Genomic DNA, 60,948 nt, shown 5'->3' on the forward strand with positions numbered 1-60,948 from the left:
AATCGGCATTCCGGCTACTTTTCATCAAGCTCTTTTGCAGCCGATCTCGGATTACTACTTTGATGATACCTGGCACTTTACTTTGGATTTTTTGCAGATCTTTCCGGATATTGCCTTTGATATTGTCTCAGTTCCTATTAGCGAGGGAGAGGATCGAAGAGCTTGGACCCATTCTCATTTTGGTGAGGTCTCCGCGTCGCTTGCTTCGGATCATATTCGTCCCTGCTTTCCGACCGTTGATTGGGGTAAGTGGATCTGGGCTCCGTTTATCCCAATGAGGCGTTCCATTGTCACTTGGCGGGTGATTCTGGGTCGTCTTGCGACTGCTAGCTCTCTTCGTCGTTCGGGGCTGGTTGGTCCGGGCTGGTGCCCTCTCTGCCGGAATGCGAATGAGGATATTGATCATCTTTTTTGGAACTGTACTATTGCTCGACAAATCTGGCGCTCCCTTTTCAACTGGTTCAGGGTGGATAGTCCGTTGATTCACGACATTGGGAGTCTGCTTCTCTGGGCGATGAAGGTGCAGACTAGCAAACAGGTTGAAAATCTTTGGCGAATTGGTGTTATGTCCACGATTTGGAGCATCTGGAATATTCGTAACAGAGTTGTGTTTGATGAGTCTTCTGTCTCTGAGAGGGCTCTTTCAATCCAGATCAAATCTTTTATTTTGGAAACTTCCCACTTATGTTCGGGTGAGATGGCTAACTCTGTTGAGGACTTTCTGATTCTTCATGGTCTTGGGGTGCCAAGCAGACCTCGTCGCCCGACCTCTTATGTTTATGTTTTCTGGATTCCGCCTCCGACTCCTTGGCGCAAAATCAATATTGATGGCTCGGTTCATGGCTCCCCTCCTCTGATTCACGCTGGTGGAGTTATCAGAGATTCTTCTAGCGTTCTGGGTTGTTTTCATTTCTCTGCTGGACGTGGTTGGGCTTTTGAGGCAGAGCTACTCGCCCTCATCATTGCTTTGGAGCAATCTGTCAATCATGGTTGGAGACATGTTTGGATCGAGACTGACTGCGCTTATTTGGTGGATCTTTTCAGTTCTCGGTCAAACACGGTTCCTTGGAGGTTCTTCAGTCGCTGGCGTAAGGTTCTCTCTTCCCTTGCTGGTTTTCATTTTATTATCACTCACATCTACAGGGAAGGGAACCGGGTTGCAGATTGTTTGGCTTCTTCTGTAGCGGAGGAAGGCTATTGGAATTTTACGATCCCGGATATCCTACAGTTGGTGAAGGATGACAGGCGGCAACTTCCTTACATTCGGGTTGTCACTTGAGCTTGGTCTCCTTGGGGCACTGGTTTGTGTTTGTTTTGGTTGTTGATCTGGTTCTTTTGGTCCTGCTGTCCGGGTGTTGGGAAGGTTTCCAAAGTTTGGGTAGTCACACTTGGCGGTCCTTGCTTGTCGTGATTTGTCCGGTAGATGCTAGCAGGAGTGTCTTCACTGCGATAAGCTTAATTTCTTCTCTGGTTTGGAGTTTGCTGCTGGTCTCTGCTCCTCTGATGGATCCCTCATTATGAGCATGGGAAACCGCGCGGGAAAACTTGGGTTACCACCAATGGTTTCATCCCGTGATTATGACCTTAAAAGCACGTGCTTAATAAGTTTGAGAATTGATTATAAAAGTAATTGCTTTAGGAGATTCACTGCTAGCGGAGAACTGGGTCTGATCGTCTTGTTTGGTCTTCTCGCTGTGACGTCCCTTGCTTTTGTTCTTCCATTCATCTGTGATGGTTGGATCTTTTGCTCCTGGGTTTGGTTGGTGCTTGTTTTGAGATTGTGCCCCCCTGGAGTTCACCCTGTACTGAAGTTTGTTTGGTGGCCAGTTTGTCTTGTTGTTTGCTTTGGTGTTTCCTGGGGCCAAGGTTGTCTTTTGCACAGGTGACCAGAGCAGGGAGGATTCATAATGCGTTCGGTGGGAATCCTGTGCTGACTGCTCGGCTTAGTCCGGCCAGTGCAGATCTCTCTAGATGGCCTAAGCTGTCCCCTCGGGTTTTGTTGTAGGCTCTTTTGTGCTTGAGCTGTGTTTCTTCCGGCTTAGGGGGACGACTCGCCGATGGGTTTTGGTTTGGCCGTAATCTGTGGCGGCGGCTTTCCCGTCCCCCTTAACTGTGGTTCTGTTTTTTTTTTTTTTTTTTTTTTTTTCGTTAGGTGGTATTGCGCCTTACATTGGTCCCTTGTTGTATTGCTTTTCGTTTCACCAGTTTTGTAACAACTTTTCTTTCTTTCTTTTCAATAAAATTTTCATTACAGCAGCAGGGCACAAGTTTGACATAAATCACAAGATATAAGCCATAAAAACTATGCAAAATGAGTGTTTATCAGCGCAAGTATTTAGGAGAATAAAATTGTAGTGTAAAAATGTGTAAAGGAGCATGAGGCCACATTGTTTATAGTGTAAAATCATTATAAAAAATAGAAACATAACAATATTAATGGGACACCCCAAACAAGAAAACAGATTGTCACGACCGCACTTGCTAAGGATAGCAAATTCGGGGAAACCGCGACTAAGGGAGGGAATTTTGGAGCGGGAGTAAGAAAGGGGCATATTCGGTTTCTTGATGACTCAACTTGTATAAGGAAATCAATCGAAATATCTAGATATCAATGAAGGCCACAAGGGGACCGTACATAATATTATCCCAAAACGGGGTACTCAATAGTTTTAGTACATTATTAAATAATACATATTGTTTGACATAATATCTTAACATAATCAGTGTTCGCAGCGGAATAATAATAGTTTGAGTATATGTATGAAGACATATACTCTACTCTGAGGTACTCATCCTAGATTGACAGAAGCTCCGCTTGCACACTACATCCTCGATCACCGCTCAACCTGCACATTTAAAAATACATGCAGGGCTAAGTACAAAAGTACTTAGTGGACACTTGCCGAAATTTACATACATGCATAATATTTTATTGTCAAGCCTTTCAACAGTAGTAATATACGAGGGTTTTCCTTTAAAGACTCGTATTTACCAAACATAATATCATTTCTTTCATCAATAACCCGCGCAGGTATTTTATATCATTAATCACCATATCAGTAACTCGTGCCGAGAGGGAGGCCTCCCTCTACGGACACTATGATCGGCCAACCCGCTAGATGACTCACGATCACAAGGTGTACACTAATTCCGAAGGGATTTGCGGTCCCATCCAGAATCCGAATTCGATTAACATCAGATAGGCAATTAATAATAAAACATAAAGCATTTAGGCATTGACAATATCATTTAAATTCATAAGCATAAAGTCTTAACAATTCTAATATATAATTTTAGTTTATACGTAGAAAGCCTACCTGAATAGCAGACTCACGGTTTAGCTCTAACTCTGGTGCTTGACCTTTAATTCGAAAAAATAAAATAAGATTCTAATTCTCGAAAAATCTCAATAAATGAGGATGCATGAAATGATTATGCATGACTCATATTCATTTAATTAAATTATGAGATGTTAATCCTATTTAAGGAATTAAAGCTCGTCTTATGAGGTCGGATTATTAATCTTTAATAATCTACTCATCTTAAAATAATCTAATTCACTTACTAATTAATAATTAGTAAGTCTTAAAATTTATCACTAATTAAAATAATTAGGATTAAATAATGGGGCCTAAATTAATAAATCTCATTGGGCTTAACTAATAAATAATAAATTCATTATTAACAATTAATAGAAGCCCAATCAAAATAAATAATAAGAGCCCATTTATAAAAATAATAGAGTCCAAACAATATATATATTAGCCCAATGGAAATAAAATAAGCAAAGCCCAATTGAATTAATCTCCGGCCCAATAAAATAAACTAGGCCCAAAAGGAATTTAATTCGAGCCCAAATGAACAAATTCGAAGCCCAATGCATTAATAATATTAAGCCCAACATCAATTAATTTCTAGAGCCCAACACATGAGGCCCAAGATAATAAAATCATGAAGCCCAATAAGTGAGCCCATCATCACCCTTTAAAAATTAGTAAATTTTAATATTAATCACTAATTAAAATAATTAGGATTAATAAAGAAGCCTAAAATAATAATTCTTATTGGGTTAAATAAATAAATTTCATTGGACTTAATCAATTAAATCGTAGGAGTTCAATTAATAAAAATAATAGGAGTCCAAGTAATAATTAATGTGGACTGGAAAGAATTAATCTTATCTCGTCAAAACCTTTAACTCAAAACATTATCACATAACTATCATTTAGGTTCGAAACTATTTATTCGAACATCAACATGCGCATTAATCATAACTCGTTCTATTTATGCCATCAAGTCAAATATTCCGTCATTTAAAAACAAATCCTATAATATTACATAGATAAATTATATCATCATAGATCATGCTTTCTTATTTTTTTTAAAATCGTTTAATCATTTTCAAATAATCCATATTAATAAGTCATTTGAAAAGAATTAATTTAAATGAGAGTTTAACTCGAAATATTTTATTTTATAATCCATTTATAAATACTTGAAATAAAGAACTCCATTTAAATAATTAATTTAAAGGTCAATATATAATTAAATTAGTCAAGCTCAATTTAAATTAATAATTAAGAGCTCAAATAATTTAAATAGATATAAGCCCAAATTAATTAGATAAATTAAGTCTATCATGTTTTTCTTTGAATAAGGCCCAAACAATTTAATTAAATCGGCCCAAGAGTTTAATTAAATCGGCCCAAGAGTTTAATTAAATCGGCCCAAGAGGGAGCCCAATATTTTCGGCCCAAACCCGGCTCAAACCCGGCCCAAACCCGGCTGAAACCCGGCCCAAACCCGGCTCCCTTTTCTAACCTAAATATACACACACACTAAATACACTCAAACACACACATAACACTGCGCCCCATCTCTTCTTTCTCACTCTCTCTCTCGGACCTCTCTCTCTCCCGACTCTCTCTCTGCTCTCTATCGTTCTGCCGCCGCCGCTGCCGTTCAACGGCGCCGTCGCCGCCGGCGAGCGGCGCGGCTTCTCCTTCTCTCTCTCTGAACTTTCCCCCCCCTCTTCTCCTCTATCTCTCTCTCTCAATCTCGGCCGCTGGAAAGGCACAGCCACGCCGCCGCTCCGTCGCCTCCGCCTCTCCTCCATAGCAGATCCGCCGCCGCCTGCTCTAACCTCGGCGAGAATCGCCGGCTCCGACGCCTCCCTCACTCATCGTTCGGCTGACGCGCCGCCTCGCCGTCGTCCTTGCAGCAGATCCGCTGCCGCGTCAAGACCACGGCCACCGCTTGGGTCGTCGGGAGCCGCTGGAGCTGCTGCTGCTTCGCCGGGAGTCGACGGATCTGGCCTTCAGCCGTTCGTCTCGCTCGGAGCTCCCGCCGCGTTGGCTTGCACGGAGTCGCCGCCGACTGCAGCTGCTTCGCCGGGAGTCGACGGATCTGGAGTTGCTGCAGGCTCGTCCGGTGGTCAGTGGCTCGCTGGAGGAGCCGAGCACCGTCTCACAAAGGTAAGCCCCCGGATCTCCCTATTCTCATTTTCTTTTTCTTTTTCCTCATCTTTTCCCCTTTCTTGGCAGATCGGAGACAACGGCAGGTTCACCGCCGCCGCTCCGTCGCCGGCGACGAGCCACCGCGGCTGCCGCCTCCCTCTGATTTCGACTCACACACACAGTAGGTTCAAGCCACAATTTCAGTCATAGCATAGATGATTTGAGCAAAATTTATACATAGTCAGGAAGTAATTATCTCTATATGTCCATGTAAAAAGTCAAGATCTTTAATTGTTCTTCAATTAATCACACTGCATATAAACACCTCACTTGCAAATTCAGCCTTTCGAACATCAATGTTAAAACGAGTTTATACACAAGTTGTATGCACATAAAGAGGAATATGAGCAGTTGTATGCGTTGGTGGTTCTTTTGGAGTTATGAACTTGATACAAGAAATGGAGTATTTCGATTTAGAAAGTAACCTTGAATTGGTAGATAATGATTTACTGTTTCTGCATAATAAGCACGAATAATAGGATATCAGAAGGTGCTCTGTAAATGACAAAGAAATGAGATGGAAAAATACTTGTAATAATTACCATGAAGTTTGGTTGGAGGAATGAACGTAGGAGACGTTGAGTATGGAAAATAATGGTGAAAGTGTTGTGATTTTAAAGAAAAATGGGGAGCGTGGAAATGGTATGAACATAGGAATTCTTTTTCAGCTTCTTTGTATGACTGAAGAATTTCTTCAGCATGCGTAGCAAGAATTTCTTCAGCATGCTTTAGGATTCAGCATGCTTGCCATTATTCTAATTAAAAAAAATCTAAGAGATTATTATATTAATTATAAGGTTCCAAACTCATTTAAATACATTAAGACATATAAGCCTAATTCTTATTGAAGCATAAAAATCCATTTGAGCTTGCTTCTAACATAAATTAAATTACTCATGGGCTTAAGTAAACAATCGATAAAAGATTCATATTTAACACTTCAGTGTTAAATTCTCCACAATAAATTAATGGACTCAAAATATATTTTGAGTGCATCATCTATTGAAAATAAAAAAAAAAATCATCACATATATAAATTATCAATTTCATATAAGTTCGTATTTTATAAATGGATGCTGAACTCTAATTACCATAATAAATCCTTAAATCAGTAATTAAAAGTATATAATCCTTAATAAAAAGTCGGGTCGTTACATACTATCCCCCTTAAAAGAAATTTCGTCCCGAAATTTGCATACCTATGTGAAAAGTTCTGGGTATTTTTCTTTCATCTGGTCCTCAAGTTCCCACGTTGCTTCTTCTGGTCCATGGTGTCTCCACAGTATTTTGACTGACGCGATCGATTTATTCCTTAACTCTTGCACCTTTCGGTCCAAAATGGCTTCAGGTTTTTCCTCGTACGTCAAATCTGGGTTAAGAATCATTTCATCTTGGTGAATCACGTGTTTGGGGTCAAACACGTACCGTCTCAGCTGTGACACGTGGAACACATTGTGAACGTTTCCAAAGCTAGGTGGCAGTGCCAACCTATACGCTACGGGACCTATTCTTTCTAGGATCTCATAAGGTCCTACAAAACGGGGTCTCAACTTACCCTTAACACCGAATCTAACGATCCCTTTTGAGGGTGATATTTTAAGGAAAACCTTGTCTCCAATCTTAAATTGTAGTTCAGTTCGTCGGGTATCAGCATAAGACTTCTGTCTGTCCTGGGCCTCTTTAATTCTTGCTCTAATCTGGCGGATGGTCTCGATCATCTCGCTTACTGCATCTGGCCCAAGGATTTTTCTTTCACCTACTTCATCCCAGTAAAGTGGTGATCTACACTTCCTTCCATACAGCGCCTCATAAGGTGCCATATCAATGGTTGCCTGGTAACTATTGTTGTAGGCGAATTCGATTAACGGCAGCACTGATTCCCAACTTCCTCCTCGGTCTAGCACCACTGTCCTCAACATATCTTCAAGGGTCTGAATTGTCCTTTCTGATTGTCCATCTGTTTGAGGGTGAAAGGCGGTGCTAAAGTTTAATCTCGTTCCCAACTCTTTCTGTAAACTGATCCAAAATCTAGAAGTAAATTTTGAATCTCTATCTGAAGTAATGGATATTGGTATTCCATGTAGCCGTACAATCTCACGAATGTACAGTTGGGCTAGTTTCTCCGATCCATGGGTAATTGGAATCGGTATAAAATGAGCGCTCTTCGTGAGACGGTCTACTATTACCCAAATAGATGTGTTGCCCCTATTTGTCTTGGGTAGACTCGTCACGAAATCCATCGCTATGTGCTCCCACTTCCATTCTGGGATTTCCAATGGCTGCAATTTCCCATATGGTCGTTGATGTAAAGCTTTCACTTGCTGGCATGCAAGGCAACGCTCTACAAACGAGGCTATATCTCGTTTCATCCCGTCCCACCAAAACTTCTGTTTTAGATCTTGGTACATTTTGGTACTTCCGGGATGAGCGGTATAGGGCGTGTCATGAGCTTCACTCATGATCTCGTTTCTCAGTTCCTCGTTATGGGGAACACACAATCTTCCTTCAAAAAGAACTGCGTTATCCGTTGCCTCTTGGTAGCCTCCTGGCGTGCCTGTTCGGATCTTGAGACGAACTTTTTCCAAGCTCTCATCCGCTCTCTGGGCACTGACGATCCTTTCTCTGAGGTCTGGGACGGCTACTAGAGTTGCAATAATTGCTCTTGTCGTTGCCGGTGGCTGAACCACTTCTATCTTCAATTTGTCAAAATCCCTTACCAGCGTGTCCTCTTGAGTGAGAAGAAGTCCTAACTCGGATTGAGTTTTACGACTTAAAGCATCAGCTACTACATTAGCTTTTCCCGGGTGGTAGTTGATACCGCAGTCGTAATCCTTCACGAGTTCGAGCCATCTCCTCTGTCTCATATTCAAGTCTTTCTGCTCGAAGAAATACTTAAGGCTTTTGTGATCAGTGAAGATTTCACATCTAACTCCGTATAGATGGTGTCTCCAAATTTTCAAAGCATGCACAATTGCTGCCAGTTCCAGATCATGAGTGGGGTAGTTCAATTCATGTGGCCTTAGTTGTCGCGAGGCGTAGGCAATGACCTTTCCTTCTTGCATCAACACACAACCTAGCCCATTTTTGGACGCGTCCGTGAAGATCACGTATTCTTTATCGGCTGCTGGAACCGCTAGCACTGGTGCAGTTGTCAATTTCTTCTTCAGCTCTTGGAAGCTGGCTTCACACTCTTCGTTCCACTTATACTTGATTCCTTTGCGAAGTAATTGCGTCATTGGTCTTGCTATTTTAGAGAATCCTTCGATGAATCTCCGGTAGTATCCTGCCAAACCTAAGAAACTTCGGATTTCATTAGGTGTGGTTGGTGATTTCCACTCGCGCACTGCTTGCACCTTGGCGGGGTCCACCTTGATTCCATCTGCTGATACGATGTGCCCTAGAAACATTACTTCTTTCAACCAAAATTCGCACTTGCTGAATTTGGCGAACAACTTCTCCGTCTTTAATGTCTCCAGGATGATTCTCAAATGATTTTCATGCTCTTGTTCATTCTTAGAATAGATGAGAATATCATCTATAAATACTAAGACAAATTTGTCTAAGTATGGATGGAAAACTCGATTCATGAGGTCCATGAATACTGCCGGTGCATTGGTTAGACCAAATGGCATGACAATGAATTCATAGTGACCATATCTTGTGCGGAAAGCGGTCTTAGATATATCCTCTGGTCTGATCTTCAGTTGATGATAACCAGACCTTAAATCTATTTTTGAGAATACACTGGCTCCTTTGAGTTGATCGAACAAATCATCTATCCTTGGAAGAGGGTATTTGTTTTTAAGCGTCAGTTTGTTCAACTCTCGATAATCAATGCACATTCTCATGGTTCCATCTTTCTTCTTGACAAAGAGTACAGGCGCTCCCCAAGGCGAGACACTGGGTCTGATGAAACCCAAGTCCAAGAGTTCCTGTAGTTGCACCTTTAATTCTTGTAGTTCCTTTGGGGCCATCCTGTACGGTGCCTTTGATACTGGGGCAGATCCAGGTTCTAGATCAATGGTGAAATCTAGTTGCCTGTCTGGAGGTAGTCCTGGCAATATTTCAGGAAAAACTTCTGGGAAGTCTCGTACTATTGCCACATCTTCCACCTTCTTGTCTTTACTAGCTTCCCCGTTTAGGTAGACGAGATAAGCTGTGCTTCCTTCCTTCATCATCTCTTTTCTGGCTTGTAATGCGGATATCACTGGTACTCTTTTCTTCATACCTATGCCGTGAAATTCCGTCGGTTCCTTTCCAGGTGGTCGAAGAGAAATTTTTCGTTCACTACAAAGGATGGTGGCGTGATTCTCAGCTAGCCAGTCCATTCCTAAGATTATATCTACATCCCACATAAGCAGAATATTAAGATTGTTTGCTACCATCTTAAGTTCTCCTATTTCAAATTCTACGTTCGAGCAAACATGTGTGGTGGTAGATCTTCCTCCTGAGGGTGTAGTGATTCTTAAGGCACACTTAGCTCGTTCTGATTCGATTTCTAAGGTATCTACGCAAGGGGCATATATAAAAGAATGCGAGGCACCAGTATCGAACAGAATCATTATGGAAAAACCTTTAAGCTTGCCCATACCTGCCAGGTTTCCTTGGTTTTTCTCGGGCTGGTTTTGGGTGAGAGCAAAGGCTCTCGCCTGCTGCGGCAATGGTTGTTGCCGCCTCTGTTGCTGTTGGCGCTGTTGGTGCTTGTTTTGGTATTGCTGCTGGTATGGTTGTTGTTGGCGGGGCTGGTATTGGTATTGCTGTTGGTATGGTTGTTGTTGGCGGGGCTGGTGTTGCCCTTGAACTGCTTGCAGGGGCTGGGCATAAGTGGCCCTGATTGCCGCGCCCTGCTGTTTGTTGGGGCATTGTGAGGAGTAGTGGCCCTTCTGGCCACACGTGTAGCAACTGTCAGTTCCAGCCTTACAGACACCACGATGTGGTTTATGGCATTTTGGACAAAGGGGAACTTCATTTTGTCTTTGGCTGCCTCCAGCCGGGGCAGGACCCTGTTGCTTCCCTTGTCCTTGTTGCTGATATTGTCCAAACGGCGCATTTCCTTGCCATGGCCTCTTGTTAGTCTGGTTTTCATTTCCTCTATGGTCGTTCCAGTTGCGCTTCCCTTTAAAGTTCTGAGGGCGTGCAGGTGGGTTGGCTGGCGCTGAGGTCTGTGGCGGAGCCAACCTTTCTACTGGCATCGCAGCTTCGATGTCCAGTGCCCTGTTCAAAGATTCCGTGTATGAGAGTCCACCATGACTAGCTAGAGTCATCCGAATCTCGTGCCTCAGACCGGCACAAAATTTCTCCGCCATTTTCTCATCAGTATCCACCTGTTGTGGAGCATAACGCGATAGATCGCAGAACTCTCTGTCATACTCTGTCACCGTCTTCTTCCCCTGTTTCAGGCTATAGAACTCAGCCTCCTTCTTCTTTCTGTAGCTCTTGGGAATATACTTATCATATAATCCCATCTTAAAGTCTTCCCAAGTGTATGCTGCCCATTGTTCGGGAGTCAGAGTCTTTCGGCGGGCTTCCCACCAAAAGTCAGCCGATCCGGCTAGTTGGAAAGACATACACGAGAGTCGCTCCTCTTCTGTGCAGTGTAGGAAAGTGAAGATACGCTCCAAGGCGCGTATCCAAGCTTCGGCCTCGGCTGGGTCGCCTGTCCCAGTGAATGTGGGCGGATTCTGTCGAAGAAACAGTTCTTCAGTCCTTCTAGCAGGGGGTGGAGGGGGTGGGGTAGGTTCCCTGTCGTTTCGCCGCCCTTCAGGTATTTCATCGCGATTTCCATCATTGTTAACGTTTCTCCTAGGGGGGCGACCTCGTTTAGGCGGCATTCTGCAAATTACAAACACCCTTTTTAATACATTCTATACAGGAATCTCTAAGGCAATTAAGAAAGAACTGTTTGTTAATTTTAACTTATCATAACTCCAAAACTAAGACATTAACAGGAACCGTTGTATATACAAGTCACATTATTCAAAGTTACTACATTCTTAACTGACTCGTGAAGAATAAAACCCGTAGAGAAACATAAAACATACACGAGATCGTCGTAGAAAACCCATGCTAGGGTCATTTATATCTCATGGAAAATTGTCTCATCGAGGGCTTTTACATTGTCAACCCAAAATGTAAGTAAAGTCTATCTAGTACTCCCTATGATGTATCGGCTTACTAGTTAAGCAATCACAAAAGGGTTTTTATTCACGGAACGTCCTAGAGACCAACATTTCCGTACTAATGCTAGCTAGAAACAACATAAATAAAATCATAGTCATTGGAACGAATCATCGTTTCCGGAGTACATTCACAAGCTAAAACTATCAAATCTGTGAACTCTGAGTCGCGGTACGACTGTTCCTCGGTGACGCCAGGGGGTCCTCTTCTGGATCCTCCTCGGGGTCCTCCTCCTCATCCTCCTCGGGGTCTTCCTCCTCATCCTCGCCCGGCTCCCAGCTGGGCAACGGAGTCTCTCCCTGGCCCTCGCCTGTCTCCTGCATGATCTGAGCTGAGCGGAAGATATCGTCCACAATCTCACGGATCGGATCGTCTCTGGTGCTGATCCTGGCCGTGGCACGAGGCTTGATCGGAGCTGGAGGTGGCACGGGCTCGGGACGAGTAATTCTCATCGTACCACACTGTGCTGTATCGTCATCCTCCTGCATAGGGTATTTACCCCTATCTAGAAACTCCCTCATGTTGGCCATGACCCTGTCGACATCTGCCATGGAAGCCTCAAACCTTGCGTCTATCGTAGGTATCAGTGGTGGTGGAGTAGTAGTAGCTCGGATTGCTGAGTCAGGAGGCGATGGGAAATCCCTACGAGCCCGTGGACGAGAAGGGCCTGTCTCGTCATCGTGCCTACCACGGCGCCCTAGAACTGAGGCACGTGGTGGAGAATCTCGTGGCAAGGCCATCGGAGACTCAGGGGCAGTAGCGGGTGTCTCCGCTGGCAAAGGCATCCCCACTTGTACGTAGTCTCCCGGAAGGATGTAGGGCCCTAGAGGGGCGCGGCCCCACAAAGTGAAACAGATCTGAAGCTCCGCAATAAAGCTAGGGAAGTCTCCCATGAGGTCGTGGTAATTTTCTCGGCGAAAGATATATTGGGTAGAGATCTGCCTAGCCCATCCCTGCCACTCGGAAGGTAACAGTAAGATCAACCTCTGGATACCGTCATACCCTGATACTCCATGTGCGCTCGCCTCGACCCAGTGTCTGTGAAAACCTGCGAGGAACTGTCCGAGGTTATCCCCGTGACATGGAGCATAGGTGCGGTAGGACCGCTCGACCTCCTCTGGACTAGCCCATGGGGGCAGTGGTCGTCGTCGGGTGAAAACAGTTCTCGCCATCTAACAAAGGAAATTCTATCGTCAAAAGTAGCACACGACAAGTAACTTAAGGCGATAAGGTTCTAAATATCTAAAATCGGAAAACAAGTTTGGTTCAATAACCATAACGTGCAAAAACACCTCATCATCTAAATCTAGCATTTACACAAGCCATACAGGTTCTTAATACTTAATCACAGATTACCAATTCGACTATCATATAGTTCTAGTGTCGTTGTTTCCCGAACTTAGGGCTTGTTATGTGATGATGATATTTTCTTAAATCTAGCAACGAGCACTAAAAGTTTCAACAAAATAAGTTCAAAAGGCCAGGCTAATTCGAGATCTCATCGTAGAAAAACACTCGAATATTTAAGCTATGCCCATGCCATCAACGTACTATTGGTGTTCGTTACGCTGCTCAATCTTCATGCTCGTGGTTTCATCATGCGACCCTTCGTGTAATTCTTCTTTCTCTATTTCGACCATCATTGTCGATGTCATCGTAACATGAAGAAAAAGTTAAGGCATCTCCCTAAGTTCTCTTCTATGTTCCGTCGTGAGAGTGAGCATATATAACTTAACAGTTCTAAGTTCTTGTGATTTATACCATAGTCATACTTATTCATGCTTCATACATTTCAAGAAATTAACTTAATTAAAACTTGAAAGTACTTACCATAACCTCCGTTGAGCGTGACGAGATGTAGTGCCAAGCTTTTGTCAACTAGTTCAAAAGTGTATTAACTTACTTAATCTAGACTCAACTTAGAAGGAATGATTAGTACTCAGAGCAAAAGAAATGCTCTGATACCATTCTGTCACGACCGCACTTGCTAAGGATAGCAAATTCGGGGAAACCGCGACTAAGGGAGGGAATTTTGGAGCGGGAGTAAGAAAGGGGCATATTCGGTTTCTTGATGACTCAACTTGTATAAGGAAATCAATCGAAATATCTAGATATCAATGAAGGCCACAAGGGGACCGTACATAATATTATCCCAAAACGGGGTACTCAATAGTTTTAGTACATTATTAAATAATACATATTGTTTGACATAATATCTTAACATAATCAGTGTTCGCAGCGGAATAATAATAGTTTGAGTATATGTATGAAGACATATACTCTACTCTGAGGTACTCATCCTAGATTGACAGAAGCTCCGCTTGCACACTACATCCTCGATCACCGCTCAACCTGCACATTTAAAAATACATGCAGGGCTAAGTACAAAAGTACTTAGTGGACACTTGCCGAAATTTACATACATGCATAATATTTTATTGTCAAGCCTTTCAACAGTAGTAATATACGAGGGTTTTCCTTTAAAGACTCGTATTTACCAAACATAATATCATTTCTTTCATCAATAACCCGCGCAGGTATTTTATATCATTAATCACCATATCAGTAACTCGTGCCGAGAGGGAGGCCTCCCTCTACGGACACTATGATCGGCCAACCCGCTAGATGACTCACGATCACAAGGTGTACACTAATTCCGAAGGGATTTGCGGTCCCATCCAGAATCCGAATTCGATTAACATCAGATAGGCAATTAATAATAAAACATAAAGCATTTAGGCATTGACAATATCATTTAAATTCATAAGCATAAAGTCTTAACAATTCTAATATATAATTTTAGTTTATACGTAGAAAGCCTACCTGAATAGCAGACTCACGGTTTAGCTCTAACTCTGGTGCTTGACCTTTAATTCGAAAAAATAAAATAAGATTCTAATTCTCGAAAAATCTCAATAAATGAGGATGCATGAAATGATTATGCATGACTCATATTCATTTAATTAAATTATGAGATGTTAATCCTATTTAAGGAATTAAAGCTCGTCTTATGAGGTCGGATTATTAATCTTTAATAATCTACTCATCTTAAAATAATCTAATTCACTTACTAATTAATAATTAGTAAGTCTTAAAATTTATCACTAATTAAAATAATTAGGATTAAATAATGGGGCCTAAATTAATAAATCTCATTGGGCTTAACTAATAAATAATAAATTCATTATTAACAATTAATAGAAGCCCAATCAAAATAAATAATAAGAGCCCATTTATAAAAATAATAGAGTCCAAACAATATATATATTAGCCCAATGGAAATAAAATAAGCAAAGCCCAATTGAATTAATCTCCGGCCCAATAAAATAAACTAGGCCCAAAAGGAATTTAATTCGAGCCCAAATGAACAAATTCGAAGCCCAATGCATTAATAATATTAAGCCCAACATCAATTAATTTCTAGAGCCCAACACATGAGGCCCAAGATAATAAAATCATGAAGCCCAATAAGTGAGCCCATCATCACCCTTTAAAAATTAGTAAATTTTAATATTAATCACTAATTAAAATAATTAGGATTAATAAAGAAGCCTAAAATAATAATTCTTATTGGGTTAAATAAATAAATTTCATTGGACTTAATCAATTAAATCGTAGGAGTTCAATTAATAAAAATAATAGGAGTCCAAGTAATAATTAATGTGGACTGGAAAGAATTAATCTTATCTCGTCAAAACCTTTAACTCAAAACATTATCACATAACTATCATTTAGGTTCGAAACTATTTATTCGAACATCAACATGCGCATTAATCATAACTCGTTCTATTTATGCCATCAAGTCAAATATTCCGTCATTTAAAAACAAATCCTATAATATTACATAGATAAATTATATCATCATAGATCATGCTTTCTTATTTTTTTTAAAATCGTTTAATCATTTTCAAATAATCCATATTAATAAGTCATTTGAAAAGAATTAATTTAAATGAGAGTTTAACTCGAAATATTTTATTTTATAATCCATTTATAAATACTTGAAATAAAGAACTCCATTTAAATAATTAATTTAAAGGTCAATATATAATTAAATTAGTCAAGCTCAATTTAAATTAATAATTAAGAGCTCAAATAATTTAAATAGATATAAGCCCAAATTAATTAGATAAATTAAGTCTATCATGTTTTTCTTTGAATAAGGCCCAAACAATTTAATTAAATCGGCCCAAGAGTTTAATTAAATCGGCCCAAGAGTTTAATTAAATCGGCCCAAGAGGGAGCCCAATATTTTCGGCCCAAACCCGGCTCAAACCCGGCCCAAACCCGGCTGAAACCCGGCCCAAACCCGGCTCCCTTTTCTAACCTAAATATACACACACACTAAATACACTCAAACACACACATAACACTGCGCCCCATCTCTTCTTTCTCACTCTCTCTCTCGGACCTCTCTCTCTCCCGACTCTCTCTCTGCTCTCTATCGTTCTGCCGCCGCCGCTGCCGTTCAACGGCGCCGTCGCCGCCGGCGAGCGGCGCGGCTTCTCCTTCTCTCTCTCTGAACTTTCCCCCCCCTCTTCTCCTCTATCTCTCTCTCTCAATCTCGGCCGCTGGAAAGGCACAGCCACGCCGCCGCTCCGTCGCCTCCGCCTCTCCTCCATAGCAGATCCGCCGCCGCCTGCTCTAACCTCGGCGAGAATCGCCGGCTCCGACGCCTCCCTCACTCATCGTTCGGCTGACGCGCCGCCTCGCCGTCGTCCTTGCAGCAGATCCGCTGCCGCGTCAAGACCACGGCCACCGCTTGGGTCGTCGGGAGCCGCTGGAGCTGCTGCTGCTTCGCCGGGAGTCGACGGATCTGGCCTTCAGCCGTTCGTCTCGCTCGGAGCTCCCGCCGCGTTGGCTTGCACGGAGTCGCCGCCGACTGCAGCTGCTTCGCCGGGAGTCGACGGATCTGGAGTTGCTGCAGGCTCGTCCGGTGGTCAGTGGCTCGCTGGAGGAGCCGAGCACCGTCTCACAAAGGTAAGCCCCCGGATCTCCCTATTCTCATTTTCTTTTTCTTTTTCCTCATCTTTTCCCCTTTCTTGGCAGATCGGAGACAACGGCAGGTTCACCGCCGCCGCTCCGTCGCCGGCGACGAGCCACCGCGGCTGCCGCCTCCCTCTGATTTCGACTCACACACACAGTAGGTTCAAGCCACAATTTCAGTCATAGCATAGATGATTTGAGCAAAATTTATACATAGTCAGGAAGTAATTATCTCTATATGTCCATGTAAAAAGTCAAGATCTTTAATTGTTCTTCAATTAATCACACTGCATATAAACACCTCACTTGCAAATTCAGCCTTTCGAACATCAATGTTAAAACGAGTTTATACACAAGTTGTATGCACATAAAGAGGAATATGAGCAGTTGTATGCGTTGGTGGTTCTTTTGGAGTTATGAACTTGATACAAGAAATGGAGTATTTCGATTTAGAAAGTAACCTTGAATTGGTAGATAATGATTTACTGTTTCTGCATAATAAGCACGAATAATAGGATATCAGAAGGTGCTCTGTAAATGACAAAGAAATGAGATGGAAAAATACTTGTAATAATTACCATGAAGTTTGGTTGGAGGAATGAACGTAGGAGACGTTGAGTATGGAAAATAATGGTGAAAGTGTTGTGATTTTAAAGAAAAATGGGGAGCGTGGAAATGGTATGAACATAGGAATTCTTTTTCAGCTTCTTTGTATGACTGAAGAATTTCTTCAGCATGCGTAGCAAGAATTTCTTCAGCATGCTTTAGGATTCAGCATGCTTGCCATTATTCTAATTAAAAAAAATCTAAGAGATTATTATATTAATTATAAGGTTCCAAACTCATTTAAATACATTAAGACATATAAGCCTAATTCTTATTGAAGCATAAAAATCCATTTGAGCTTGCTTCTAACATAAATTAAATTACTCATGGGCTTAAGTAAACAATCGATAAAAGATTCATATTTAACACTTCAGTGTTAAATTCTCCACAATAAATTAATGGACTCAAAATATATTTTGAGTGCATCATCTATTGAAAAAAAAAAAAAATCATCACATATATAAATTATCAATTTCATATAAGTTCGTATTTTATAAATGGATGCTGAACTCTAATTACCATAATAAATCCTTAAATCAGTAATTAAAAGTATATAATCCTTAATAAAAAGTCGGGTCGTTACACAGATCAAGAATAATGGGGTGAAGAGAGTATTTATTTTAATTTAATTTAATTATTAATTTTCTTGAGGAAAAAAAATGGACCTCCTAAGCCTAAAATCTGGCTCTACCACTGTATACATTCTAAACTTACAAACATTTATCGACACGCCCATGTGAATTTTTTTTCTCTATATTTTAGTATTATTTATGTTTGTTTTTCTTATGTGCGACTCTTTTTTTAGATGGATAACCAATTAATTATCGTAATAACTTATATTCATAATTTAAACATATTTGGATATTTAGCAGATATCTTTAATGGTTTGACCTTAATTATAATTATAATATAAAATGTTTTTTCATCGAAACTCGACAATAATTAAAAATTAATTAATTGAGACAACGAAGCGCAACTTAGTCGGTAAGACGCTTCCCCTCCAACCAATAGATTGGGGGTTCGAGTAATAAGGGGGAAAATGACGAATCATTATTGATCATCTTTAAAAAAAAAAAATACTTCCTCCGTCCCACGAAGCATGACTCAGTTTCCTTTTTGGTCTGTCCCACGAAGATTGACCTGTTGTTTTCGTTTTTGACAAAAAAATTACCATTTATTCATATTTTCACCAACCACACTTATACACAATATTTCAATTTCTTAATTTTCGTGCCGAAAAGAACAAGGTCATGTTTGGGACGGAGGGAGAACATAAAGTAAGTAAATTTTAACAAGATTTAAAGTAAATCCAATGCAAAAATAAATTATCATTATTGATGACGAATAAAAAAGATAATGTGAAATTAAATTAAATCAATATAGAAATAAAAAATCCGCGGTTAGTGGGTTTCCAAAGGTACAACTCCTCAATGCACACATCATATCTTGAATTGATCAAAAGTCACAAAACCCTTACATACGCATCATGTCACCGCAGGACGACCCCTTTTCACCACAAATGAAAATGAAAAAGAAAATCCAAAATACAAAAGAAAAGAAAGTGAGAACTCTCTCTCACTACTCTCTCTCTCTCTCTCCTTTTTTCTTTGTCTCTTATCATTTCACTTCCCCCTAACCCCAGATTTTCTTTTCTCCCTTCTTCCCTCTTTTCCAACCCCCAAAAACCAACGGAAAAAGGAAAAATAAAATTCACAAAAACCCACATAAATTCATCTCTTGTTCGTCTGTCTCTCGGCTTTGGAACCTAAATTCGGCCCACCGGCGAATCAGTGGCCGTTGCTTTTTTTCTTTCCCTAGACGTGGAAGTCTTGTTTTGGATGAGACTGAGAGGCGGCGGCGCAGACAGGAGAGAGAACGGGAGCAGGAACAAAAGTAGTTTTTGATGCCGCCGGAGCAATTGCCGTGGGATCGAAGGGATTTCAGGAAGCACGAGAGATCCGGCTCCGACCCGCGCTTTGGTGGCGGGGGATTCGGCGGCGGCGGTCCTCACAGATGGCGGGAGCAGAACCACCACCCGCACGCGCCACCGCCGCACCCCACGCCCTACCACCACGGCCACAGCCAGAACCACCAGCAGCAGCGCTGGTATTCGGACTTCCGCTCCTCGCGCCCTATCCCACCTGGTGAGTCATCAATTGTGGAATTTGTTACGAGTTGCGAATTTGGACCAGAAAATTTTGGGTTATAAAAATTGTGTTCTTGGAAAAATTAGGTTGTTTTTCGTTTCTAATTTTGGCCGTGTGGGGTAAAAGTGGGTTCGGATAATTAAGCATAAATTATTTTTTCCCCAAAGCTTTATGCGTTATTAATTTGTATGTAACCTTTTGAAATTAGTCAAAGGGGATGTGGTTACACCATATGTTTGTTTTTGTATTAAATCATAGAGGGTTTCTTTAGACAATTATTTAAGCAGATCTGTGATGTTAGTAGACAAACAGTTAAAATTTGGTGACTGGGTGGTGTTTCAATAGATCTGAGTCTGTTTTGCTTTTCTTTTGGTTTGAAAATATATAAGTCTGTAAAGTGTTTTAAGTTTTGTTGAATGGTTTGGTTTTTGCTATGGGATATATTTGTTTCTTGTGTTGATACTTTCTTCTTCCTTCTTTTGGATTTGGAATGTCTTCTGGCTGAAGGTCATGGTAAGCAGGGTGGTGGTTGGCACATGTATCCTGATGATGCTGGTCATGGGTTTATGCCTTTCGGGTCTAGGTATGGTGACAGGAACCTAGAAGATGATAATTTTCGACCTTTTACAAACCGTGGAGATGGAAGGTATTTTAGAAATAGCAGGGAAAATAGAGGAGGATCGTTTAACCAGAGAGACTGGAAATCTACGTCTTGGGAACCTGCTGCATCGTCCAGTGCCAGTGGTCCTGGGAGACCCACCTCTGAGGTTAATACTCAGAAGTCTGTAGAGAATACTGAGACATGTCATGATAATAACAATAAGAGTAACGGATCTTGTCATCCTCCTCCTGATCCCTTACCAAGTCAATCTCCGCCCCCTGTGAAAGAGAACAATGAGAAGAATGAAGATGGTGCTGATGAGCTGGCTAGCTCGGATCAGAAATCTGAGAAAGAAGAAAATGGCCTGGGATCGATAGATTGGAAGCCACTTAAATGGAGCCGGTCTGGAAGCCTGTCTTCAAGGGGCTCTGGTTTGAGCCATTCAAGTAGCTCCAAGAGTATGGGGGTGGACTCTGAGATAGTGGTTGATGCTCAGCGGAAGAATGTGACACCTGTTCAGTCTCCGGCTGCTGTTTGTGTTGTGCCCGCAGCTCCTGCTGTTTCTGATGAGACCAGTTCCAGGAAGAAGCCACGTCTTGGCTGGGGTGAGGGTCTTGCAAAATATGAAAAGAAGAAAGTTGGCCCTGAAGAGGTTGCAACAAAAGATGGACTGACAGTTAGTGTGAGTGATACAGAAGTCATGCAGTTGCCTTCCGTCAACCTGCTTGATAAGAGTCCAAGAGTTGCAAGCTTTTCGGATTGTACTGAATCTGCCACTCCCACTTCGGTTGCCTGTAGTTCTTCGCCAGGTAACATATTATGCGAGTTCCTAAGTAGTGTAGATTTTCCTTTCCTATGCTGTTATTTGATTGGTTTTGCCTGTTTGTGCCCCTTTTAGCCAAAAAAAGGAACAATGAAAGTGATTTTAACTTCTGTCCCGCGTTGGAAATAAACTTTTTTATAAAAAAAAAGTGCTAGCTAATGTATTATGTCATTTCTTATTGCCGTAGATTTTCCTTTATTGTAGTGTTAGTTAGTCAGAGACCTATTTGCCTGGTTCTGCCCTGTTTAGCAGATGATGCGCTATCGTTGAATCTGAAAGAAAACAAACATGTGATTACTGATTAGTTAATTAATTTGCATAATCAAATTATGACGGAAAGTTGATTTTTTTTTTTTTGAGAGACGGAAAGTTGAATTTTGGTCTGCTTTCTTTTGGAGAAAAATTCAAGTTTAACCTGTATAAGAAATATAACAGATAAGAATATCTTAGAGCACTGATATGGACAAGTATTGGAGCATTTAGAACGCTCTATCAAAGTTATGTTCTTTTTATTATGTGGTATGACACTCGAGAGAAAATGGAAGTTGTTTTTCATGATCTGTCTCACCCTTCAGAAGTGCAATGGTCTTGGAAAGTTTGGCAGATACCTGTGATGTATGATTGCACGTCTGAAGATGAATTGATAAAATCTATTGCTGAGTTTTAATGGGCCGAAACTGTGATGACTTGTAGATGGCATTCCTTGATGCTGTAGTGATTGAATTGCTTAAAATGTCGTGACATCGTCTTGGTTTTAAAAAGTGCGCCTAGGCGCAGAAAAGCGCGGGCTTTTGGAGAAGCGCAGGTCTGGGCTTTTTTTGAAGCCAGGCGCGCGTACCTACAAGAGGCGCGGCCAGGCGCAGAAAAGCCCACCGAAGTGCGCCTAGACTCGAAGCCCCAAAGCACGGGCTTACTGATTGCTTTTCTGGGAATTCTTTCAAAGAGGCGGTGCAATACTTGTGAACTAAGAGGCAATATCTGTATTATTATAATATAGGAGTATATTTTTTTATTTCAAAAACCCTATCAGCCACAACTTTTAGACTAAAAGGGCCCAGCAGCGCAACTTTTTTTTTTTTGCAAAAGGTTTTCTAACCCTAATTAGTATTTTAAGGTATAAAAATTAACTCTTTTGAATAACTTTATATTAACTTCAACAAAATACATAATGATTTAGTTCAAAAACTAAAGATGTGATAAATTCATATATATTAATTATTTATATTTCAGATTTTTGAGTATTTGTGTGTTTTAAATTAAATATTTGTTTGTTTTAAGTATTTATGTTTTAATTATTTGTGTTTTTAGTTGAAAATATATTGCAGATTATTATTATTAGAATTTTTATACTTCAAATGCGCCTCGCCTATGAAAAGCCCGCGCTTGGGCTTAAAGCCCTGCACCTAGGCTCCGGGGCAATTGGCGCCTCGGTGCGCCTCTGGCTTTTTTAAACCAAGGACATCATGTGCATCTGATATTTGTATGGCTGCTGTGGTAGATGAGATTCTTGCTCTGGCTGCTAGAGTAAATGAATATCCTCAATATTTGCTTGGAGTTGAGCATGCAATTAAGAGTCACAAAGACCAAAGTGAATCCATCATTACACAGTTGAATTTTGTTTCTAGTTCTGATGAAAAGTTCTGATTTTTATTTTTTCTAAAAGTTTGTCCCAGGGTTGCCTTTTGTTTAAATATAGTTAATGCTGGACTGCAATATCAAAAGCTCATCTGGTTCCTCTTTATTTAAACCAAAAGTTTGGCAGGTTGTGCTTTGATGAAATACCTAATATTCATGGTCTTATCAGTACTCTTGCAATAATTGAAAATTTCAGCTTAGGTTAGATGGAAAGTGTGATATGTGATATGAAATTTAATAAATATTTGTAGTTTGGACTTTCTTATTCTGTAAACTGAATGCCAACGCTATAGCTGCTGTGAGAGGGTTGTATAGAAGTTGGAGACATAATGAATCAAATTTCTGCTGAGAATGTGCATCTACAGTTAAGTAGAATAGGTAATAAACACAAAGCTATATAATTTGCAGGGATTATCTGGATGCTACTCCCAGAGAACTTAACTTTAGTGTCTCATGGTTCACATACAAGGGAAATATTGTATAATGGAGTAAAACAATGGTCACTTGTATTCGTATCTGACTGTATAAATTAGTAGGGCATATGCAAATCTGTTTCAGTTATATCTGATGCTCGTATTCTTGAAAAGTTGTTGAATGAATTTCTGCTTTGAGGAGCTGCTGTGAAGTTCTGGATGGGGAGTCTATTCACTTACGTATTTGTGGTGTTATTGAAATTATACTAACATGGATATGGCAGTTAGTGTTCTTTAATATTCTCATCAATAAGTGGTCCCTTATAGTAGGTATGCTGGAATTTGAAGAGATTTCCCATTTTGGGTAAATATGTTTTCCTAATGTGGTGAACTATGTCTCTATATCTACTTGATTGTGGCAATTGAGCTTTTGCTGGTATCATTGTTGATTAAGTTGCCTCCTTTTGTCCTCACTGTGTTAAAGGTTATCATCTTCTCAATGGAATCCTTTGTACATCACAGGTATTGAGGAGAAAGAGTCTGTGAAGGCTGCTAATATTGATCATGATACTGCAAATCGGAGCTGTTCACCAAGTGCCATGTCCCATGCTCAGTACGACGGACCAGCTTTTAATTTGGAAAACTTGGAGCTTGCATCTATTGCCAATTTGAGCTCTTTGATAAATGAATTGCTACAATCTGATGAACCAAGTTCTGCGGAAACTGGTTATGCACGAACCACCTCAATGAATAAGTTGCTTGTATGGAAAGTTAACATACTAAAAGCAATTGAGGTGACTGAATCAGAAATTGATTCGCTTGAAACTGAACTGAGGTCACTGGTAGCCAATGGTCCTCATCCATCTGATTCCAGCTTTCTACCAGGGGAATGCCAATTAAAACCTTGTGAAGAGAGACTCGATGGTTCTAGTTTCACTATTGGACCTGGCACATTGCGAGTTGATTCTTCTGGAGCAATGAATTTCGAAAATGTACCTGCTGCATTGGAGGATGGCCATGTGGCTTTGAAAGATGAGGAAATTGACAGTCCAGGTAGTGCTACATCTAAATTGATTGAGATGCTGCCTTCTGGGGAAGATACCTTTCCTTCTGAGCCACAACATTGTGTTGAAGGTAACAAGAGATTGGAGTTTGACAATTTTTGTAGCTTGGAGAAATGCTTGGAGGATGGTAGTGGAAATCAGGATGAAACTTGTTGTACTGACGACCATAAACTTATTGAGACTAGTCGCTGTGATCTTGCCTGTGGTGGTGATACACATTCTGATATAGATCATATTTATGACTCTATATTGTCTTCAAATAAAAATTCTGTAAATAATGCGATGGAGGAGTTGAATAAGTTATTGCCCGCACAGAAGAGTTTTCTTGATTTGTCTGCCTTACTAAGTGCCTCTTCTTTACCAAGTGACCCCTTGGTAATTAAGGAGAAGTTTTTAAAGAAAAAAAGGTCTCTCAAATTCAGGGAGAAGATTGTCACCCTCAAATTTAAGGTATTTCAGCATTTCTGGAAGGAAGGTCGTGTAGTTTCGATAAGGAAACTTCGAGGAAAGTCTCACAAGAAGTTTGATCTAAGTCATACTGGTTTTAAAAAGTATCGTTCTACCAATCGTGCTCGAATTTCTTATTCTGGTGAGTAATTATTTGCTTCATATATTCCTATTCTGCTCCTACCTTTTTTTGTTGGATTCCTTTATTTATTGTGCTGTCATTCTCTCAATAAGGACAGCATGAACTTGCTGCTAGTTTTCAGTTTTCTGCCATTCAATCATGCCAAGGAATTTGTAGGGTGTTATGAGTGGGGAATAGGATTTTTTAACCCGACTCTTTAATGTTATCGAAGTGATTCATGAAAAATATGGGAAAAGGGTTAATACAGATTTGAGGGAACAATTATTGTGGTACATTAGATTTTCTAACTTTTGTCTGGCAGGTGGTTCTCCAAATTTTTAGGACCTAGCAGAAAAGAGGATTAATTTTCTCTTATTTGGTGGAACAAAATATAGTTAGATTTCTGTGATCCCCAAAAGGACACCTCTCATACTCTTCACCCAAACTAAATGATTAACTGAGATTTTTCTAATATTTAATTAAGGTACCACAGTATTAGTTGTGATGCTTTTGCTTGATAACCTTGCTTCTCCTATCGCTTGAGAAACTTGTTTGGAGCTTGGTTTAGAAAAGCGCGCCGATGCGTCTTTTTTTTTCCATCAGGCGCACACACCTACATAAGGCGTGCCCGTGGCGCACAAAGGTGCAGAAGCAGGGAGGCGCACGCCTTCGGGCAGACTAGGGTTTTCAGTCTTCAATTGTTATTTTTATTTTCTTTTTTTGCACAGCAGCCCCTGTTTCTCAACCTCCTTTTATGCAAGTGTTAAAAATTAACTCTCTTTATAACTTCACATTTACTTCAGCAAAATACGTAAGAAATTAGTTTAAAAAAATAAAGATATGATAAATTCTTATATATTATTTTATTTATATTTCAGATTTTGAGTATTTGTGTGTTTTTAAGTATTTGTGTTTTAGTAAAAAATATATTATAGGTAAATATATTAGAATTTTTATACTTTAGGTGGGCCATGCCTACGAAAAGCCCACGCTTGTGCGTCAGGCTCTGTGCCTAGGCTCCAGGCCAGTTTGCGCCTCCGTGCGCCTTTTAAAACCAAGGTTCGGAGCTATTGCTTGAGTAGGTTGATTCAAACTAAATTTGGTTAGACTTGGTCACTATCAAAAATCCTGTCAGAACATGCTCCATTACCTCTCTTTTGATGCTACTGATGAAGGAGCAACTTGGTGGATTAGAAAATGTGGGAAAATTTTATCACCCCACTTTTTTCATCTCATGTTCCCAGGAAGGACAACATGGGAAAATATTATCACACCACTACCCCGTTATAATATTATCATTGGAGTGAAAAGCAGGGAAAAAGGGCCGCCCTAATTTTTCTTCCATCCTGGTTGGGCAAAATTATCCACCATATAGAGCATGTGAAAAGAGTGGAAAAAGGGTGAAAATATATGTTTTCCACCCTTTTCCATCAAAGAGAACCGCGTTTAGGGTTTGATCCTCTTAATGAAATTCATGAAAAACATAGGTCTTGGATCAGTGCCATCACTACCTTAACTTAAAATGTATTGCAATGATATTTATTTAGTTTGGAGTTACTGTGGACATTACTTTTACACCTCTAATTTACTTTTATCTTCTGTGATCATGCTTTTCGAACTTGATTTCCCAATACGGTATTGCAGGTGGGTGTCCCAGAACAGTTCCTGCAGAAGAAGTAATCGAGTACACTAACAGGCTGCTTTCAGAATCACCATTCAAGCCGTGTCGGACTGCTTTAAAGATGCCAGCTTTGATTTTGGACAAGGAGATACGGATGTCAAGGTTTATTAGTAATAATGCGCTGGTTGAAGATCCTTGTTCTGTTGAAAAAGAAAAGTCTATGATCAATCCATGGACTGCTGAAGAAAGGGAACTTTTCATCGACAAGCTTGCTATTTTTGGGAAAAACTTTGCGAAGATTGCATCTTTTCTAGAACATAAAACAATAGCCGATTGCATAGAGTTCTACTACAAGAATCACAAGTCGGAAAGCTTTGAGAGAGCTAGGAAAAAGCCAGACTTTGCAAAGCAAAAGAAGTCTCAATCTAGCACCTACTTGGTTGCAGGTGGCAAAAGATGGAATCGTGAAGTGAATGCTGCTTCTCTTGATATGCTTGGTGAAGCTTCCATAATTGTAGCTAGTGTCAATGATGGCATAGAAAGTCAGCAGAGAAGTTCATCTAGGATCTTTTTTGGTGCATCTAGTTCTCACAAAGTGCCGAGGGGTGAAGATGCTCCATTGCAGAGATCGAACAGTCTGGATATGTACAACAATGAAACTGTGGCTGCTGATGTGTTGGCTGGTATATGTGGTTCCTTATCCTCTGAGGCTATGAGTTCCTGCATCACGAGTTCCGTTGACCTTATCGATGGGTATCAGGACAGGAAATGCCAGAGAGTTGGTTCCTGTGTGAAGCGCCCTGTGACCCCTGACGTTACACAAAATATCGATGATGCTCTGATGAGAGCTGCGGGGAGATGGATCCTACTGATTGGACTGATGAGGAGAAATCCTTCTTTATTCAGGCCGTTTCATCTTATGGCAAGGATTTTACAATGATCTCTCAATGTGTCAGAACAAGATCCAGAGAGCAGTGCAAGATATTCTTCAGCAAGGCTAGAAAGTGTCTCGGGTTGGATAAGATTCAGCCTGGGGTTGGCAATGGTGTCTCTGATGACGGTCATGGAGGCACCAGTGACACTGAAGGTGCTTGTGTTGTGCAAACTTGCTCGGTTGCTGGAAATGATTGTTCAGAATGCAGGGTGGGAGAGGATCTCCGACCTCCGGATATGAAGTCAAGTGATGAATCTGATATAGCAGGAAAACACATCTTAAAGCCTGATTCTGATGGATGTGCGGGTAATGGGGGACCATGTCCTTTGGATTCTATGGCTGTGAGAGATAATAATCCAACTATAGACTTCAATGCGGATGGTGAAGAACATGATGGTGTAAACCGTGCAAGTGGACATGACTCTGAAGTTACAGCATTGGCTGTATCCTCCAAAAGTGATTCTATAGGAGTTAAAAAGGGAGATAATGGTGGCCAGCCTAATAAATTAATTGAGGCTGATAACAAGGCTGCGGCTGAGGTTTCTAATGGGTATCATGGGGAAGACGATGGAGGACAAAGGCCAATCGTACCCGAGGATAATTTGGAAAATAAGAAACTTCAGGACAAGAATGCTAGCTCTACTGAAGTTACTTCGGTTAGTTCTGCATTAAACGAGACTGAGCCTGGCCCTGAGGTTGTTAGGGATATTTTCCATCCTTCAGTTGATGCACATTCGCTGATGCAAGCTGGATCTGGATGCCAAATGGAGGCTGGGTCCCAAACCTGTTCAGAAAAATCTCGTCCCATCTCACCTGAGCAGAATGGTCGCTTTGCACTGGTGGAGTCATCGACACTGTTCTCTGTGCCCATCAAGTATCAGAGGCACTCAAGTACTAGTGCATTGTCAAATGGTGGTACTAATGGAATCAGTGAAAAGGATTCTAACAAAATTGTTAGGACAGTTAATTGCCAGCAGCAGCCAGATCCTGATAACTTTACTCAAGTACTCAGGGGGTACCCAGTTTCCGTGCAGACTCTGAAGGAAATAAACGTGGATGTGAATTGCAATAAACATGTACCACTTCATAACATCTCCAAGCGGGATGATAAGTTGCATCCAGAACGGCATAGAGAATTCTCCCTTCAGAAGTGTGGCGGCCCAAAACATCAGGCTGAAGTCCAGGGACCATATACATCTCAAGATAAGAGCAGAGACCAGTTGAGACCCTGTTCAGGGAGCTCGTCTGATGTGGAGAAGCCTTCCAGAAATGGTGATGTGAAGTTATTTGGCAAAATCTTAACATCATCGCAACAGAAACCTGATTCTTGTGCAGAAGGAAAAGGTGGTGAGGACCAGCAAAACAAACCAGTTTGCCAGACACTGAACCTGAGATTCAGGGGTGATCACAAGGCGGCTAATTTAGATTGTAATAATTATATTGGCTCTGATAATAGTCCTAGGAATTTAGGCTTTTGGGATGGGAACAGGACAAGCACGGGCTTTGCTCCTATGCCTGATTCGGCTGTCCTGTTAGCCAAGTATCCTGCTGCCTTCAGCAATCATCCGATGCCTGCCGTGAAACTAGATCAGCCAACATTACAGGGAGTCATTAGAAGCAATGCCCATGCCTTAAATGGCCTCTCTGTTTTTCCAAGCAGAGAGCTGAGTAGCAGCAATGGAGTAGCAGATTACCAGGTAATAAGGAATCGAGAATTGTCACCTTTCACCTTAGATAGGGAGCAGCCGCAGGATGTGTTCTCTGAGATGCAAAGAAAAAATGGGTTTGATGTAGTATCAGGATTGCAGCAACAATCAAGAGGGGTGGTTGGAATTAATGTTGTTGGGAGAGGGGGGATTCTTGGTCAGTGCTCTGGTGTTTCAGATCCTGTTGCTGCCATCAAAATGCACTATGCAAAAGCTCAAAATCTAGGAATGCAGGCAGGCAGTGGAGTTAGAGAAGATGATGCGTGGACGAGTAATGGGGATGTAGGGAAGTAGTAGAAGTGGGGATGAGGCTTTTAGCAGAGGCCACCGTGAGATAAGGTCGCGTGTTGTCGCGTTGTATTATAGTTTTTGTGTCACCAACTCAGCAGCAGCAGCATTAGAGTAGTGGACAGTTTCAAAAAACCATCCTTTTTTTTTTTTTTTTTGGTCGGAAAATTTCTAGATCTTGTAATATTGCAGGAGCCTTTGTATTTGTTGTATTTGATGGAAATACAGAAATAATCTGTCAAAATAGATGTGGAGGAGAAAGAGAATTTTCTGTTCCAATGCATCTTCATGTGATGTGGACCATTGCCCAAAGAGCTCCACAATGGTATGAGGTTGAGGTTTACTTAATTAATACTTTCTATGCATGTTTTCTGTTTTGGCTTATCTAATTTTGTTTCTGCTGTATGCAATTAAGAGATTTTCCTTGATATATGGAACTGTTTTTATAGGGGTGGATAAGAAATTTATATTTTATGGTTACAACTGTCTTTGCTGAAGGGGAAAAGGTGTGATTTATTGGTGTAGCGGGAGATATAGCTTTTAGTTGGTGATTTTGTTGGTTCTTTACAGGCGTAAAGATTTTGATTTAAATCTTAGATGATTCTGATTAATTCAAATTTCCTCTTTATTCTTTCACTATATTTTTTTTGTGGTAAGGAAAAATCCATAGTAAGTAGAAATATTTTGTTCATAGGTAAGAGAGGCAAGACTAATCACGTTGTGGTAGAATCGAGTAAACTTTGATTCCGAGTCGAAACCTACCCACTTTGTGCCTTTGAAAGATTATTGGATGATTAAATTTGATTATAGTAATTGTTTAACTTGCTTAAACATATCCTTACCACAATATCTTGTCGTGTAACAAGTGGCTGCCAGGGCCCTCCCTTTACCAATAATTGAATTGAATGTGTATACCCACCGTTATATATTTACTCACCATTTGGAATTTCAACAATTCAATGGCCCTCTTTGAGAGAGAGAGAGAAAGAGGGTATTTTATTTTATGGCAATAATTATCAGCTTTAGCCAAACAACCAGCAGCGCCGCCTCATTCCCTTTCTTCTTTGGAATGTTTATAAGAGAAGTGCTTCCAAGGAAGACTTCAAATAAAAACAGCATGAGAAACCTAAAACTTGTTATTCTTTTACTTTTTATTTTTCGCAATCCCAGTAAGAGAATACGAACAATAAAAAGAGAGCCTGATCATCTACGAAAATAATTCTTCAAAGGTATAATTACAATGGAAAAAATATGGATTGCTAGCTAGTGTATATTTTTTGTATAGTAAACAGCGATGGAAATAGTACAAATTTAACGGTAACGCTTACATACCCTCTTCTGCTTTAGATGATTCTCCTAGCAGCCGTAGAATATGTGGGAGAGGAGCAATGATGTCAATTATCTGCAAAACCAAGAGATTTGCTAAACATCAAGTGAAAAGTACTGTTTAGAACATCGATCCATGCAAACTTCTGCCAGTTTCAGAAAAAAATGGACCAGTTGCAACTCAACCAAAAAACGTACAACATGTTCTCTCAAAAGAACTAAGTGAAGAAGGTATTCGGCAGTGCCATATCAATTTTTCACAAATTATGATGATGCAAAGGTTTTTCTTTGCCTACCTCATTTGTTGCAGGATGGGCAAAAGCTATGCGATGAGCATGTAAATGGTAGCCACAATCACCAGGAACGGGTTTTTCAGGCCTCTCATAACCTCTGAAATCAAAGGAAAGTACTATCACTGTCCTTAACTGCCTTGTGATCTATAGTAGAAACATCATTAAAAGCTGCAAAGGATGGTTATATAGAATATGCCAACAATTAGGAAACTTGTTATACAATTTCTACATCTCAAATTTGAAATCAGTAGCAGATGCAACCATATATGGTCTTTAGGGCGGGCAATTCTACTTTATTTAGATGCGACAATAACTTGAGGCCCATCTGAGTTCATCACTATTTTTCTCAAGTCTGACAATGTTAGGAAAATTGTCATGGGATTTTGTTGTTCACATCAATCTGTTTATGGGCAAAAGAAAACTCCTTCCATTACCACGATAGTGAATTTTCTGTATTATCAATGCCAGTTTAGACTTCTGCATTATATTGCAATATAGTATGATCAATGCATGCCATGCAGGAAGGTATTGGCAACTCTAAGCAGAGACAGATGATAGCAAATAAAAATGACAAGATTTCAGCAGTAATTCTAATTCATACCCATCTTGACCAAAACTTTCATTGATGATTTCATGATCTGTATACTTCGGTTGCCCATCCGTGCCATAAAGAGGATCATCTTCACCGGAGAGAAGAAATTCTTAAATCATGATTGATTCCACAAAAATAACAGTGCTCCAAGCCATGTAACTTTTCGAATTAAAATTTTGCTCAAACTTCTTCTAAAACAGTCACTTATGTTTCTTTAAGATTAGAAAACATTTAGAGGTAGTATTTAAGTATCAACATAAAAAAATACTTTGGGCTTTACTTTTTGGTACAATTAGATCTTCTGCATGTTTCAATATTATTGGGGTGAGAAGATGTTTTAAATATTTAGTTATACACTCATGTAAGAAGATAACTACAACAATGATGTCATAATTGTTGTAAACATTACTACTTCACAAGTTCCTACAGTAAACAGCTAACTGAATAATACAACAAACCACTGCAAAATGTTAAGCAATTAACATGGATGCTAACTCATAAAATGAGGACAAATTCTTGTATTAAAAAAATTTGCTTGTATTGAAAAATAGGATCTGACAATCCTGCTAACTTTGATAATTTAAAACAACGAACAGGAGGTTGTTCAAATAACCAAGAGAGAAGAGAAGGTTCTCGAAAAAAAAAAAAAAATAGAGAAAGAGAGAAGGATACGAGATTAGCTTAATAGCACCCCAGAGCTGCTATTTATGTACAAGCAGGGGTCTCCCACACATTTCCTCACTGAAACTGCGTTGGATCTTCTAAATCCTTAACAAAACAAGTATGAACTTAAACATTTTAGGCATAGAAAGTTTACTCAGAACTGACCGACCAGAGGATGCCCAATGAAAGAAAGATGGATGCGGATTTGGTGAGGTCTCCCAGATTTGATTTCAACCTATTCAATACAAGACAATCTAAAGTAAAGTTTTCAAGATTCTTTCTAAATTAGAAAGAAAGATCTAGATAATCAAGCTAAAGAAAGAGGATGCGTTTATCACATTACAGTGATCATTAAACCTGGACTAATGTGGAATTGCTCCGCTCATTCCTTTCCAGAACTGTTACTTTGCTCAAGGCTGGTTTCCCTGATAAATATAATTTTTGTTTCATGACTGCGAGTGTTGGGTGTTTTTTCTTAAAATACAGCTGTATGATATACGAGAAATTTTATGCGACCTGAAGGAGAGGCTACATACAACCCCTGGGCTACACCAGGATACTTAACTAGACCAATGGGATGATCAATCACAACCTGTCAAGAAATAAAGCAACAAGATAATTTAACAATAAAATAGAGGAGGCAGGTATAATACCGGCTTGGCTAGTCATCATGGTGATTTTTTTTTCTATATTGGAAATCCTCAGAATAAGAAAAAAGAAGAAAAGAAAAAGAAAAAGAAAAAAACAAAACAGACCCAGCTGAGACATGCAGATACACAAATCAGAGAACTGTTATTACCTCATCCTCAAGGATCACTCCACTTGCTAGGGCTCGATATAGTTTTGTTATACTCCTTGTTGTTTTCTGTAGAGGATCATTGTTCCTGTTCACATCCCCATTACAAGTTGCATCAACACTTCCATACAACATTAAAATCAAACCCAGTTTCTAAGCTGAAAACTCAATACTTTTGCAACTTTGTTGATTCCATAATAAGACATAATATCAAATCTTTGGTTTTCACTCACCTAGATACCCCAACCACTGATGTCCCATCAGCAAAAAATGCTGCAAGACGACACTTCGCGAGCTTTGTTTTGGCACAAAGTAGTACTCCTAGTCCCAGAAAAAAAATGAAAATAATGGAATTTTTCATGATCTCGAGAAACTACCAAGTCCAGGAAGACTACGATGGAAATTCTACTCTACCAGAAGAAAGAGAAGTATAGAGTAACAATGGATATCAGATTGTTAGCCGTGAATACAACAGTGGAAAGTTCTTAAACATCTAGACCAACCTACTGTTTGAACTCTGACCTCTGTCACATACTTAAGAAAATCTTTTTATTCATGTAGACATGAAACTGAAGTGATTTAACTGTAGACTTAATAGATGTATTCTATTTCTTCTGTTCGCAAATGTCTATAGGCAGACAGGCAAGAATATTACAAGTTAAATAAGGGTGTGCACATGTGTGGTTTTAATTTTATGTACAGATTTTCAACTAATAACATAAATGAAGGATATCAGAGAGAACATAGTATCCATTGTAACAACTTCTTTTTGGAGTGAATGGAACAGTTTAACTTGGTGTTCCTGATTTTGAAATCAACGACTCACTATAATTCATGTTGGGCACCTCTGACTGAATAAAGGTAATAATCACTTGTAACTATTTGAAAAATCATTTCAACTGAGAAAACCAGCATGGAGAATCTTCAAAGAGAAGCCAAGAGATAGCCTAAATGTGTTAAATTCATATTTACCACAGTTTGACTCATTTTTAAGACTTGGATAATAAAAATATTAAAAAAAAACTCTCCATACATAGAAGCATCTAGCAAGACTAACCTGATGTGCCCCTTCCAAGCCGATGAGCTGGAACAGGATGGGGCTCTTGACATCCTGATACCTCCAGATTGCCTGCATGCCGTTGGAGTTGTGTCAAGACAGTTCGCTGCTGGAACAATCCTCCCGGTAGAACTTGTAATCCCGAGGGTTTATTAAGAGCAATCTGAATGGATTAACAAATTTTAAGATGCCACGCTTGACCAATTTTTAAGTATTACCATGAAATATGCATCAGTGTGCATTGGGTAGAAACACCTCCTAGGATTTCTTTCCTGTAGCTATAGTTGGTTTGGTCTTAAACACTAAGATGGTTAAATTTTTTGAAATGCTAAACAGAAAATAAAGTGAAACTTTTCAACCTTATTTGCCAAAAATATTAGTAGTATAACAGAGGGAAGTAGAACAACCCTTTTATCCCCTTAGTTATGTTAATGTCTAAGCCAACCCATTCATTCCTTGGAGGAGGAAACAGATTATAGAAATCTACACAATCAAGTTTTCATTGGAATCCTTGCTGCTATGAGTTCTTTCTTTCCTTTGAGTACAGCTATGGGAAATGAATCCCCAAGGGTCTTCCTTTCTTTGCAGCTTGTTTATAGTAAAGTCTCGCTTTTTTATATTTATAGAAATAGGAATGCATAACAGCACATTTTAGCCATTCTCTTTTTCAGAAACAAGCAACGGTGCAGAATTATCAAGAAACACATGAGACATATTTGGGAACTTCTCAACATGCCATTCTGATCCCTTCGTATTCAATCAGATGTATGTTGCAAAGGATAAACAAGCTGCATCATTTCTAAGTAATTAGACAACAAAGCATCCAAATTCAACTTCATTTCTTTACCACATCATTGTCTTCGTATAGAATTTCCAGCAAGTATGGAGCATCAGGCTCTTTCCAAGGAAGCCGATGATAAACCAATTCAGCACCTTCCCTACCACATAAATAAATAATAATCAATATAACAATGTCAGCTTGCTTCCAGCACCTCAACCCTACTTCACAGCCCTCTGTACTTATAGTGTGTGTGTGTAACTGAATTGCTGCAGCAGTTAACTATCATCAATCAAAAACGAAAACCTGGTAATCGCATCAGGATCAGTCACTACACAACCATCAATTGTAATCTGCTTATTGTGAATTCTCTGCAGCCAGCTGCTCAACAATCAGTACACATCCAAACACATTCAGTTAGCAAAACAAACGTTCCTCTCAAGTCTCAATCAAATTTAGCTGGTTACCCGTGTAACGGTGCTGAACTTTTGTATCTTCTCGAGTAGAACTCAATCAGCGTCGCGCCTAAAATTTGAAAAACAACATCTACAGTTGAGGCGCACACAAATGCGTACATAGATGTATGATGCGAGTTTAAGCGCAACGACAGAGGTTACCGGAGTCGGAGCGGCGGATCAGGTCGCGGTAACATATTCCGGCGTTAAATTCCGGCCACGGCTCGCCGAATGCCACCATTTTTGTTGTACAAAGTTGAAATTTGGTGACGAAAATAAAATCGTTGTAAAATGATGCTCTAAAACCTCTAATTAAGTCTGAAAAAATTCGATAGTAAAATCGTTGTTTGTCGAATTTTAAAGAAGTGTAAATCTATAATAATAATAGTAGTAGTTCACTTAATCACGACTCCACTTTTTCTAAAAAGAAAATATAACACCCCTAAATTTTTAAATAAAATCTGTTTTATATCATATGTATCTCAACAGTAGCATCGTTTTCCAATGAGACAACATGGTTTGATTATTGACAGAATTGATAATGTTGTGATTGAAAAAAAAAATGTTTGTGAATGTGACGTTTTAAAAGTCGCATGAAAACGGTAAATTTTGAATAAATATTTTGTATTTTTTTTTATAATTAATGGAATTCAGACGAAGATATATATATATATATATTTTTTTTTTTTTTTTTTTTTTGATCGGTCAAAGTCATGTTAGATGTTAGTAGTTAGTTCCCCATCCACTCCAAGAACCACCTTATCTCTCCATTCACCAAACTCCACCTTATATCTCCAATCACCACCAATTCGTTCCCAAGAGGGATCGAACCCGGGTCACTTCACTTAAGTGAGGACCCGGTGGCCAGTGGGCTAAGCCCCCTGGTTGGAATTCAGACGAAGATATATTTTAATAAAGATTAATTATCTGTGTAATTACACGAAGTATATCGGAATTTTGATTTTTAATCAACACTAATTTTTCAGTAAATTTTGAATTTGGCCCGAATTAAATTCTAATCATAACTTATATATTATGTTGACGCATGAATTTTCTTACGTTGAATTTTTACACGTTGTTGATCAATTAATATATAAACTTTGAATTCTTTGAAATTTGACTAGAATTAAAATTAAAACTACACTTTATCTTAATTTTTTCTTCTCTTTTATTTGTGGCGCACATTTTCTACCTTTTTTTATTTATTTATTCTTTTTTCATTTTCCTTTTCTTCTTTTTATTATGTTCCTATTCTTCTTCTTTTTTTCTTCTCTTTTACATCAACAATAGAACATTAATAATGTATAATAATTAATTAGGTAATAGAACTGCAATGTACAAAGTCGAAAAAATTAGGAAAAAAAATAATATTCCCTCTGTATCATTGATAATGACTTACTTTATTTGAGCACGAGAATTAAGGAAAAACTGTTTAAAATGTAAAATAAGTAGAGACCACTTCTAAGGATGATGTGGTAAAATAAGTGTTATTTTTATACTAGATCATTATCAATTGGACAGAAAAAAAAAAAATATTATCAATGGAACAGCAAGAGTAAGAGATGTTTATCTTTCTTTGTAGTTTATGTGGCGTAGTTTATGACGCATTATCTATATTTTATTATTGGTATAAAAGAGAAGAATAAATAAATAAAAAATGAACAAAAAAAGAGGAAAATATGAACCAAAAATAAAGAAGATGAAAATGATTATATATATATGGACGCGCTCTAGTGAGATCCCCTATTTTTCGTGTAACATGAGGACAATAAATAAGACATATAATACTAATGAACAAGACGTATATCTAACGAACATGTATATACTGATGAAAAATAAAATTTAAAAAATTGGTAATGAATAAGACATATATACTGATGAACAAGGAAATATATACTGATGAATAACAAAATTTAAAATATTCTGCTCCCTCCAAGATTCGAACCCTGCGAAAAAAAAATCACCATTGGAGCGGCCCCCTATATATATATCCGTGTGGGGGGGGGAGGGGGTGGGGTCTTTAATTTTAATTTTAATTTGAGTGAAAACAAAAAATTCATAATATACTCCATGTATTAATTGACTAACAATTCATATAAAAATGTCACGTACGTAAATTTCAGCGTCCACACAAAATTAAATGTAACCAAAAATTTAATTCGAATCAAATTTTAGAAAAGTTTAAAGTTCAAATTTCAAAATAGTGTTGCAATTATCTTTTTTAATTACAATATTATTATTTTATTTATAAGATCTCTAGTAAATGGTAAGTTAATACACAAACATTAGGTCAAACCGTCTATCACATAAACATATAGGTGTGTGATGTAGATATTTGAGTCATGGTTTATAAATTCAGTATCATATCTTTAAATTAGTTGTAGATCCAACTGACTATGTATTAGATTTAGATTCATATCTTATAAAGTTGAATTATAATTTTATTGTGTCATTCAATGAGCCACGTTGATATTCATGAACTTGGAAATATTTTTATAAACGTACCAATGGTGTACGACTTTGATTGATATTTTCGATAAGTGTTAATATATATATATATATATATATATATATATATATATATATATATAGCCAAAAAAACAAATGTTACAACTTATAAAGTTATTTTCATAAAATTGTACTCATTATGTCCATCAAAAGTGTCACATTTTTTATGGACACAAATTTTAATAAAAAATTTGGTGATTTTTATATAATAGAGAAAGAATCCTATTAAAATTTGAAATGAGCAATTGAGATTGAATTAAAGATGAGTTTTTTTGTAAGGATAAAAAGATAAGAAAAAAATGGTGGAGTCATGTCTTAAAATGAAAAGTACTACTCCCTCCGTCCTTAAAAGTTTGCAGCACGAGTTTTAATAAAAGTTGATAAAAAAAATATTTAATTGTGGGACCATGTACAAAAATAGTGTTTAAAGAATTGTAATTGTAAAGTAGATGGTTGTGTCATGTACAAAAATAAAAAGTAAAGAGATTGAGACAAATTTTTAGGGACACCCCAAAAAAAAATTGGGACAAACTTTTTGGGGATGAATGGAGTATAATTTTTATGGACATTCAAAATGATAAAAGTAGCATACTTTTTGTGGACGAAGAGAGTAACAAAATTAGCCAATTTTGCTTTTAAAAAAACAAATTTATCTATTTGATGTTTCCATAAAGTAATCTAATATTAAAAGGAAAAAAAATTGTGTTCACTTTTCACATCACTTTGGGTTGATATTCACGTAGATTCAAATTAAGCACAGAAATCCCTGTAATTCTTACTTATTCGACTAGATGCTCCATGAAATTGGTTTGCAAGGCTTTTGTACGTGTCTTATCTTTTTTTGTTCGTCTTTGAAACAACATTGCGCCTTCATCGCCTTTTTGATTAGCTCTAGTGAAAACCTTCAGTCTTCCCCAAGATTCTCATCTTTTTGATCGAAGAAGAGCAACCTATGTTTATGACGGAATTACTCCACTGTCAGCTGATCGAACTAGATTGAGTTGAGAATAAAGTGGCAAACGAATTTATTTATTTTGATTTTCATCTAAAAAGAAAGATTCGCATGTTCTTGAGTACACGACATTATACAGAGATTGTATACGAATGTATTTTTGTGCCACAAACACATTTTTTTTGGTTGATTAATTTGTTGTTCCTAGAATACATAATTTAATATTATGGGTCAGATATGCATGAATAATATATTTATTTTCAGTTACAGTAGGACATGAAATTCATAGATCGCATTTTCTTGAGTGTATAACATTATACACGGAACTGTATAAGAATGCATTTTTATGCGTTAAAACATATAGTAATTTTTGGTTGTTTTGTTGTTACTAAAATACATAATTTAATATTTCGAGCATGATATTTTATGGATAATACATTTATTTTACAGTAGAACACAAAATGCTTAGGTCGCATGTTCTTGAGTTCACGACATTAGACACAGAACTATACATGACTGCATTTTTATGCCCCGAATAATGTTTTTTGGTTGATTTGTTGTCCCTTGAACGCATAATTTGATATTTTCAGGTAGAAACTATATATGACATGACTAAGTTTATCAGTGCATGATTCTGTACATGACTAAGATTTTGGTGACATTGTTCTTCTATACACAAATATAGTTACGTACACGATTCTGCACGTGACACTATTTTTCTATACACGATTATGTGCATGGATATACACATGGTTTATGATTTTTGAACACGGTTAACATTCTTTGTACACGATTTTAATTTCAGTATATATCATATATGCAAAGTTACAAAATAGAGTGATAGACAAATAAAACTACTATTGAATCAATATAAAATACTCCCTCCATCCCAGCTTTTAGTATCTAGTTGAGAGTGGCACGAGTTTTAATAAAGTGATTGAGTGTGTTGTGAGTGGAATAAGGGTCACACCTTTTATGTGAGTGTTAGACTATATTTATCAACAACCTATATCAACCCAACTTTTTAATAAAAAAGTACACCCTCTGTCCCAATAATGAAGACATATTTTCCTTATTGGACTGTCCTAATAATAAAGACACATTTCTAAATAAGGAAAGAATTAGGACTTAACAATTATTAATTAATTTATCACTAATTAGGGTATAAAAGTCTAATAAAACTCTAAATCATTTCTCCCTCTCTTGAATGTTCTCACTTGTCTCGCCTTTGTCTCACCCGGACCTCCACAAGTGTCCCTTGTCTCACCTCTGTCTCACCCTCTCTCTCTCTCGGCGCCACCGGTCTTGCCTCTGTCTCGCCCTCTCTCTCTCGGCGCCGGAAAAACAGCAACAACGAGCTAACACTGGCGCCGCGCCCTCACCACTGGTAGCGTGGAGTGAAATTTTGATTTCAAATCCAAAAATCGAGAGGTTTTTTTATTTCAGATCCAAAAGCGACTCGATCCAAATCTGGGAGGTTTATGCAGATTTGTGTTTCAATTTTAGATTTTCGAGCTGATCTGTGTTTCGATTTTGATTTCAATTTGAGTTTCGATTTCAGATTTGAGTTCAATTTGAGTTTCATATTTCAATTTCAGAGTTCTTTTTAGGTTCCATTTTAATTTCAGCATTCAAGGCAACTGAATCCAGCTTTCATTTTAGAATCACATTGAATTTGGCTTCCAATTGTTGACAGTAGAAGAATAAAAAAAACGCATAATAGTAAATTAAAAAAAATAATTTTATTTAATTAATTAAAAGATTCAAATTTTATTAATTTAAATATATATATATATTTCCATAGTGTTTTTAAAATAAAAGTAAATACAACTCCTAATCAATTCCTTAATCAATTACACTAATAGAAGTGGGTCACAATACTTTAACACCTAAACTACCTCTCCTTAATCTCCGTGTCCAAATGAATTGTGTCTTCATTATTGGGACGGAGGGAATATTTCTCTTTCTTCCACATACACAACCTATAATACTATAACTTTTGTACTTTATCAATAACCCATTCCAATCTAAACATATTTTCTTTTTTTATTAATTATCATTATATCTTTTAATTAAAAAATGCCAAGTAGCACTTTTTTATTTGATACAAGTGGTTGTGAAATAGGTTTGTCTACACCATTTTTTCATAACTGGTTATTCCACCAAATCATTTCATCTATTATTTATTATTTAATTTTTTTTGTCTTATATGATGACCCCCTATAACTGATTTCAAAGGACATGGATAAAGATGATCTTAAAATAATTAAAGTGGAGTAAGGGCTCCACCTACTTTTACTAAAAATATAATTGAATATCAAAATGTGGGACGATCAAAAAAAAAAGTTGGATACTAAAAGTTGGGATGGAAGGAGTATGATCGTAAGATTTCTGATTTTAGCATCGGGTGCTTTCCTCCAAAAAAATACTTGAAGCTGATTTCAAAAATTTGAAGTAAATTGATGATTATTATTGCAAAACTGTCGCCAAATTGACGGGAAATAAACTGTTGAAAAAATGCGTCTATGAAATATCAATATATTTATGAATAAACACTTTTACAATAGTGAAATAGATTAAATACAAAATGAATACAAACTCATTCCGTTTTGTATTCAATCTCGGTTAAATGGTGTAAACACACAGGATAAAAGGCACAGGCTGGGACATGGGAGAGCGACATGATAAAAAATACATGGTTAAAGCTTCGAAAATTTAGCCGAAAACATCAGCAGATGAAGAAGAAACTAGCAAAGAATCCGGTTTCCAAACTGCAACCTCACTGCAATGGCCGCCATGAACTCCGGCAGCAGTTGGCTGAGTGGCTCCGGCCAGTGAAGTTTCAGTTGAGACTGCCTTCAGCCGGAGCCTCTCCGCCCTCGAACCGATCACCTGCCCTAAAATAGATGCTGCAATGGTGAACGCCATGGCTGATTTTGGCATCAGCACGGTTTTCCTGAGCATACCTATAAACGGCACGGATGCATGAACTGCGACAAACCACGAAGGCGAGAATTTGTCTGTGTGCTCTCTCCATATACCTAAAGGTACATTTACTGCCATGCCCAACATGCCAATAACGAGTACTTTTGCAGGCAGCGGCTGTGGACGGAGGTTTTTGGCAAAGGCGGTTTTTGCTAGGGCAGCTCTAGCCGCGATGATTGCCGGAGGACACTTTAGGTGTACTCCTGGAGGGGGCTGAAGTGCCTTTGCTACGAGGGGGAGGACGTGGTTCACAGCTCGGTATGACTTTGCAATGGGACAGTTGCCATTGTGCAACCATTCGTTGCTCGTTGCTTCGTGTTGCGATTTACCTCCCTGAAAGAGAAGGAATGTGAGACAAATGGAACATGAATATTATCTGAGTTTCAAACAACTCCATCAAGAAAAAGGTTTATATACCCCTAAAAAAGGTTTATATAGTCAAAATCTTGAAGGCATGAAACGATTCAGCTGGAAACTCATTGACAAAAATCGTGTAAGACAGTCCGACAGGTCAAATATCACTATTCAGCTCATATCTAATGACATATTTGTAATTTTATTGGTGTTTTATAGTATTTGGATTCGACTCATGACCATCTTGCACAAGACTCACCCAAATTCATTTGCTTTATACGAGGGAGGATTAATCGTGCTAGGCTAGTTAAGTCATATTAGAACTACGGCAACACAAACTATATACATAGCCAACTACCTTTGAAGAAGAATCCTTTTTGGATGAATTTGATTTCTTCTTGGAGTTCTTCCACATCTCAGAAAACGCATCAAATCCAAAAGGTCCTCCATGGCCAAACGAGGAGAGGCTGATGGTTGCTGCCTTGGCAGCCAAGGGATTGAATTGAACTGAAGATGATTCTGAAGGAGGCTTCTCGGTGTGAATGAAGGACCTTTCAGAGAGAGGAACGACACCATTCTGCCCGTGGAAAACCTTGAATGCCATATCAAAATTCGGACCATCCTCAAAAATCGGACCTTTCCTGTCCCTCACCTGAAAGATGCGAACAATACAGAACACGACAAAGCATTCAGACAAAAGATAAAAGGGATAGGCTATAAACTAAGGTGTGAATATATAAACATTTGAAGTAAAATACAATCTTCAACTTACGGGAACAGGGAAAGCCATGGCTCTTGAGAAGGACAAACTAGTTGGCGCGCTAATGTTCTGCAAAAACGGACACCTAGCACTCTCCTCGCTAAAAGGAGAACAGTCACCATTCAAGTTCCCAAAGGCGAATTCCATCAAAAAAAAGTTGATTGATCTGCACAAGGATGATAGCAATTTATAAGATTAAACGTGTCTATACATAATAAAACTAACTACAAGAAGAGGAACAAAGAAAACCTAGTCAAGATTAGGCCACTTTCAAGCTAAAACTAACATTGCTTATCTGAAATAAAGCTTTTCTATACAAGCAACTTGAAATCCGTACACAAAAACACAGACCAAACACGAAGACATTCTGGATATTAACATGAACATATTTAGCGACCAATTTTATACATGATCTTTGCACAGTTTAGTCACGAGAGGTCGAGAACCTCAACCCATATAAGAATCTCACAAACAGTTGAAAAGCAAACCACCATTCTTTGAAACTCCCTGCTAGTTACTTTGAAAACCAACAATAGAAATTATATTTGAATGTCTAAAAATCGGATTGATCTCATCAACTAAATATGATCAACATAATCATCATCATCCTTCCTCCTCTCAAAATAAAAAATAAAAAATCATCATGCTTTCAAACCACCTTCCTTAAACCCACATTGATACAACCAAGATAATAATTATTACAATAATAATAAGAAAATAACAATTTTCCTATTATTATGCTCTTCCTTTTCACTTTACTTCAAGGCCAATTAATGAACCAAACAATGTAATATTCACTCCAACTAAGTATCGAAAAAGCAAACGAATATCATCCAGAAAAGCTAAGAATCACAGCTAAACACACACACATAGACACGAAAGGGGTATAATTCCAATCAAATACTAATAAACATCAAAACTCGTAATTTCACAAACAGCATACGAAATCTGAATCACATCTACCGAGAAAAACTAAGACGAGATGAATACCTTCAAATGTAACAAGTCAAACGCCGAAATGAGTTGAAATAAAGAATCCTGATCAAAAGAGATTTTAGAGAGAGGAAGGAGAGATAAATAGAGAAGAAATTGTAATAGGATTGAAATCCTACAAGTAGTTGGGATTCTAGAGAGAGAGAGAGCGGCCACATCAACGCCACAAGCCAAGCCAAGGCGGCTGGGCGAGTGCATGCCGCACTCCTACTTTGATTTTGACAATTAGAAAAAGATCCGACGTTGAATGAGGGAAAATTCGTTGGTCAATATCTGCTTCCTCTTTTTCGGGAAATTACATATCGTGCCCTCATAAAACCTCTTATTCACTTTTAGACCACACCACAGGGGATTTCCCCCCTTTGCAGGGAGCTGCTATAAAAGGCCAAATATTGAGTAGTTTAATTAAAGGGTTAATTGCCGCTAAATTCAAAAGCTTTTAAAAAATTCGCGATATTCTCACCAACTTCAAAATCGGCATATAAATACATGAATTGAAAATCCGTTCTTAATGTTCCCAAACTCAGAAAAAACCCCCAAATTGAAGGTGACGTGGACTACGGTAAATACAGCGTGGCATAGTCGGCGGTGCAAGAAAACGACGTCGTTTTTTTAAAAACAATACGACGTCGTTTTTATTTCCAACCACAATTAAAAAAAAAAAAAAGTAAAATTGGGGCTGTGAATTCCAGGTCGCCGGCGAGAGCTTCAAGCTCGGATGGCGAAGCCCTTCCCTGCCCTGAATCGCGGCCTCCCTCCCTGAATCTAGGCCCCAAATCGCAGCCTCCCTCGTCTCTGGTCTCCCTCTCCTTTCTACTCTCTCCCCTCTCCCCTCTCTTGATCTAATCTTCCCAGCTAGACCAGAACACCCCCGCCGCCGTTGCTCACGATTCGAGCAACAACAATGGAAAATCAAGGATTCGAGCAACAAGAAGAAGGGGGGAGCGACTCGCCCCTCCCCTCTACGCGGCGTGGCCTCCCTCCTCGCGGCCTCCTCGCCGCCGTTGCTCCTCATAAAACCGGGCCGCTCACCGCCGCTCGTGCCCTAGGCCCCAAATTGCAGTTTTCGAAATCGCAGCAGCAGAAAACCCGCCGCCACCGCTGACCATGCCTGCCTCCCTCCACTCTCTCTCTAAAACTCCCGGCGACAACAACCCTCCTCACGGCCTCCTTGCGCAGTGGCGTTTGCTTGGGCAGACGAATGACGGCGGCGCGGTGGTGGCGTGGTTGGGGGGTAGGGGAAGGGATGAGAGAGGGGAGAGGGGGTAGGTGGTCGGGGGGTTGGGGGGGGGGGGGTAGGTTTGGCCGTTTGGGGGTGTTTGGGGATGGGGGTAGGATTTTTTTATTTTTTTGTAAATTAATTTATTAATAAAGTATTATATTTTAATAAAATAAGAATATTAAAAAAATAAAAAAATGACATGTAATACCTAATTGCCATGTATTTGACACATAATCAGTGATTGCCACCTCATCTCGCCGGAGTTAATAATTTTGGGAACATTAAGAACGGATTTTCAATTCATGTATTTATATGCCGATTTTGAAGTTGGTGAGAATATCGCGAATTTTTTAAAAGCTTTTGAATTTAGCGGCAATTAACCCTTAATTAAAAACATTCATTTGTCAAAACCATTGACGCTGCGAACATTAAAAAATGGAAAATGGTTACAAAATGACAACTCATGAATTTAATGGGCACGACTATATCTATTTTTAGGATTTTAAACCATATTTCATCAATGCATTCTAGATAGCACTAATAAAATAATAATAATGCATTCTAGATAGAAAAATTCATAAAATTTTGAATGGATGTAAGCTTATTGATTATTTTTAAAAAAAATTACACAAATAAATAAATAAATAATTAATAATCGACGATGGACTCGAATCCAGAACGTCAATCTTGGGTATTAACCACGTAATAACACATGTATAAAGCTTATTGATTTTTAATTATGTGGTTTTTGACTCAACACTCTAGACCACTCCAATAAATTAGGGAAAAACTTTTTCTCATTCACAATTTCAGTCAAACTCTAAAGTAAATTACTAATATACCATGTATACTGACATATAACAAGTTCATGAATATATACATAAAAAAAGTTCATCAAAGTAGAATAATTATATATACATGGTTGATCAAACTAGAATCAAAGACCGAAATCTTAAATGGAACATTCACGGTGGGCCCGTAACATAAAACTTAGATATATACCAAAATCATACTCATCCATGATTTCTTAGACCTGATCTGTTAGTTTATTTTTATTTTTTATCTAAACTTTGAAAATTATCAAAAAAATATACAAATTATATGACTCTAACAAGTTTTTCACCATTTTAGATATAATCAAATTGAAAAAATGCTATGACATGGACAAAACGATGAGTTTCACAAACGATGTCGTACATATCGCACATTAAAATATTATCGTTTCACCAGGATAAGTGAATAATCAGATTAAAAAAAAAAATTAAAATACAATGTTCTTTATTCTAGGGTTCATCCCCTTAATCTTTCAAAAAGAAAAGGGTTTATCCCCTTAAGAAAGAGAAGTTCATCCTAGTATCCTTGATCTTGTTGCCCATCCCAATCATTTGTAGAATTGGAGTTTGAGCGGCGAATCCCCTGAAATTTGTGTGGGCATTTGGGATCCATATGTTGACAACATAAAACTAATGATATTAATTTGTGTATGATAAATATAAGCTGATAAAGGGACCAAATGAAGCAACAATTAGCTTCTTCCATGAAGAAGAATATGGCTAAATGTTTGGACTTCCTGTAAAAATGAGTTCAACTGATCATCAAGCAAGATACACGATGCTGTTGAAGCTCACAACCTATTCGACTAAATGTCTCCAAGAACAACAACACATAATTTTACCATCTCATTTTAATTTTATCTTTTCCATGTCCCTAACTCACTGACAACTCATTTAATTTTTACTACGCAGGATGCCATATCAATTTAGGTGCAATTTGAAATTATGGTAAAATTATTAGGATTTATGATCATTACTGTAACAGCTCGGCTCCAGAGTTGACGGCTGTCCTCACAGACCAACACGAATATTTTCTAGCGTGTTTTGTCCTCACTCGCACGCTCCCTGAGAAACTTCCCAGGGGGTCACCCATCCCGAAATTGCTGAGAAACTTCTCAAGGGGTCACCCATCCCGAAATTGCTCCAAGCCAAACACGCTTAACCTTGGAGTTTCTTTCGTATAGGCACCAGAAAAGAAGATGCATCTTATTGATATGAGTAGCCCAATCAAATCTTTAAGCTCTCCTTGAATATGTTGTCCCATTACAACATATTCTCATAATCCCTCTCGTTCGGGTGTGTTTCGATTCATCCCTGTGCCCCTCCGCTTGGAAGTCTTAATCGGAGCCGCTCCTTGTCCGTGCCTCTTTTGCACCGACGATCACTCCGTACTTCGTCCCCGGGCGTCACAATTCCAGTAGTAAAATTTGTATATTTTTTGACAACTTTCAAAGTTTATATGTTAAAAATCAAATGAACTCAAAGTTCATGTATTTTTTTTTTCGAGGCAATAACACTATAAAATATGAGGGTCTAGGTACGGATCCAAAATTTTTATATCGTGGGGGCACAAAATATAAGCATATTATAAATATAAAATACGTTAAAAAATTATTACATAATAATTCCAGTTTATTAAAACTAAAATCTACAAGTTTTTATTAATTGAAACGTTTCCATAATCAACTATCAAAAATCTTTTTCTCAATATATACAATCAAATTATCATTTATTCGTTTATCTCTTATCCGACCGCGTAACAATTCTTTATGATATTCATTACAAAAAATACTCTTTCAAACTAAAATCCGACCGCGTAGATAATTCTTTATGATTTTCATTACATAAAATACACTTTCAAACTGAATATATATTTATTGGGTATTGAAGATTTAAAGATTTGCTTCTTTATTATTATATATATATAATATACAAATTTGTGGGGGCACGTGCTCCCATGGGTGCTAATGTGCATAGGGTCGGCCTGATTTTTAAGCCGGTCGTGTCACATTTGATAGCTCTAACCACAACCTATGTTTTATACTCTACAATTTCCAAGTTCAGTTAAGGGAGAATGTTGTAAATACAACTAGAAGCAATATAATCATGTGGAAATTAGTACTGATATGATAGGTATACATACGAATGATATTTCTTATGTAAATAAAAGAATCCACAAAGATAGCAACAATATATTTAGATGTCATGGTTCTCCATGACTAAATATTAAAAGTCAAAAGATTTTTACCACTTACCACAGAGAACATCACCATACCAAAAAAGTTGCTGATAAACTAGGACCAGAATCTCTCAAAAGGATCTCATGTCAATCTTTCAAAATGATGTAGTTTAATGAGCATTGGTTGTCTCCTCTGTCCGATATTCAGGTTTAAGCTCGTAGGTTCCTTGGTTGGCTCCCTTGTTGTTGTACACGCACAGAAGCTTGAGCATATCTTTGAGAAATTGCTGCCAGAAATGTCGTTAAAGGGACATCAGGCTTTGTAGTATATGCTACTATGGATCACAAGGGTGAATCGAGCAAGAATATCATGTGAAACTCTATGATGAAGCTATGACAGAAATGAGCTGACCACATTACAATATTTTTTGGAAAGAGAAATTAGAATCAACTAGTAATGGAGTAATGCCGGGATTGTAAAGGGATATATTGTATCACCCAGAAATTAAGTAATAATGGCCTAGAGATTGCAATGCCGTAGCTAGATACAAGAAAATAAGGGGAGATGCACAGGAGTTGCCCTTATTGAATGATATATGCATAAAAAGAGCGAGTAACTGTAGAATTGATGATATCATTGCTGATGATGCATGATGGAACAACTCAAGGTTAATATTAGCTTCATTGCTGCAAATAAAGTATGTTGTTTTTCCTTGATCAAGGACCGTATCCATACCTCAGGCTGATCTGTCTTCTGAACAAGTTGTTTTAGTGTCCAATTTGGTTGTTTCTCAAAGAGCCTAAACATGATCTTCTCCATTTCTTCAGGGTCCCTTCTAGTTCTTTTCGTCTCCGACCCCTTGGCTTGAGCTTTTTTCTCCTATTGACAAGTAACAGGTTTTATGAACTAAGATAGATTACATGTAAACATGTTAGTGTGGCAGTGCACATAAAGCAAACGTTAAAACAACTTCAATTTTATAGAAAACAGAAAAAGGATGGATAATGTTGTGTACCGTTGACCCTGAGGTCTTCATATCAAACATTCCAGGCATGGGCCTCATACGGAGTCCACTATCATCATCAATGACCTGCATAAGATTCGTGGGGAAAAAGACAGAAGAAGAACAATAAAAAATAAAAATAAAAAAGTAGAAAAGGGAAGAAGAGGAAAGAGAGAAGATGGTGCTTAGATAAAACAGAAAACATATGTCACAAACATAATAATTGCACTACTTCAGACTATGTGAAGAATACTCTTTGTCCAAGAAAAAGAATGAACTTACCCTTATTTGTCTGGTTTTAGTCATATATTTATTTGTCCTCTCCCTGCAAAGTCTTCTATAGTCTTCAATATTTTCAGAATGAGGCTTCATGTCGAATTTATGGTAGATTGTCCCCTCCACAGAAGGCTTCCCTACATCAAAACACAATTAGTTGAAATGTGATGTCTTAAAATGCGTAAAATTATGATAAAAGTCTCCCATTGGCAGTTTGCACCCAGACATTATAAACAATGTCATAGATTTTTAGTTGTGTCACTTAAAATTGAGTACATAACGATCAGCTGAACTAAGACATAAAGCAGACCAGCCAAAAAGAACCATCAATACCATTACCAACAGTCCATAAATTAGTTCATCTCCAAAATATTGACCAATCTTTTCCTTAATAATGTAGGTTATGTTCCATCAGAAAAAATAATGTAGGTTATGTAAAAGGCCATCAATCTCGTCTTGAGACATAGTGAGTTATTTCCAACTGACCGACTCATTCCATAATAATGTGAGTTATGGAGAAGGCTGTCAATCTTGTCTCAAAGATTAAACAAATGCTGAATCCATTATTTCAGAGCAACTGAGATATTTGCATATTAGTCAACTAGAAGGGAGTGGTTTATGTAGATCATAATAGAGGAATCCCAAAGCTGGCATTCACAGATGAAATATTGAAATAAGCAATGAAACTTCAGGTGGCAGTCATGGACAATATATTGAAAGAAAAGTTGGAACCACATGCATGTTGCTTGGGGTCCTGATTCAAAAGTCTGACCTTTCAACTGATAGGAAAAGAATAATAAACAATGTCTAACGCATCGACAGCAGTCAGCAGTGACCTTGAGATGACTCAGATAATACAGACATAGGAACAAAATCAGTGGACATGTCCATTGAGTAGAGCTTCGGCAAGTTTCTATCTCCAGTGCCAGCCAACTCCATAGTAAACTGATAAAAAGGTCAAAATCAAGAGATTGGAATACAGTTAAATAAGGATTCTGCCGCCAAACCTTGGCAAAACAAAGGGTTCTCCATCAATCCTTCTTAACCCTAAAAATATGACAAATTTAAGAAATGCAGGCATGCATTAATAGACTGGATGCTTTTCACATAAAAAGAGACATGTAATAGCTCCAAAGTAGTAATCTTGTTATTATTCACTTATTGATGATGCTCCATCCTGAAATAGAATGTTCCTTAACTACCTCTCACTAAAGCAATTACATAAAACTAAAAGTGTAAATATAACAAAAAGTTTGTATGTCAAACTCCATGTCAAGGCATATTAGGATGACATCTGGGTTAGAGATAGTATGTTCCTATCGTTAAATCTCTTGTAGTGGCACATGAAGGGAAATTACTAAAATCTGCCAAAGTACAGTAGCTTTTTACAAAGGCAGAATACCGAAGAAATCAGACAGAAAATACTGAAACATAACTCTCACTCTAAATTTCTACATCATATAAAAGATGCTTTAACAAGCATGTATGAGATTCCTCCAAACAAACAAATGAACACTTTTTCCTTACACCAAACTTGTAAACTGTCTGTACCAAGAACAAAACATACAGAAAAGCTTAGAGGTGACCAAAAAGCTCAAGTAATGATACAGCTAATAATGGTTTTTAAGTTTTAACTACTATTGACATCCAACTCATATTAACTAGAGGTGTTCATTCAGAAATTTATTCAAATGAATGCCAATCTAAGCAGTGATGTCCAGTGAGTCATTTTAAACTCTTTGCACAATAAGTTGCACTTGGGGAAAGCAATTTCCCAAAGGATGATATTCTTGTCATGGTAAGTGAACCAGGTTAAGGAAAATTGAAATGTGATCATGTATCCATCTTTTCTAAGTTTTCCGTAAACTCACAGATCACGAACTAAAATCAAGGCACATTAGGAAGTAGGTTTGTAACTTTTCAGGACTATAATCGGTGGGCTGTGTTTAATCCAATGAAGAAAAAACCAAATATTGTAAGAGAAAGAAAAAAACACCAGCCTCATAAGAACAAAACAAAAAAGAGTTACAACGTAGTATCTACTGGAGAACATACCCCCATACAAAGCAAATGATAGAACACCATACTTTAAGCATAAAGGCGATCATGTTTGATACCAACTCAAAAGCAGTAGGTTCTAGTACAATTTATCATATTCATATGTGCATCTTGTGATTGCAATACCGAGCTAAGAGAATAAAGTAGAATAATTAATAGAGGATCTCGTGTGTCTCAAAATGGGGAATTTCAACAGGAAAAGGTGTGAAATTCAACCACCACATTCCCCAAAGTTAATGTCACCTTCCGAAATATAAATCAGAATTTCACACCCGCTCCAGCACAGAGATTCTTTGTTTCTTCCGCAATCAATTATATAATAAAATTAAATGTGCACAAAAGCCAGAAGAAAAATCAATTTACACGGTCAACTAGTGAAATTAAGATAAATATAAACAATAGCCATGAAATGCACCATGCAATTTGCATGCAGAATCACACTATAAGAAACACTGCGCATTGCAATTACACAAAAAAGGAAAATAAATAAACTCAAATACAGCAAACAAACATATCAAAGAAGGCAGCATGAAAAGTTTCAAAATGGAAGCGAGAAACAGAGGGTACACGTCGACACATACTCGCACATTTTCAGTGTAAATGCGCACACATATACACCTGCGTGGATGACAAGTCGTCGCTAGGGTGCAGTGGATCGACGGCGACGACGACTTTAGCAAAGATTTGGCCGGCGGAGGCGTCGGAGGGGAAGGGCGGCGGGGGGTGGTGGGTGTTGCTCTGCATGGCGCGTGCGACGACGGGGGGGCACTTCATCATCCACACGCGTCGCTCAGCCTTGCTGGTCTCCAGCTGGCCGCTGCTGGCAGCCGCAGCGGGAGCTGAGATTTTGGCGTCTTTGGGTTTCTCCGCCATTAGACGGCGGTGAAGGTTTTTGGAGTGCGAAATTAGAGAGAGAATTATGATCTCCGTTGATGTTGATATTTGCCCTCGTAATTTGGGAAGTTTAGTGTGTGGTGTGGCGCAAAACACCAATTTCCTAACTTTTGTTTTTGTATCAGAATCAGAATTCGCCAATTGCTGTGAGTAATTAATCACCGTTTCAGTCTCTTCAAATTCGAATTAACTTCAGTTTCAGCTCCATAATCCATTCATTACTTTTGAGTTTTGATATTGCATAAAATCGTGCACAATTTCGTTCAATCTAAAAATAAAACTAAGCTAATTTAATTACTTATAATATACGAAAATTTGACTTATGAAGCTCACCACCCTATTCATTCCAATATTGTTATATATAGCTCAATAGCGTCGTAATAAAAAATAAAAAAATTCGGTAAAAGTGGCAATTTTCACTAAACTTGGTGTATTTTTTTTACCATAACCCCATAAGTTAAAGATTAAGAATAAGTTTTAATTACATAATCATTTTATTAAAACTTGCACACACTAAAAGCGTCATAATTTGATGAATGGAAAGAGTATATAATTAAACCTTTAATTTTATAATAATCATAAATTATCAATTAATTTTGAAATTGATTCTAAATTAATTTTAAATTAAAAATTACCATGTTAATATATTATAGATTTGCACTATGCCACCTTTAACTGTAAATTTTGGTAGGTATATATTACATTTACTTAAGTTAGTTTTTATTGGGAAGTTAAAAAAATTTAATTTGATATATTTTATGTAAATATTTGATTTAAAATGTAAAAGTCATACTCTCTCCCTCCATAAAAGAGTATCACATATGAGATGTCATCAATTAAAAAAAAATTACAGATATTTTATTGAGCGAAAATATAAGTGATTAAAGTTGAATTGATTGTGAGATTACGTAGAAATAAATGGTTATACTTAAAAAAGAAAAAGTAGTGTCATATACCAAAATGGAAGTGATGCATTCTCATGGTACGAACGAAAATAGAAAATATGATACTTTCTTATGGGACGAAGGAAGTATTTATTTCGAGATTAAATTTTAAAAATATTTTCTCCCCTCTCTCATATTTTTTTTGAATAAATCTATTTTCAATTCTTTTTATTTTCATTTGTAACTTTTTTTTCACTTGCACCTAATAGTTATTTTTATTTTTTCTTTGAAACCGTTATTTTTATTTTTTCAACATCTCAGAATCAACTATAGTCATGTCCCAAAATTTCCGCATCTTTTAGCCAAAAATGGAGAGTAAATAAAGAAACGTTAGAATGCAATTATTAGCTTTGGCAGGTAACATTTTACTTGAGCTACAGCTGGTGAAGTGCAAGTGTGAAATAGGCCTTCACTGAATTTCATCAAACATGAGAAGATGAATTTGAATCCGATACACCCTCAAAGGGTACGAGAGTACCTCATAAATCCAAATAGGCAAATTGCAAAAACAATGTCAAGGAATTCAGCACCAAGGTCAGATTAGATATGGCAGCTGCTCTCAAATTCCCAAACTACTCCTCCGTCATCTGCTATTTCTATGCTCTGTTTATGATCACAAACTAGCATGGACTACGATGAGGGCTTTATCTTCCGTTTTTTGGCAGTCTTGGCAAGGGCATCACAAATCTCACGCTTACGCTTGGAGACGATGTTATTATCGTTGCCATTATTTTTGTCATCCTTGTTCGAATCTTCTTTTAGTATGTCTTTCACAAAAAACTTCAACCTCCACAGTGTAGATTCACTCTGTGCCAATAAAACAACTATTACTAGTGATAAGAGAAGGGTGTAGATCACATGAGAGAGGAGTGAGTGAATGTGCCAAAACCAACTGCTAGTAATGATAAGAGTGTGGTGTACATCATGTGAGAGAGAGCGAGAGGTGTTAGCATATGTACCAACAACAACTACTACTAATGACAAGAGTAGGGTGTTGTGTGAGAGAGAGAGAGAGAGAGTTTAGCGTATGTGCCAAAATCAACTACTAGCAATGATATGAGTAAGGTGTTCATCATGTTAGAGAGAGAGAGAGAGAAGAAGAAGAAGAATATGTGGCAACATCAATCACTGATGATGATAAAGAGTAGGGTGCTGAAGAGAACCTGAGCATCGATATCGAGCTCCACCTCTTCGGCATTTGCTTGAAAGTTGAGGTTACTTTGAGCTACAATCTCCAGTGCCTTATTGAGATCTTCAGGAGATAATTTGGAGAGAGCAACTCCTAGCTTTCTTTTTTCCATTGTAGATATGTTCCTGGAGGAGTTCGCTCATTGAAACGTGTTAGATAAAATACCACAGTATTTTTATTAGGCAATTTTAAACAAGAAAGTGGATGGGAGAGCGATAACTTTAAATTGTGGCACAGATGCATAAACACTATCCACAAACTAAAACAAGTCCCATTTTAACCTTTAAACTATGATGGAAGACCGTAGAGTACTAACAGATCCAATGTGCTCTAAGCATGCCAATCTGTGTCAATACTAAGACCGCAAGCAAATGAGTAATATAATGTACAACTAAGGATGCACAACCAAGATTTGTGAATTTGATACTCAAATGTGAACTAAGACCGCCACTCCATATGATTCTCAGCTAGCTAAGTGTAGAGCAGAATGAAATGCCAAAATAAATTAGATAAAGGTCAAATTGATGGGGTTGGTGGGTGGGGGGGGGGATCCAAGAATAAAGCATCATCACTACAGATCCTTGTAGATGTATAGAGGCAGAATGATCCAGAGAGGAGCATATGCTTAGTCTAAATGGATGAGTTAGAACCAAACAATATACCCAAATAAACAACATCCATACTTAAACTAACCTGCACTTTTTAACCACCATTTCTCGGAGCTCTTCTATATGCATATCAATGTCATAAAGCTGAAACACATTTAGGAAAATTGGACATTAATGATTACGAACATCTACATGGTTCCACAAAATTTCTTTTCTTCATGTGCTACAAAATTAGAAATTTTATCTTACCTCAGTACTTATATCCCTGGCCAGCTTCGCATGAGAAGCCTCCTGAGCAAGCTGCATGCTTATTTCTGCTTCGGCTTCCTCCTGTTCTCGTTTTTCTTCCTAAAATACATATGCATGATCAATAGATCTCAAATACATTACATGTCTCAGTTGCTTTTGGAATATATAGAATGACCGGCTCATGTGAAGGTTAAGATACATTTGAGGCTCAAAGTACTTCTAAAGGGAGTTAAAAGAAGAATGAGAGCCAAGTGAAGTTGTAAATTAGGTTAGTACGTGATTTCTTAAGGGATGCATGTGAGTTACATTACTATCAGAAATCAAATGCCAGCAACAGATCCCTGAAATAATTACCTCTTCTATAACTTTTGGTAAAAACTTTAGCCACTTCTCCTCAAATACTTCGAGTAATTTCTTTGCCATTCTATGAACATCACTCTTTTCATCATTGTACTTTATTGCATTTTTAAAAACCAACCGCACATCAGAACATATCTCGCGAACATGCTTATATCCGGTACCATCCTTGGCTTCCATTTGGTTTTTTATAGTACTGAAGTCCATTGGCCTGTCAATAATCTGAAACATATCATTCATGAAGAATCAATCCAGGTATATAATCAGACATTTAAGGCACTGATTGTAAATGTTAACCAAAAAACAAAGATATAGAACAATAGGTAGGAGAAAAAACTTTTACATAATTTCCAAATGGGGGAAGAGATGGGAGTAGAGGTACCATAATTTGAACATTTTGATAATAAGCACAAAACTTATGGCAGAAATTCAATTCTGAAAACGCTTAATTACATCTCATTTATCAGATTGCAGTTCTGAACTGTTCTATCATTATTTCCATTTTCCATTTGAAACCTGTCAATGGCTAACTTGCACGGCATAACTGCTTTGTACAATTATCAACTGTGAAGCCACTCTAATAATAAAATCACCATAGATGCTGGTTTAATATAATCCATATAAACAATCAGATGCTTCTAGAATCCATTCCAAATAAATTCTCAAGCTATTCTAGACTTGTAATGTACTAATGCAGTACAGAAATCCTTGACCCCATGAACCATTGTGGCCATATCAAGTACAGTAGCTAGGCTTTTGCCCCTTACATAACTTTTGAAATAACATCCATATCAGTCCTTGTTTTATTTTCTGAGTGATTGATGTTCTCATTTCTTTTTTGTTGAACAAGAAAGAGATATAAGTGATTTAGGACATAAATAATATACAATATACAGGTTTGAAGTTTCAAACCGAAGTTGAGAAGGCAAGATCCATAACTTCAAACATTGTAAACTAGCAAGTAGCAACTAAAAGTAAGTTTTTGGTATTCAACAAGTGGCATCACCAATGTATATCTTCTCATATGCATTTCTTTCTTGTTTAGTGTGACGGTGGAGGAAGAAGAAAGGTGATTAGTTATCCAATCACATGAATTAGAGCTACACGTAGGTGAAATTGTTTGGTAAGAATCGAGGAGGCTTTACCTGATAGTAATCATCCAACTCAAGTCCTTCAACATCTACTGGTTGCAAAAAGGGCCAAGCCCACTTGTGCTGTGTGATCTAAACACTAGAAAAGGCACATGATAAATCTTTTTTATCCCATAATCATATTGTTTACATGGAAAAACAGTTCTAAAAAATAAATAGCAGCACAAACATGATGTGCTCGAGAAATTAAACACCATTCTTTAAATTTTCAATGCACATAAACCAGGAGTACATTCTAGTTAAAGTTGGGAAGTAACCCCATCGCAAAGAGAACTATGTGGAGGTCAAAATCCCATTGCATATCATATAATATAATACATGACTCTATTCAGTAGCTTAACTCAAGAGACTTGCCTGACGAAATATACTTCCAAACTGGCGCATAAGGTCTTGCATTCTCTTAGCAGCAGTAGCTTCTCTACGTGAAGCATCCTGCTGTAGTTTTTTTATGCTAGGAATATGCTTCTCCTTTACTATTAAAGTATTTCTGGAATTGTTTGGTTGCTTTGTTGTTGTATTCAAGTAAAACTGTTCAACTTCATTTACTCTTTGCTCAAGCTGCAAGATAGAGAATAGATTACGACAAACAAATTATGGCTTGAATTAATGCATGCAACAGATATAATGGTTGTGGCATTAGGATACATTGGACAAGTGGAGCAATTGAATTCTACATTCTGCCAAAAGAATAATATGCCAGCAGATAATAGAGAAGTTAGCACTAGTAAAGATCTTTTTTTCCTTTCGTTTTGAAAAAGATTATCAATACTGGTTCCACATCCCCCCCCCCACCCTCCGGTGGTGACTCGAACCCCCAACCTATTGGTTTCAGGGGAAGCGTCTTACCAACCGAGCTGCGTTTCGTTGTCACACTAGTGAAGATCTTAAAACCAAATATTATCGCCATTTGAATCTATCAAAAATCGTCTAAAAGCTCAGAGTATATGCAAATATACATGGGAAAAAATGACATCATTGCTTCCTGGAGGCAGAGTACTCAGACCATCATTAAATTAACGAATGCTTACTTGCTCAACCTTCACGAAGAGCTCATCAACTTGTCCCTTATAACAATCTGCTTCAGCTGGATTACCTTCTGGAGCCATTTCTCCTATATTTGTTGGGCCACTTATTGATGCATTCACCAAATCCATCTATCATTTATAATGAATGGAACAGAGTTTAGTTCCAATTACTATCATCTAGCTGCCTTGAAACTTGCCTGGCTGTTGTAACTAGCCAAATCAAAGCTCTAATCAACATATAGGAGAAAGATATAAGTATATAAAAATAATGGAGGTGATTATAGAATGAAGCCTTTCAATGATATGCAGAAATTATGTCATCAATTATTAGGTCACATCAGTCTGAAATCAATTTCCAGAATTGGATCAAGTCAAGTCTGCTAGAAAGATACTATAGCTTCATCCTAGTTTTAATTTACAAACTAGTTACTCCAAATTGAAGTCCATTACAGACACTCATAAGCTCCTTCAACTTTACTCCCAAATCAACGTCAGACATCACAAGTAGTCCAACTGCGACAAAACAAGCTAAATTAAGATAAGAAAATACTCGAGCTCCACTCGAATAAAGTTCATTAAGATTGCGAGTTTAGCTAGAGCTCCATCACAGATAACTGATAAGCACAATAAGACAATGCTGATTTCCTGCTATACAAAGAGTAATGCATAAGCATTTACCATCTGATTGCAAAGTACAACAAAGTACAACACAGAGAGCTCGAATAAGCAATCAGTCGAGATAGACTCGAAAAAGTTCATTTAGTATGATTGCTGATTACAACTCGGGGAAAATTGAAATTCAAAATAAGCAAATAATATGGAGTTACCGTGGCTTTGAGATTTAGAGACGGTAGGAAGATGAATCTGCTATTGCGGACACTGAGACGAGATCCCCCTTGCCTTCTTCCACTTATTCAAGGTTTCACCGGCGGCGGCAGATTTATGGAAAGGAAGAAGGTGATGGGAATGGCGGCGGGTTTTTGGGAATTAGTTTGGGAGTCGCACTTTTTATGAAGTAAACTATACCCGGCTGTAAACTAGCTGAGCCGAGCATAATACAAGCAGGCTTGAGCTCGGTTCGTTCAAATATTCGGGTGTTCGAGTTCGGCTCGTCATCTATTTACTGAGTTCGAGCTCGACTCGGGTGATGCTCGATAATGTCAAATTCAAGCTTGTATTCGAGCTCGGACTCGTTAGATATTCGTATATATGATGTCTGAGCTTGAATTCGTTATAAATTTAGGAGAAGATTCTTAATTAATATGTTACTCGAGCTCGAGTTCGACTCGTTTAAGGCTCATACATTAATTCGATTGAAGGCTCTCGCAAACTTGTTCGTGAACAACCAAATTCGAATATGTTCACGAGCTCAACGAACCGAATATTGCCAGGCTCAAGCTCGGCTCGTTTACTATCGAATCGAGCTCCGAACAAGCTTTTCTTGAATCGAATCTCGAATAACTTGTAAGTAGCTATATTTATTTACAGCCCTAACTATATGTATAGGCTCCTCTCATATGATGAATGGTGTATATACATATATGCAATCTTTCTAAGATTAATTTTAATAATATCTCACTATTCAACATGAATTTTAATAAATATTCCCTCGACTCCACCGGAGTTGCAGCGATTCTTTTGCACACGAAATTTAATGAATTAGTATTATTTAATTATTTAAATATATTTATAAATTTATGATTAAGTAATTATCTACTTCCTCCGTTCCATTTGAAATATCTCATTTTCTATTTTGAGTTGTTCCATTTAAAATAGCCCAACTCATAAATAGAAATAAATTTGTCCTTAATTTTGAGTTGATCACGAACATTAAGAATTGTGTGATAAAGATGTAAAGTGAGACATTTCAAATAGGACCGAAAGAGTATATAATTAGTGATTTTGAATTATTTTTTAATTTAAAATTTAAATTAATTAATCTGAAATTTATTTTTATTTTAATTTAGAAATAATTTAAAATACACCCCCAAACCGTCTTTCTCCCCCCACCCCCAAATCCCAGCAGCCTTAGCGTCGTTGCCGGTCTTCCTCATCCCACCCTTCCAAATCATGAAGTTCTTCATCGTCGGTTTTCCTCTCACCTCTGTCAAGTAATCGCCAATAGAGCGAGCGATGCATGGCAGCGCCGACATCCAAAAACCTTCAAAACCCCAAATTGAGAAAATTTGAGAAAAAAGTTAAAGAAAAATCGAGAAAAAACACCACCCTATATTTTTGTTGAATCCTCAACAGTGTTGCCCTCCAGTCTGGCTTTTCCCTCAGTCGCGGCGTTCGTGTCGCCGTAAAAGATAAATAAAAGTTTTTAGAGATTTTATAAATTAAGGATTTCATTTTTCACGTTCAATTTGGGATGAGGAAAGCGAGGCAGAGAGGTAAGGGGTCTGTAAATGATGGCTATGGTGTTGGGCATCGAGGACGTTGCCGAAAAAGGAAGGACTAGGCGGTTGTAGTTCGAAACCCTAAATTTGCGACTCGCTAGAAAACAGAGGAATGAGGTGGCGAGTCTACAGCCCTTAAAGTGGGTGTTGCAGCGCAAATCAAAGATATGTAGAGAGAGAAAGATGTTGAAGGAGAGAGGGGGCGCCGGCCTCCGTTGACGGCACCGTCGTCGAGGCGGCGGCTGTAGAGGAGTCGAGAGGGAGAGAGGGTGCGATTGTATGTGAGAGAGAAAATACTGGGTTTGAGAAAGAAAGTTAAACATGTTTAAAAAAAATAAGGGTGTAATTAGTAGTTTTAATTAGGGTCTTAATTTCCCTATTTTTTTTAAAAAAATGAAACGATTTAACTTCGTTGAGACGACCCTAAAATGAATACGACTCAACTTCGTTAGAACGGATGGAATATTAGACAATTACACGGAGGTTGATTATATTATTTTGGAATGTTGTCTTTGGTTAGGCGATGTCGTTATCTATAGAAAATTATTTTTTTTAATAATATCTCACTATTCAACACGAATTTCAATAAATATTAGTGGAGTGAAAAAAATTACTTTATTATAAAGAGAGCAATGGTTAAAAATAAAAAATGAATATTTTATTTGCATGCTTTATTTGTATTTTTTAGGGGACGTAGCGAGTATATTCTAATTTTTAAAATATTTGGTGAAATTGAGACCCCAACTATTAACATAGATTGTGTGGATTTTATAACTTGCAAAGCTCCCAAGAGTGATGTGATGGTAGCTGATGTCGAGTATGACTTGAAATTATTATTTTTATTTATGTCTTAGTATTTTTTTTATTTCATTTTTATTTGTACATGATATCTTTATAACATTGGGACACGATTAACTTGCATATCGTGGGGTTCATTTGCCAATCAACTAAAGTCGGTGAGCA

General features: G+C 38.0%; 5 protein-coding genes across 16 annotated transcripts; 1 reads left to right on the forward strand and 4 right to left on the reverse strand.

The window, feature by feature from the left end:
- Positions 1 to 18,832: 18,832 nt before the first annotated feature.
- Positions 18,833 to 29,469, forward strand: LOC131001956 (uncharacterized). Its single transcript, XM_057928603.1, has 4 exons — positions 18,833 to 19,429; positions 19,940 to 20,842; positions 23,427 to 24,557; positions 26,181 to 29,469. Exons 1-4 carry the CDS (start codon positions 19,189 to 19,191, stop codon positions 27,095 to 27,097), a joined length of 3,192 nt encoding a protein of 1,063 aa, XP_057784586.1. The 5' UTR covers positions 18,833 to 19,188; the 3' UTR covers positions 27,098 to 29,469.
- A 736-nt stretch (positions 29,470 to 30,205) lies between these two features.
- LOC131001957 (RNA pseudouridine synthase 5) lies at positions 30,206 to 35,459 on the reverse strand. Of its 8 annotated transcripts, none has more exons than XM_057928607.1 (13): positions 35,208 to 35,459; positions 35,058 to 35,115; positions 34,897 to 34,971; positions 34,660 to 34,750; positions 33,813 to 33,975; positions 32,989 to 33,076; positions 32,759 to 32,843; positions 32,476 to 32,551; positions 32,317 to 32,384; positions 32,129 to 32,194; positions 31,306 to 31,384; positions 30,708 to 30,801; positions 30,206 to 30,507 (listed from the first exon to the last, which is right to left on the reverse strand). In XM_057928607.1, exons 1-12 carry the CDS (start codon positions 35,284 to 35,286, stop codon positions 30,734 to 30,736), a joined length of 996 nt encoding a protein of 331 aa, XP_057784590.1. In that variant the 5' UTR covers positions 35,287 to 35,459; the 3' UTR covers positions 30,206 to 30,507; positions 30,708 to 30,733. The 8 variants fall into 8 exon arrangements, with proteins under 8 accessions (XP_057784590.1, XP_057784589.1, XP_057784588.1 ...); XM_057928606.1 differs by having other exon boundaries at positions 30,206 to 30,487; positions 35,208 to 35,457; XM_057928605.1 differs by having other exon boundaries at positions 32,125 to 32,194; positions 35,208 to 35,456.
- A 5,555-nt stretch (positions 35,460 to 41,014) lies between these two features.
- LOC131001959 (uncharacterized) lies at positions 41,015 to 43,837 on the reverse strand. The gene is made up of 4 exons (XM_057928612.1): positions 43,595 to 43,837; positions 42,617 to 42,770; positions 42,203 to 42,496; positions 41,015 to 41,823 (listed from the first exon to the last, which is right to left on the reverse strand). The coding sequence occupies exons 2-4, from the start codon at positions 42,749 to 42,751 to the stop codon at positions 41,221 to 41,223; spliced, it is 1,032 nt and encodes a 343-aa protein (XP_057784595.1). The 5' UTR covers positions 42,752 to 42,770; positions 43,595 to 43,837; the 3' UTR covers positions 41,015 to 41,220.
- A 3,930-nt stretch (positions 43,838 to 47,767) lies between these two features.
- LOC131001960 (uncharacterized) lies at positions 47,768 to 52,187 on the reverse strand. The gene is made up of 6 exons (XM_057928613.1): positions 51,788 to 52,187; positions 49,948 to 50,056; positions 49,118 to 49,248; positions 48,848 to 48,922; positions 48,568 to 48,711; positions 47,768 to 48,118 (listed from the first exon to the last, which is right to left on the reverse strand). Exons 1-6 carry the CDS (start codon positions 52,040 to 52,042, stop codon positions 48,002 to 48,004), a joined length of 831 nt encoding a protein of 276 aa, XP_057784596.1. The 5' UTR covers positions 52,043 to 52,187; the 3' UTR covers positions 47,768 to 48,001.
- A 1,140-nt stretch (positions 52,188 to 53,327) lies between these two features.
- Positions 53,328 to 58,609, reverse strand: LOC131001961 (transcription factor GTE6). Of its 5 annotated transcripts, none has more exons than XM_057928616.1 (9): positions 58,414 to 58,609; positions 57,590 to 57,715; positions 56,916 to 57,119; positions 56,556 to 56,633; positions 55,408 to 55,632; positions 55,054 to 55,152; positions 54,890 to 54,948; positions 54,171 to 54,321; positions 53,328 to 53,814 (listed from the first exon to the last, which is right to left on the reverse strand). In XM_057928616.1, exons 2-9 carry the CDS (start codon positions 57,713 to 57,715, stop codon positions 53,638 to 53,640), a joined length of 1,119 nt encoding a protein of 372 aa, XP_057784599.1. In that variant the 5' UTR covers positions 58,414 to 58,609; the 3' UTR covers positions 53,328 to 53,637. The 5 variants fall into 5 exon arrangements, with proteins under 5 accessions (XP_057784599.1, XP_057784601.1, XP_057784600.1 ...); XM_057928618.1 differs by having other exon boundaries at positions 57,590 to 57,796; XM_057928617.1 differs by having other exon boundaries at positions 57,590 to 57,813.
- Positions 58,610 to 60,948: the final 2,339 nt, after the last annotated feature.

Source organism: Salvia miltiorrhiza, chromosome 8 (genome assembly GCF_028751815.1).
Source record: "Salvia miltiorrhiza cultivar Shanhuang (shh) chromosome 8, IMPLAD_Smil_shh, whole genome shotgun sequence".
Classification (NCBI taxonomy): Eukaryota; Viridiplantae; Streptophyta; class Magnoliopsida; order Lamiales; family Lamiaceae; genus Salvia; species Salvia miltiorrhiza.

What these genes read in the sequence shown, in the direction of transcription:
- LOC131001959 (XM_057928612.1), bottom strand. Translation starts at nt 42,751, where the DNA reads ATGGAATTCGCCTTTGGGAACTTGAATGGTGACTGTTCTCCTTTTAGC. An exon ending in CCATGGCTTTCCCTGTTCCC is followed by an intron (nt 42,497 to 42,616) that starts GTAAGTTGAAGA and finishes CGCATCTTTCAG; the next exon opens with GTGAGGGACAGGAAAGGTCC. An exon ending in AAAAGGATTCTTCTTCAAAG is followed by an intron (nt 41,824 to 42,202) that starts GTAGTTGGCTAT and finishes CTTCTCTTTCAG; the next exon opens with GGAGGTAAATCGCAACACGA.
- LOC131001957 (XM_057928604.1), bottom strand. Translation starts at nt 35,286, where the DNA reads ATGGTGGCATTCGGCGAGCCGTGGCCGGAATTTAACGCCGGAATATGT. An exon ending in GATCCGCCGCTCCGACTCCG is followed by an intron (nt 35,116 to 35,207) that starts GTAACCTCTGTC and finishes TTCAAATTTTAG; the next exon opens with GCGCGACGCTGATTGAGTTC. An exon ending in CCCATCCTGCAACAAATGAG is followed by an intron (nt 30,488 to 30,707) that starts GTAGGCAAAGAA and finishes TTGGTTTTGCAG; the next exon opens with ATAATTGACATCATTGCTCC.
- LOC131001960 (XM_057928613.1), bottom strand. Translation starts at nt 52,042, where the DNA reads ATGGCGGAGAAACCCAAAGACGCCAAAATCTCAGCTCCCGCTGCGGCT. An exon ending in ACGACTTGTCATCCACGCAG is followed by an intron (nt 50,057 to 51,787) that starts GTGTATATGTGT and finishes CCTTTTTATCAG; the next exon opens with TTTACTATGGAGTTGGCTGG. An exon ending in CTAAAACCAGACAAATAAGG is followed by an intron (nt 48,923 to 49,117) that starts GTAAGTTCATTC and finishes AATCTTATGCAG; the next exon opens with GTCATTGATGATGATAGTGG.
- LOC131001961 (XM_057928616.1), bottom strand. Translation starts at nt 57,715, where the DNA reads ATGGATTTGGTGAATGCATCAATAAGTGGCCCAACAAATATAGGAGAA. An exon ending in TACCAAAAGTTATAGAAGAG is followed by an intron (nt 55,153 to 55,407) that starts GTAATTATTTCA and finishes TATGTATTTTAG; the next exon opens with GAAGAAAAACGAGAACAGGA. An exon ending in ATGGTGGTTAAAAAGTGCAG is followed by an intron (nt 54,322 to 54,889) that starts GTTAGTTTAAGT and finishes GAACTCCTCCAG; the next exon opens with GAACATATCTACAATGGAAA.
- LOC131001956 (XM_057928603.1), top strand. Translation starts at nt 19,189, where the DNA reads ATGCCGCCGGAGCAATTGCCGTGGGATCGAAGGGATTTCAGGAAGCAC. An exon ending in CTCGCGCCCTATCCCACCTG is followed by an intron (nt 19,430 to 19,939) that starts GTGAGTCATCAA and finishes TTCTGGCTGAAG; the next exon opens with GTCATGGTAAGCAGGGTGGT. An exon ending in TGCCTGTAGTTCTTCGCCAG is followed by an intron (nt 20,843 to 23,426) that starts GTAACATATTAT and finishes TGTACATCACAG; the next exon opens with GTATTGAGGAGAAAGAGTCT.